The sequence below is a fragment of the Dicentrarchus labrax genome, unplaced genomic scaffold (genome assembly GCF_905237075.1).
Source record: "Dicentrarchus labrax unplaced genomic scaffold, dlabrax2021, whole genome shotgun sequence".
Lineage (NCBI taxonomy): Eukaryota > Metazoa > Chordata > Actinopteri > Moronidae > Dicentrarchus > Dicentrarchus labrax.
The window spans coordinates 5,713,902-5,785,728 of NW_026136701.1; the positions used below are offsets into that span (position 1 = coordinate 5,713,902).

The 71,827-nt window shown below is 39.9% G+C and overlaps 5 protein-coding genes across 7 annotated transcripts; 2 read left to right on the forward strand and 3 right to left on the reverse strand.

Annotated features, from left to right (window-relative positions):
• Positions 1–1,898: 1,898 nt before the first annotated feature.
• elovl8a (ELOVL fatty acid elongase 8a) lies at positions 1,899–8,796 on the reverse strand. 2 transcript variants are annotated; one of them, XM_051396889.1, is made up of 8 exons: positions 7,816–8,796; positions 5,614–5,680; positions 5,302–5,489; positions 4,724–4,804; positions 4,423–4,479; positions 4,115–4,229; positions 3,902–4,029; positions 1,899–2,340 (listed from the first exon to the last, which is right to left on the reverse strand). In XM_051396889.1, exons 1-8 carry the CDS (start codon positions 7,819–7,821, stop codon positions 2,170–2,172), a joined length of 813 nt encoding a protein of 270 aa, XP_051252849.1. In that variant the 5' UTR covers positions 7,822–8,796; the 3' UTR covers positions 1,899–2,169. The 2 variants fall into 2 exon arrangements, with proteins under 2 accessions (XP_051252849.1, XP_051252840.1); XM_051396880.1 differs by having other exon boundaries at positions 5,614–8,796.
• A 151-nt stretch (positions 8,797–8,947) lies between these two features.
• Positions 8,948–13,149, reverse strand: selenop2 (selenoprotein P2). 2 transcript variants are annotated; one of them, XM_051396828.1, is made up of 5 exons: positions 13,039–13,149; positions 11,878–12,136; positions 11,201–11,413; positions 10,819–10,927; positions 8,948–10,078 (listed from the first exon to the last, which is right to left on the reverse strand). In XM_051396828.1, exons 1-5 carry the CDS (start codon positions 13,067–13,069, stop codon positions 9,737–9,739), a joined length of 954 nt encoding a protein of 317 aa, XP_051252788.1. In that variant the 5' UTR covers positions 13,070–13,149; the 3' UTR covers positions 8,948–9,736. The 2 variants fall into 2 exon arrangements, with proteins under 2 accessions (XP_051252788.1, XP_051252799.1); XM_051396839.1 differs by having other exon boundaries at positions 11,878–12,132; positions 13,039–13,147.
• Positions 13,150–14,864: 1,715 nt separating this feature from the next.
• Positions 14,865–18,904, reverse strand: si:ch73-382f3.1 (uncharacterized protein LOC100151273 homolog). The gene is made up of 4 exons (XM_051396853.1): positions 18,497–18,904; positions 18,070–18,229; positions 16,612–16,787; positions 14,865–16,392 (listed from the first exon to the last, which is right to left on the reverse strand). Exons 1-4 carry the CDS (start codon positions 18,644–18,646, stop codon positions 16,009–16,011), a joined length of 870 nt encoding a protein of 289 aa, XP_051252813.1. The 5' UTR covers positions 18,647–18,904; the 3' UTR covers positions 14,865–16,008.
• Positions 18,901–24,965, forward strand: toe1 (target of EGR1, exonuclease). Its single transcript, XM_051396711.1, has 8 exons — positions 18,901–19,578; positions 20,112–20,152; positions 20,311–20,407; positions 20,704–20,862; positions 21,380–21,493; positions 21,934–22,082; positions 22,944–23,106; positions 23,312–24,965. The coding sequence occupies exons 1-8, from the start codon at positions 19,465–19,467 to the stop codon at positions 24,071–24,073; spliced, it is 1,599 nt and encodes a 532-aa protein (XP_051252671.1). The 5' UTR covers positions 18,901–19,464; the 3' UTR covers positions 24,074–24,965.
• Positions 24,966–28,056: 3,091 nt separating this feature from the next.
• Positions 28,057–30,346, forward strand: tmem53 (transmembrane protein 53). Its single transcript, XM_051396866.1, has 3 exons — positions 28,057–28,332; positions 28,524–28,627; positions 28,766–30,346. The coding sequence occupies exons 1-3, from the start codon at positions 28,278–28,280 to the stop codon at positions 29,465–29,467; spliced, it is 861 nt and encodes a 286-aa protein (XP_051252826.1). The 5' UTR covers positions 28,057–28,277; the 3' UTR covers positions 29,468–30,346.
• The last annotated feature ends 41,481 nt before the right edge of the window (positions 30,347–71,827 follow it).

The window sequence follows — 71,827 nt, forward strand, 5'->3', positions numbered from 1 at the left end:
CTGGGGTCATTTTCCTATGTTATAAAGCACTGTGCTGTTTCAGGATATGATGAAATAGGATCCAGGAAGTCCAGTTTGAGCAACAGATACATGAGTCTGAAGGTTTATCAGAAGTATAAAAAAGTGTATAGTGGGTCTCAGACAGGATTTTACAGCTCTGGAAAGTTGTGACAAGCATTTTATCATGCATGCACAACATTTCCCCTGTGCTGCTGTTTCAAACTTGAATTTATCCCACAGGGGATCAATAAAGGAACATCTTATCTTATTCATGCAAATGCAAGGTAAAGAGTAGAGATACAGCATTTATGTTACAAAGTAACTGCCAGGAATGTAATGTATTGAATGAAGTTGACTGGACACTGTAGGGCCTTGCCAAATGACATTGCACTGCATTGCAAAAAGAGTCAGGTTACTTCAGCTTTTTTTCATAGACGATCCTATAGATATACTTGCTTCCTAACCAATTTCTGAGGACGATATGCGAGGAAGCCTGCACGCACACACAAATGCGCAGTTAAAAGCAAGTATACTTCCTGCCTAAGACAGCCCATAGCCTTGATCCTTCTGGTCTTGCTGTCTTGAAATGGCTGTACATCTGTGTGAAGGAAACCTTTTCAGGGATGAATGGGTTGAATATGTGGTGTACTTCCCAAAGCTTCAGCAATGTTTGCATTTGCTGAGCGCAGAATGGTGTAAGTGTTTTACTTCATGCTGCAGCTCTAATGTTGAACTTGCTCAGCAGGGACATGGACAGCTTTAAAACAGTCATATATTCCTTCAACATTATACAACCATGAAATCAGCTATTACAATGACCCACAGAAGATGGCTTCTGAACTTGATCCAGATCTAGTACCATGCTCAACAGCTCTCAAAACACAAGTTTTGATGCAATTGGTTTTTACTGGCAGTCCTGTTACAGTATACTTATTTAAAGGGCACACTGTAAGGTCCAGTAAGCCAATTTTACAGAGCCATAGAACTGATGCACATTGATGGCATGCTGTTATCATTAGCTACACCAATCCTCTTCCTGCTGTAATATTTAAAAACTTTTTTGCAAACAGTGCCGTCAAGTTGTTTTGTGCTGCTTTGAAAATCTCAAACGTAAAAGGCAGATTCACCGAACTTTGTTGAGAGAAGAGTTGCCGCATTGTGCTGACGGGTATTAAAGTGGCTGCCTCTGGAACTTTGATTTAGTCACTTCAAAGTGCTTTTTCATGTGGTCTTCTGTTTTGTCTGCTTCCCCCCACCCCCCCGTTGAGTTTGGAACAGAGGACAGTCAAAACCAATATGCTGCTGGAGATAAAAGAAGAGAAACAGATAGTGAACAGAATGGGAATAAGTGATGATTGGCTGGGGGAAACCAAAGCCAGGCAAGAAGATACGGTTCAGTTCAGTTTCTCCTCTAATATTTCTTTCATTTCTGTCCACAAGGGGGAGCGGATGGGACTGCTGGACTCAAACAATTATACTTCTACATCATGACAGATGGAGCTGGGGAGGGGTTGTCGAGTGGTCTGGGGTTACCCTGTTGGTAAGAGGGATTAAAATGGGGAGGAGAACCCTGATCTAAAAAGGGGGTAGGAATAGATGGAGAGTGTGGGATATAGAGTTAATGGCAGCCAACAGTTGATTGGCTGTAACTGCCAGCCAATGGGTGTGAGAGAAGAATAAAGCAACTCGAATGGTGATTACAGAGTCTCATCTATTAGCAGCTGGGGGAAGGGATCATGAAACAAGGGTTAATGTGTGTTGAGTGTGTTTTCTGGCTTTGTACTGGATGAATGAACAGAAGGAATAAATGAATGGAGGACCCTGTGTGTTTGTTTAAGGCACAAATATATCATATATCACACAACATAAAATGATTTAAAATGATTGGATTTATTACAAACATAAATGTGCAGTACTTTTACAATTTTCAAGTGTCATTATAGGTTTTCAAATATGTTAATGTATTTTGTACATATAAGAAATCAAGCTGTAATTACCATAACATGATTAACATAAAGTAATTAACATAACAAACAAGCAGATTTTTTTAATATCCCCTCTCATCTGTGCTTTCCTCTTTCAGTACAACCTTCCTGTTTTCAAATGTTTTCATCTCAGCTCTTTTCTCTCCTCCCTCATATACACCTGTTTCTCTCTCTTTCTCTCTTCCTATGTCTTCTTGTTCTTCTTCTTGGCGAGGTAGCTGTGGTAGTAGAAGTTACTGAAGAGAGCAATAAGGCTGAGAGAGTAGGCCAACACAACCATGTTCATGGAGTCAGGGAAGTCACAGTCAGCAAAAAGGTTGTAGGTGGTATGGATAGTTACTATGAAAAACTGGAGCTGAAAGGGGGACAGAAAAAGAGAGTGTGAGGCAATTACTTCCTACACCACAGCCTGTATAAAGACGTCAAAACAAAGTTCTCAAACTCAAATACCAATAATTTGACACACATTCAAATTGTACTTTGGTTTACTGACATTTACTGTACATAGAACCTAAAAGACACTATGGTCATATTAAGACAGACAGCTGAAGGCATTGGATACTTTTCTTTATCATCTTTGTTAGCAGGGTTAAATGTACTTGTACTGTTTTGAAATCCACCGTTAAGGATCCTTTTAGTAACCAAGTTTCTTTTGTATTTCTGTATTACTTTGTTATCACAGAATTTTTCCTCAAATTCTTTAATATGTGGGGTGCCAAGTGAAAGACTGGCTTTAAAAATATCTTATAATGAAAGAAAAGTACAGCTTCAACACAAATTCGAATTTAGTAATTCATGAAGTAATGACATTACATTGTCATATACACACCCAATGTAATTATAATGTAAAAGTCAGTCTTTTCTAAAGAGCTCCATGAGACTTCTGCAATGAAAATGCTGCGTTGACGTCGTCCATCGTGCTGAAAGGTCCACTCACTAGGTATGCTAAGTGCTGATAAACTTTCATCATCATGATCAGCATTGCATGCATAAGTGCATACATGTTTTAAAAAGTGTCACTACTAAGAAAGCAAGTGTCGCTACAGTGCTTCTGCATGTACCGGTAATTGTCATGACATAAAGGCCCGTAGACTGGCCTATATCCATATGTTTTATAGTGTTCATAATGAACGTTGCACATCTATCCATCCCACTCCACTAACCACCATTTCAATGTATATAATTACCTCTAAAAATACAAAAGAAACCCCTAAGTTCAGAAATACACTCACCAGTCTCCCCGATCAACCCAACTACCTCAACTTCAGTTCATCAAATTGTAAAGACAACTGTTAATGATGAAGGCTTGGGGATCACCTCTAAGGTCAGTACAATTATTGTTGCATATTGGCAGTCAGTCACCATACTGACCTACATATGTTGCAGGCCTATAGAAGGGAAAAAAACCCTACAGGATGTATTGTCTCTTCATCAACGCTAGAAAGCAGATGGTCCAGTAGTTACTGAGGAGCATCAGTGCTGCTAATAATCTAGTTATCCCAACAGCCGGTCAGAACAATGACAAACGGAGCAGAAGGCTTATCAAAGTTGAGTACTCCAAGCTTTTTGGACATTTTAGATGAGCTTGTTACCCCAACGGTTCTAAGAGGTAAATGCTTGCCATTGTACTTTAATACTGACAATACCATAATTTCACACATACAAGAAAAGTGATTCATGCTACAGTTAGAAGTACAGGCTCTCTTTGCTTAACAAGCATCCAAAATTATCAGACTGAATTATACTAAAACATAAACTGTTAATGCATTTGCCACATACATATAGTAAAGTGGTCAGAATGTGATAGTGATAACATCCTAAAATAAAAATTGAAAGGAAAAGGAAAGACAGAAGACTGAATGTTGTAGTTGCTGTCACTGAGGTACACACACTCACACACAGCGGCAAATACCGACCAGTTGTAGGGAGGTGAGGTAGCGTTTCCACCAGAGGTATTTGGACATGCTTGGTCCAAAAGCTGCCAGGCCGTAGTACAGATACATCACTATATGGACCAGCGAGTTGATCAGACCAATCAGGAAAGCTGTGGGCAAGTATACAGGATGACTATCGCATAGTGTGCGCTTAAGTACGTGTGTCAGTGTGTGTTCTGGGTGGGTTGTACTCACACTGGCCACCAGCCACATACTTAACCCCAGCCCACCAGTTAAAGATCATGGTGGCGTGGTGGTAGACATGGAGGAAGGTCAGCTGGCTGTTCTTCTTCCTCAAGATGAAAAATATCTGAAAACACACACAAAGGCAGGCATTCAGTAAGAACTTGTAGTGTGTGTGTTTATATTTGCAAGCACAGCAGGTACAGAAACACATGCACAAGTAAGCATGGTCAAAAAGATCTGTCGCTATATTTAAGGTTTGCTGCGAATATTTTTTGAATAAACTCTCAATGACTTCTTTTCACTCCTTTCATACTTACAGTGTCACTGAGCTCTATAACTTTGGAGAAGTAGAACCACCAGCATACTCTGGCCATCTGCACAACAGAAAAATATGTTCATATTCATTTTTACAACATTTTATACATTTTCCACAGAGGATCATTTGTTTCAAAGCAAGCTATATTTAAACTGCACTTTTAGTATACACATAGACATTCTGTGAGATACATTTACAGAATATTGTGGTAATCAAGGTCTAGCCCACCTAAACCTATGCATAAAACAAATTCCAGAGTGTAAAAATTGTTGCATAAAATGCGATAAAGTAAAAAGATTTACCCTCATTGCCAGTGGGCTGTCACTGTAGTCAACTGGCTGGCACAGCAGACTGTATTGGGCCAACCAGGAAGAGGCTGTGAACTGGAAAGACAAAAACTGCTTTCATCTCTGCTTCGGTTTCTCTCAATATATGAGATATATATCTATATATACTAAATATTCAATCTCTATAGCTAACTCTTTACCTGCTTAACACTCACGCTGTATGCTAACTGTCTGTTTTGGTGCTGAGCAGGTGCTTAAGTTTCACTGGAAACAGCTGCCTGCGTGATTATTCTCAATGGGTTTGTCACTATGAGCAACCCCATTCATATTACACAAAATCATTTGATCCATTGTTATTTAAAAAAGTATTGATTCGAGCAGCTTTAATTTAGATTTGACATTAAACTTTAAAAACAGCTTAGGTGATTTAGGGTTTCAGGATCCAACTGTTCCTTTCATTTTGCATGTCAACAACTGTTTGGATGTACATGCAAAGCTCTACCCTGGCCCTGCGTTATCCTATACTGACCACAGCATCCAGCTTCCCATCTACTGTACCCTTAGCAAAGTTCCCACACAGAGTACAGCAGTACCTCATAGAACATGTATGCAGACAGGCAGACCATGGCAAAGTTGTAAACTATCAGGACAGGTTTAAGGTTGACTGGCTGCCTTTTCGCCATCAGCTTTGGCCCCACCCATATAATGACCAGGTAGCACAGAAAGATGCAGCTAATTGGCACAGGAGAGTAGACCAGCGGCCAACTGTCTGTCTTCTTGTCTGGTGGAGAGAAAAAGCCAGAGAAAATCAAGCAAAGAGTGTGCTGTGAATATATGTGACATAAGTATCTAACAATATCTTTGAAATATGTTATTACATTGCTAAAGCTAAAATAAAGACTTGCCTCCATTTTCAAGAATCCCTCTGTAGAATAGTTGTAATTTCTGCCACGTGGTGAGAGCCTGAAAACCCTGAGATGGACACATATGAGCAGTACAAAACTGAACCAAAACACTGTCTGGATGACACAACAAAGGAAAGGTGCTACACTCTTAGGCCAAACATTTACTCAAAGGGGGGTACTTTACGATGCCTCTGACAAGAAAGAATATTTACAAGAGGTATTTAATTCCCAGGGCAATTTTAATGATGAAATTGTTATAACTTTACTTTTCATTGTTATTTACATTATTTTTTCTAGCTTTTATTTAAACAAACTAATACTCTTTTCATTTCAAGGCGAATTTACACAACAGTAGCATTTGTATGATGTTCTACATGTCTTAATGCTGTTTTCTGTACAGGTATAGTCAAAGACATATTTCCACAACTATAAAGTTGTACTGTGGTGTGCTGCACTGTGTTAAAACATGGCTTTGGTCTTGCAACCTTCATCAGTCAGTAAGAAAGTGCAAAAAAGTGATACAACAAATTACAACTATTTGTAATGATATGTAAAATATCTATTCTGCATTTGGTATAAGCATGGAACATTTTTTTTAAAAAAACAACTTTTTGCAGGCTATTGTATTTCAAATGTTTATAACTGACACCCCCCTTGGAAACAATCTTACATAAAGAAAAACACTGCAAATTTGATTAAGGCACCAGGAGATAATCTGGATTATAATTTGAGGATTATGTTCACTAATCCAAACGTATCTCTTGATAATGGATAATAAGTAATAATCTTCTTGATGAAGGCTGCCTAATGTGGACAACAGGGTGATGAGTGTCCATATCTGATTAACGTATGACAGTGCTGCCATCTAGTGTCTGCACACAACAGGTCAGTTACTTCCTTCATCTTTCTTTACAGTAGGTTTCTGATAGAGCTGAGTTTGAATGTGTACTGATGTCTTTTGTCAGGACTTGAGCTCCCCCCTGTGGTGTTGGTCTATTAAACTCTCCATTAATGTAAGTTTTGGTCTTTTTGTATGAATGTAGAAACTCTTACACAGGTGCATTTATCCTGCACTGAAATTTTTATTTAAAAATTACACGAATATTACACCTGATGTGTTTTGAAGGTCATTTAAAAAAAGACTAAATATTGAATTTTTTATTTAATTGGAATTAAATTCATTTATGGGCAAAATAAATTTTGGGTAAATATTGTAATAAACAGATCTAGTATTTTCCCACCTAAATTAAATCCTGGCATTGTGGAAGAGGCTTTGAAACAGTATTCAGGGAATATTTACAAAAAAAATAACTTAACAGTTAAATGAATTTATTAATGAATGAATAATCCAAATTTAATAGGCTTTTTTGGTAATTGTGGGGCTGAAGGTTGCACTGCAGAGGGTACATCAACGCTTCCTCTTCATCTTCATCTCTCCCTGAATGTTCTCACATTGCATCAGTGTCCCAATCCACATTGAGCAGTAAACACTATTGAATAAACTCAGTCTTTTAAAAAGGAGAAGCATTAATGAATATTATTATTATCTTTGTGTAACATTCCACCCCTAAATTTAAGTGAACGCTTTAATTACTGCACTGGCAGAAGCGGCAGGCTGTGTCAACAGTGCTAAGAAGTTTAGCCTCTCCAGGAGCCTCCCAACTGGGATTTACAGAGGAAAATCCCCAACAGTGCCAGGCTTCTACAACCTGCTGAGGTTTATCGACTTGGTTTAAGACATCCAGCACTGCTAAATGGAAATCTGATGAATCTTCAGCAATCTGCAACATTTTACAAGATTCAGTAACAAACAGCTGATATTGTACTGTTCATTCAGTCTGCTGTTTGGAGACTACATGCTGGTAATCATGGGAAATTATGACAACCAATAAACGTTCAGTGGTATTAATTAGGGCTGACTCTTAAGAACTAGGGTGAAAATAGGCACATCACACAGGTGTCAGAAAATAGCATCAATGAAAAAACAATAACACCTGCACACTTACTCACTGCCACAGAATTCTTTTTTCTGACCTCATGAAGATCCATCTTGGATTGAAACACTGTCATTAAAAAGTTTTTGTGAAAGTGAGTAAGTGTGTGGGTTGATTCTGAAGAGCTGCAAGAATTGGTATATACTTAAATATGATCTTAGTTAGGTTTTTTTTTTAGCGCAGGACAGCTCAGGGAAATTGACCTTACCTTCATTCTGATGGCGGCTGTTTTTTTTTCTCCTCAGCTCTCCTTACATAAAGCTTCCTGCATCTCAGCCATGTGTTGAGCAGCACTGAGGTAATCCACCTGTTCTCTCTGTGTATATGCGTGTGTGTGTGTGTGTGTGTGTGTGTGTGTGTGTGTGTGTGTGTGTGTGTGTGTGTGTGTGTCCAGCATGACATATGGCAGTGTGTCTCCTTTATTCTAGTGTGGCAGATCAAGTTCCTGCCAGCTAAATCCCATCAATCAGAATACACATGAGACTGACTGACAACTAATTTAAATGCTTCTTTTGGTAATAAGAACATCATTTTGAATGACTATGATGATATTCAGTTAAATTTTTTGTTTTATGAATTTCTCAGCTAAACAGTGGATCTAATCATTCCCACTGGGACTCAGATCAGGTGAATTAGTGACATTTTGGTTTTGTATGATAGACAAAGTGAGCAAGGTTTACAAATAGATAAAGGGGCGGTTTAACTCTTTCTTGCCAAGAGTCAGGTGAAGACAGATACTACTCTAATCTTGCCTGTACACTAAATATAAAGCTATAGCCAATAGCTGCTTATCCTAGCTTACCATGGAGTCTGGGAACAGAGGGTAACCGCTATCCTGGCTCTGTCCAAAGACAACAGAATCTTCAGGACTTCAATAGCTTGCTGTATATGCACTGTATCTAGTTTATTAAATCCTCACCAAAAAAAAGTCTAAAAATGACAAGTTGTGGTTTTACGGGGAGATTTGTGTCATCACAATCAGGTTGCCAGGCAAACAGCAGAGACTACAGTAAGGTTACTGCTCCCAGTTAAGAAATAGTTCCAGCACAAAACCCCCGTAAAGCCACATTAAACACATGAGATATAACTTGTTAAATACCGATCCTTAGAGGCACTGGTTGGTGGATTTTGTGACCTTTGGTCAGAGCCAGGCTAGCTTTCTCCCCCTGTTTCCAGTCTTTATGCTCAGCTAAGCTAACCAGCTTTTGGCTGTAGCTATATCTAGTATAGATATGAGAGCGGCATCAAACCTCAATTCTCCAATTACATGAACTATACAGGTACTACAAAAGACACAGAAAGAGTCCATGCCTATAGTAAAGATACCTTCATACAAACACTTTCAAAATGTATTTGCTTTTTAATGGAGAATAACAACTTAAAGGTTCATTCTACATTCAGATAATTAATTGATAAGCATTAAAGTAATGTAATAAAGTTTCAAATCTACAGCAAATATGTCAAATTATTTAAGTGGATCAATGTACACTGTTAATCCAGTAATACAGTATATTATACAGCTGAAAAGTGCTGCATTTGCTTTTGTGATTTATTATATCTAATGACTTCATTGGATTAGTATACTGATCTAATTTATCATACCACTTCCCAGAATGCTTGTACACATTCAACAGAGTAAAGGAGCAGCAGCTGAAGCTCATGTTATGCACTCATAGTAATGTATTAGCATAGCATACCACCTCCAGATCCGGCACAAGACAGGATTAAGAGAAGCAGAAACTGAACAGGAAGGAAAATGTTTGGACAGCAATCTGACTGAGGTTTACTCGGCAGCAGCGTACAACATCCTCTGACTCTGTGTGGGTGACAGTAACCATCGGTCCATCCCGTTTCTCCACACACATCCATCCACAGCCTCCTGCAGGCAGGTTTTACTCCATAGACTTCATTAATGGGAGAAGACAGGGTAGGATTGGCTACTTGATCCACTCTGAGTGAGGTGTAGAGATGCCAGCAGAGAAACCACAATCTGATTACTGCTTAAACACATTCAACAGCTCAATGAACTGCCATTTATCTGTATGCTCTACCATCAAAGTAAAAATATTCCTAAGTAAACCCATCCTAACTAACTAAAGACAAAAGAAGCAAGTAAAAACACTAGTAATTTAACTGTCATCCGTATTATCCACTTCCAGCCCGTGATGCTGATGACGAGGGTGGTGGTGGTGATGACTGAGATGAGGAAGATGAAGAGTTTCATTCTGGCTGGTATCGTGCTGATGTCGGGACTGATTCTGGTGACTGGTGTGAGGGTGCTGATGAGAATGAGGAGAATGATGATGAGGATGGCTGTGGTGGTGATGAGTCGCCCCAGGAGCTGCATCTCCCGCCCCTGAATCATCAGTGTCCAGTTGAATTGTGGGTATTGCTGTTGTCTGGCTGTCATCAAACTGTGTTGTCTCATTCTTCATGGTGCTGTTCTTGCCACTTGATAAAGTAGAATTAGCCTAGGAAAGTTAAAATAAATACATACAAAATACAGTTAATATTTCTGTAGTTTAAAGCTACATTAATTGCATTTATTTGGCCTTGGACACAACATTATCATTGATTTGGATTTGTGTTTCTGAGCAATATTCTCAGCTCTGTTATGGTCACCAACTCCTGAGGGAAATACAGTATGTAGCTCTTTAGTTGCTAAATGCTCCACTATGTTCACTAGCTAGTTGCTAACTTTGTCTGTCTGATATTTAATGCTGAGCAGGAAGTGTCCAGTGTGTTTATCTTTTATCTTTTTTTTTTTGTACTGACAACAGCTGCCTGTTGCTGATGGAAATAAGGTAATATAATGAGGGCGGAGTTTGCGGCCTGGAAAACCAAAATAATGAGCTAAAAAACTCATTAGAGATGAGGTGAAGAGCAGAGTTTGGGGATAATTCCCTGTGGGTCTGTCATGATGAGTTATCACTTTCACATTACACACTGTCATTTGATCCATCCTTACAAAAATGATTAGTGCATCTTTAAATCAAAGGGTGTATGGCATTTTACATTTATTGAGTGAGTAATTCATGGTAAACACTGAAAATCATGTTTGCAAAAGCATTTGTGTGTGTGTGTGTGTGTGTGTGTGTGTGTGTGTGTGTGTGTGTGTGTGTGTGTGTGTGTGTGTGTGTGCGTGTGTGTGTGCGTGCGTGCGTGTGCGTGTGCGTGTGTGTGTGTGTGTGTGTGTTCTGTAATTACTCACAGAGCAATTGCAGATGTTTTTATGATAAGTGGCTCTGATTGCAGCCTCTACATAGGGGTAATGCAGGAAACTGTACGGCAGCACTATATGGAAGGTGAGCAGACCACATCTGGAGAAAAAGAAGAAAGAGAATCAAAATGTAGATGGGAACCAGTGCAATTTTATTGGCTCTTTCCTTATTTTCACAACATGATGCATAAACAACTTATATATTTTTTTATAGATTCTAAGATTCATTTGAAATACCATGCCAGGTCCTCTTTTTTGTATCTCCTACTAAACTAATGTGCTCACATGCAAGCATAGTTGTGCTTTTAAAACCTTTCACAAGAATGACCTCTATTTTATAATCTGCGTGTCTAGGAGCGGTGGCTTTCCTTACCTATCGTAGACCAGGAAGTCATCTTTGTCCCCATCCAGAGCCTCCCACACGTCATTTTGAAGGGGAGTCTGCTGGTATACAGGAACACCAGGGGGCGCTCTTCTCTTCAGCTCCCAGTACATGGCTCTGGACTGAGCCTCACGCTCATTTACTATCATAAAAGACACCTCTGTCAGATTGCTACGGTTCAGCTTTCCACGCAGGGCTCCAATTCTGCAGAGGGACAGATAGAGACATCCACTGTCAACTAAAACCAATGTACAAGGAGCTCTTAAAGGCCTTTTCATCCAACCCACCAATTATAGTAAATTTTCTTTAATATTTCTCAAAGGCTTTGTTCTATTCAAGCGTCCCAGTAAACAATGACAGTGAGTCAGCATGCACAATACCAGGACCCTAAAACTGAAGCAGCTAAATGGAATTCAGCCATTGTTTATTCCATTACTTATATCAATGCTTTTTCTACTGTTACATGTCAAAAATTATACATGTTATCTCTGGTCAAATATTTGTAATGTCGCAACATTTTTAAAGATTTCTTAACCATAAAAGTTGTTTTAAATAATGATCGTAATAATTAAACTCCTTCTAAACAATGTTTGCTCTGTGTGTATCATTGATATGTATATGCCTATCAAACTACTAATACTATTGTTCCATGAAGTCTGTGTTCTTACTTGGAGGCCTGAGTGAGACAGAACTGTCAGCTGGCCTTCAGTAGCGCCACCACTACCACATTTCCCAGCAGCTCTTGCATGGGTGCATGTCCCTTTATAGTCCAGTGGGGGGCGGGTTGGCAGATCCTGGAGGCGTCATTGTCCCCCTCTACCATTAGGGTGACATGTGAAGCCCACAGCAGACCTGGCAGGGCCGCGTACAGCCACAGCGATGAGAGAGAGCGCATTGTCCCTCCCTGGCTGGCTGGACCGAGTCTACCTGACGAGAAAAGACGTATAATAATCCATGCATTGTCACGCAGGTGCTACATGAAGCTCCAAACTTTGAGACATGCATACAATTAAACAAAAATATTGAACAGAGATTAAGGAAATTAAAGTTATGAAGTCAGTGAAGTCAAGCCATCATCTTCACAAAACTTGTGCTAAAGCCTCTACACTGTATATAATTGCAATCATGATGACATGAATGCAGTCTGTAGACTACTGTGCACGACAGCACGTGTAGGCAGTCTGGACTGAAAGCATATTAGTCTTTGGCAGGTTTCCCCTGTCCTGAAACAAATGGCCAGTCTGATCCCCAAAAAAGAATAAACCCTCATTGTCTCTATCATCACATGTGGAGATAATCTGCAAAAAGAGTTTTTTTTGTGGGGCAAACAGCCAACAGACAGAAGAATGTCAGGGGCAAAGGGACAGACAGGGTGGCAGACAGAAAGACAAAAGGAGGCTGGGCTGTTTACAGCCACAGTGACATCCAAAAACAGTCTGCACACACTTTCTGTTCGTTGATTTAAAATTGCTAAAAGTTTTGTTATTAAATTGTAAATTTGATCTCAATGAATATGCCAGAAAACAACCTCACAGCTCAAACTTTACCAACAAGAGGGAGTGGCATCCGTGTGTCCCATAAACAGTGGCTACCTACTGAGTTCAATATATTATATTAAATCTCGAAAGGTGCATTAACAAACCTTAAAATGCATTATTTTGAGTAGCAGGGAAAAGGGACCCCCTGACACAAAAATGTATTATTTTGAAAAGACAAAAAAGAAAAATCAAATACAATTGGTTAATATATTTCATTTCAATTACTTTTCAAAATAAAACACCTATGATCATTAAAATGAAAACTAATTTGAGCCCAAAAGAAAGACTTACCTCTGTCCTCTGTCTGTCCTGTGACCCACATAAACAAGACAGCAAACCCCTGTTGTTTTTAAAGCCTGTGGAGTTGACAAAGCACTTCCCCCAAATCAAACAGAGAGAGAGAGAGAGAGAGAGAGAGAGAGAGAGAGAGAGAGAGAGAGAGAGAGAGAGAGAGAGTAGTATCTAGCAACTAGTATCTATACACTAACAAGCACTGTATTCTTAAATACATCAACTTCAGATACTGGAGTAGTGATATAAATATGTACAAATTGCAGACCCCTTGGTGTCAAAGGACTTTAATTCTAAATCACTAGTTCCATTAAAGTTGCCTCGAATTTTTTTTTTTTTTTTTTTTTTTTTTTTGTGGAGCTATGAGCAGCTAGTATTTTGGGGGGATTTTATGATTTACCAACATAGAGCCAACAGTACAGAGATGACTAAATAAGGGGAGAAAGGTGTACAACAAATATCCCCAGGACAGACCCAAAGTGGGGTGTCTCGATTCAGGCCAAACCGTCAGGCCACCAGGGCACCCAAGATCCTCCATTTATATTGTGCATTGCATTGTGGGACAATATAGTGTGCATCAGCTAGTGTGCGTACTGCCAGGTGTCCATGGTGCCCAGAGGACATTGGTGATCCGCTAACCCTTTATCGAACGCCGCCAGCAAGTTTAAGTTCTCACTTATCCAGTGAAATATCTCAGCATCTACTTGATGGATTGGCACACAACTGTAGGTATTTACAGACATTCATAGTGACTTTGGTGAGCTCCTCACTTGTCCTATAGCACCATCACAATGCTGACATTTTTGGTTTTGAGTGACATGTTTTAGTCAACCGTTGAATGAATTGTCACAAAATCTGGTGCAGACATGCATGTCTCCCGCTGGATGAACTGTAATAACTTTGATGATCCCTTCACTTTTCCTCTGGTGCCATCATCAGATCCAGTGTTTAATTGGCCCCAATATTTGGTTTATGAGAAATACCTGAAAATATGCTAATTAGCAAGTGCAACATGCCAAACAAAGATGGTAAACATGGTAAACATCAGCATGTTAGCATTGCCATTGTGAGCGTGTTGTTGTCATGCTGACATTATCATTTAGCTGAAAGCAGCACTGTCCCTACGGAGCCACTACAGTGACTGTACTCTTAATCTGGTTTACCATCAAAAGAACTTCTTGTTAGTAATATTGATCTTATTACTGAGTAATATTTACTTTACTATGTGTTAGTCAACCTTTTGACTGTGTAGAGGTGAATGGCATCCCATGACAAACAAAATCACCGTTCCACTTTTGTAAGAGGTTTAGCGTCCAAAATCAATGACAATCAGCACGAGAGGGTCAAAGTGACAGACTTACTGCAGAGCTGTAAAGGAACAGATGTAAACTGCTGTTAAGCTACAGAACTTGGTCAGTCCTGACAAACCTATATACCACTTTGTTCACTTGTATTAGTCTTTCTACCTAAATGCTGTTGTCATGTTGTGGTTCAGCTTAGGTAACAAGCCAACTGCAAAACAAATATCTAATCTCTCATGTGAGTGATTTGCTCAAAGTCCAGCCTGGGCCACGGTGAAATGTCATTTGTCTTATTCAGGGTAAAGATAACTCAAACATCACCTGGTAGGCCATTGTATTTGAGTATATAATGAGTATTTAGGTAGTACAGCGGTATTTAAGGGCACCAATGTAACCAGTGTAGTGAAGGCAGCAGTGCAGTTTATTACTGTGAGTGGCCCGCTCTGCAGTGCCCCCCTACATGCATTATGCCTTTTGATGTAGTGAAATGTCTCTCTCACATCCACAAACAATAAAAGATACAGGTAAATCTTAACAACCACTTTATTTTCTCACAGTGCCAGTGTTTTGGATATTGGATGTCACGTGACTTACTGTGACTAGCCTGAGCCTTTTTTTGATACCCTTTGTGGTAACTACAACTGCGTGGTAAATTTAAACACTTCAAGACAGAGCAAAGAGTCAAATACCCAACAAATCAATTTACAATCCATCTAGTGTACAATTACACTACAGGTTGTTATTTACCAATGGAGGGGTTACTTTTATTTCCTTGTTGACAACATACAGCTCCCTTAACAGACTCTAATTTGTTATCAATAGTAGATTTGGGAACTTTCTGGAAAAACACCAACGCTTTCAGTTTTGCAAATGTGATCAAAATAGACAACATGACGTTAAGGATATCAACCCCGATTGTCTTGATAACATTTGAATGATTTGTAATAGGTGTATTCAAACACTACAACCTGAAACCCTGCTGATTATGTATAAATGCAAACTCACACTCAGTGTCTCGGGAGATGTTTAACAGTTGTGTCCTAATGCTTTACACTCACACACTATCAAATGATAAATATTTTGGGTGAATTTTAACAAAAGAAATATAAGCTTGCATAACGTACAGAAAACAGTTTATAGTGTAAGATATTTACACGCCCCAGTATTCCACATTATATGAGAATACTGAAGCTACCTAACCCAGTATATGAGCTTATCAGCTCTCAGTATATTTGAGTATCCTGAATAGTATCAGGGTTATATTGTGCATGTAAACACTGTCAGTGGAACACTCGTTATATCAGCTGGAAACACAAGCAGCAATTTCAACAGGCTTTGTGCAAATTATGTCTACATTTTGCACACAGTCCCACTTTTGATGGCTACACATAGAGCACATACCGTAGCTCAGCATTGTCATGGTAAGAAACACCATAAGCATAAACCCAGACTAACTGCCAGCCCCAGCATCTCACATCAGTTGGGTATAGCCGTGTCTTAGTGGTGCAGATAACAAGCACAGCCAGGTGACAGTTCAAATGAGGTTCCTCACAATTGCTGTCAAGTGATGCATACATTTATACTGATGCTGTCTTTCATAGATGAGATAAGAAGCATAATGTGGCCATCTTCTTCCCTTGGTTAGAGTCAGTCATGGAAACTGCCACAATCAGGACAAAACACCAATCAGTTCCTCCTCGTCATTGTCCCCAACGCCTTCTGTGGGACTGTCACAGGTGGTCATGAGCCCCAGGCCCAGCTCTGCCAGCTCCTCACAGCTCATGTCTGTCGTCACCATGATCTTAGTCTCCAGGCGGTTGCAAAGAGTCCTGTAGGAGGGCAAAGGGTATCCCAGCTCTCTCAAGTACTCGTAGCCTTTTGTGCCAACTGCACAGCGGATCTTTCGAGCCTTCAGGATGGTCTCTGGAGACCAGACGGCACGGCGGGAGCGTTTTGTGAGGGACAGGGCGCGAATCTGGTCCTCAAATAGAAAGTTCTGAAGACCCTTCTCAATCCGGTCGAGCCGATACAGACGCTTCTTCATCTCCTCCGCCTGAGACAGAGAACAAGATGGTTTATTAGGGCTATTTAGTGAACATTCCCACTTATGAGTCCTTGACTGATTTCCTTTCTCAATTTCTTCTTCTGCCCACATCAAAGTCATTGGAGCCAAAGGATTATTAAAGTCACTAATCAAATAACTAGGGTATGTACGCAAACGTTACGTCAGAAGAGTGATTTGTTTAAAAAGAGACACCAGCAGCCATCCTACCTCCTTCTGTAGCCTTGCAGTGTGCTGCATCTCCTGCTCCAGCTGTTTCTTGAGGAGTTGACACTGTGTGCAGGGCTGCTGGTCCTCTGCAGTCACCTCTGCGTCCTCCTCCTCCATGCCGGGCAGAGGGGTGCGTCTAGCATAGCCATGGTCCCCGAAGTTCAGCTCCTTTTCCACTACAGACACAAAGCGAAGTTTAACTAGTATTGTATTTCCTGGCTGGAATCTGGTGCGATCATTTGCACAAATTGTCCCGTATGTGGAATATGTCTTTGATTTAGCAAGGGAAACACAAGACAGATATTTGCAGAGCAAAGTATAAATGTTCATAACGGAGTAGGTCACTTGTGTGGGCTATGGTGTAGAAACCATAGCGTTCCTGCAGAGTATTGTTCTCTTTTCAGAGATCTAGCTCTTCATGATGTGTTTAATTTTTTTTTTTTTTTTTTTTAACCACTTGCCTGATGTGAGCCAAGTGAGTTATAATGGGTAATAGTGGTTCATGTTTCAGTTTTGCTTCTTTGACTTTCACATTCTCTCAATCTAATTTCATTTGGACAAATTGGGAAATCAGCTGCATGTATGTTGTTTAAACATGGATAAAATTAAGTTGCTTAGCTCTGACTGAAGGCTGTACGCACATGTTCTAAGGCTTGACTTTGACCACTCAACAACAGACAGTACATCAGGGTCTACTCCAACAGTGCCTGGCTGACTGGAAAGAGCTGTTTTCAGGTTACAGGAACTATGAGCAAGAAACTACCAGAACCACAGTTGCTGTAGATATACAGGTACCAGCCACATCTAAAGCTATATTACCACTACATGGTATGGCTCAACTCTACTCATTTTTGGTCGCTCTACTTCGTTCTCCACTGTGGATAATACTCTGGATAGTAACCCCTCAACATAGGCAGAGCTGACTGTCATAGCAATGCAGATGGGAAACAACAGGGAGCTTTACTTTGGTCTTGAGAAGCTGCAGCCTTTATTCACTGACAAACTAACCTACACTGCACATTTACTACTAGACTGACAACTTCACAGCTCACATCCTGGGCTCTCCCTCTTTCACTCATTCACACACTAACTACACACACTGCTAGGAGCTCTTATAACAGAGAATATGAAGGGACTATGTTCTTGACATGTCAGCACTTTGTCCATAAAGTGGTTTGCAGGCTGCCTTTTTTGAGTGAATAAAAAAAAAATGTGGAGGCTATTAATGTTAGCTTGGCTATTTAAAAATGCAGGGTTTTTGCACGATTGGTGGTCACCTTTTACTGTCAGCTCAGCTCGCTTGAAACCTTGATTGAGGTGGTACCAAAAAAGTACAGGTACTATGTGTAATGGAAAGTCTGAACACTGGAATTGAGTTGAGCAGTACCCATGTGGTGGAAAAGTGGTTTAATAGAATACGAAATATTTAAGAAGAAATGTCACTGCACATTCATTCACCTGGTTCAGGTTTCATGGGCAGCAAGATGTACGGCGTAGTCACTGCAGGGTATGGAGGGTCTCCAATACTGAACAGAGTGGGGATGGCGTTGGGCTTCAGCTTCTTTCCCCCGGCTGGAGACCTGGCTATCTCCTCAAACTGGCTCTGTTCAAAATGGTCCTTGAGGAAACAAGAGAGGAATGCACATACAATTTAACCAACTAAACACAAGAAACAAGAACATGCATACAGTGGATGCAAAGTTCAGATGTGGCAGAAGGAGTGACAAATTAACCAAGGAGATTGTTGACCATTAATAAATAAAACTTGTCACTGTATTTTCGGATGCATTGTCCTATCCAATTTAACTTCTTCTTTTGGACTGATGCATCGTCTCTATGTGACTGCTTCAATAAAGTAGAGCCGTCAGTGCCTGTGTAAACTTACCTGGCAGAGTCTGGAGTGAGGAGTCGGTTCAAAGTCACGTCGACAGTTCACCACCCATTTCTTCTTACGGACAGGGTCTTTGGGGAATCTGAACAGCTGTTTACCAATGCTGGTTGAATTGGAGCAGTTTGGAGCGGAGCAGCCACCCATTGCAGCAGTTGAAACAAACAGCAAAGCTAAATTTAGCAAACGTCAAGATAGCTGGGCTGGCAGTGAAGCTCAGCTGGGGATTTAACCATTACTTTTAACTAACTACTTCCGCGGCGTAAAAACAAGAAATGGTTACATTAGGACTAAATGTTAGCTCATGGAAACCAACGTGCTGTCCAGGAGACTTTTACGTCGTATTTTAAGGATACAAGTTAAAATACCAAAGAGATAAAATGTTTCTGACTTTGTTTGAGCCAAAATGGCGCACTTCACTTCGACAGTTAATTCTAGTGACGTATTGTTTATATGTGTCTATCGTAAGGGCCTGCTTGGAAATTGGATTGGAAAGCCAAAAGTCAGAAAGAAAATTAAAATTAAAAGTACATCAATTCCTAAAGACAACTGTGTATTCATTAATGATGAAAATCATGTGCATCGATGTAGGACACAGACTACGATTTAGAGGCAAACCCCTTTTATATGCGCTCAGGTAACAGCCCGGCTACTATGGCTATTTTGTCACAGGACCCCGAGGAAGCACGTTGAACTGTTTACGGTGGCAGCACTGTAAAGCTATGGACCCGAATAAGTGCTAATACATCAACAACAGTTAAAAACAATAACCGAATATATGAAGATAAATTAACAAGCAGGTAACGAGAACGGGCCTCGCGCAGAGCAGCTGATAATAATAACCTTTACAAGGTAGTTAAATAGCTAAACGGGCTAATATTCCGGGTAGTGCTCGGTGACTAAAGAAAACGTTTCAGGCGCGAATAACAACGGCTTCGTTTCTACACAGTGAAGTTGAGACAAACATGATGTCTTCACTGGTAGTTCCAGTCATTGATGTCCAGAATGATAATTTCAAAGAACTTTGGCCTGCTATGGTGGTGGCCATTAAATCGTCTTCTTTCGTTGCACTGGACACGGTAAGTGCGTCTCTGTGCGTGTCAGTCCTACCAGCGTGCACCTTAAAGTTAAATGGACTCTAGTGTGTGTTAACATCCCATGGTGTGTGTGTGTGTGTGTGTGTGTGTGTGTGTGTGTGTGTGTGTGTGTGTGTGTGTGTGTTTTCCGGTCACAGTCACTCCTAATTGTTCACTAATGATGGTGGTAATTACTATGTTATTCGTATTATTATTATTATTATTATTGTTGTTGTTGTTGTGGTAACTATATATTATTTGCCACTTTAAGGTTCTCCCACACATATTCATTATTCCATATTATTCCATATTCCTTACACCGGCCAGTCCAGTCTCACACATACTAACAAAGACTGTCATATACACATGCACACACATACATAACCGTGCCCCTCCTCCAACATTACCCTAATTAAGCAGATCTACATGCATCATTGTGCTTTGTCTGATTTCCCTGCCTCGGTTACCTTCTGTGTCACTCTTTAATTTTGTAAATGTACTGATGAAAGTACTAAGTGGCCCCTGTGTTGTTTTAGGAGCTGAGTGGTCTTGGAAACAGGAAATCCTTGCTGGCTGAGTGAGTAAAAACATTACTGTTACTCTTTCTAACGCACACTAACCTCAAATAGTATCAACAGGTTCTCGTGGAGAAGCTAAGGGTGCAAAATGTGGTTTTTGAGTGCTTATATGTGTTTTTTCTGTTAGTTTGCCCTGACCCTTGCTGTTATGTTTCAGATCCATAGAGGACAGATATAAAGCCATATGCCATGCGGCTCGCTCTCGCTCCGTCCTCTCTCTGGGATTTGCCTGTTACAAGAAACTGGACAACAAGGTACGATAAAATGGCGCCTTCTCCAGTTGCATATAACGTGTGGACACTGGTGTCCATATACCATAAACTGTATATAAAATGATTATTATTTATTTCTGATGAGCATGACGCGTGCTGGAAGAAGAATGACAATTATATGACATATACTTAAATTATTTGTGACCTGTCCTGCACACCGGCATCACATTTAATGTATCAGATAAGAGAATTTGCCACTGCAGACTTCTGTGATAGCACATGTGTTTTGTCTGTGAAGTTTATTCCCTGCCTTCTCCTTCTCTTCCCCCTTTCCCCAGGCTGCAGACACATACCTGGTGCAGGTGTATAACCTCACCCTGCTGTGTTCAGAGGAGTACATCATAGAGCCCCAGTCAGTCCAGTTCCTGGTGCAGCATGGATTTGACTTCAACAAGCAGTACGCCCATGGAATCCCTTACTGCAAGGGCAATAATAAGGTGATGATAACATGCTGTTCTGTGTTCTGCTGTGTGTAGTCAGCCTTGTCCTTAACCCACTGTGTCTTCTATTGTACCCCACTGTCCTTTCTTACAACTTTGTCAACCATCTAGTATCTTGTGACAGCTGGTCTGATACCTCATAAAAAAGTTAGACAAGAGTTATAGTGGTCTCACACACAGCCGTTCACTGGTCTTACCACTGCACTAAACTTTGAATAATTAATTTCAAAATTGGTGCTTAATCATTAAGTTTTACTTATTCTTTTTTGTTTATTAATATGGGATAATGTAGATTATTTAGGATTGGCATTCTCTGCTTTATGCATTCCAAGATGCACATATCATGACAGGACTATAGCCATCTAATGGCAGAAATTATATAGTAGAAGACACAAGTAGACAGACCTGAACACTATAGGAACATATAGAACAGGATACTGCAGTGGATAATTGCCCTTCCTCAGATGTTATTATTTGATTTCTAGCTGTCTTCTCTCATTACCTTCTTTGTCAGGGAGCATCAGATGACCGGGGAGTCCACATCCGGGCCTTATTCACTGAACTGCTGCGTGCCAGGAAACCTCTGGTGCTCCACAACGGCCTCATCGACATGGCCTTCCTTTACCAGGTACCCCCACATTAATATGTTTGCTGTTCAGTTTCATTCCTTTAGTGTTTTTGATGTTAATTATTTTAAATATACAAATACTGACTGCATAGTTCAAATTTGTAACTATTATTTGTTGCTCTCCCTACAGCAGAACATTTTGCACTTGTTACATCATCTTACCTAGTCGTAGCTTGTATTACCAACTTTATTAGTTGATCACCAAAAAAGTAATTAACAACTACTTTGATACTGAGTTTATCGCTCAAGTATTCTCTAGTTCCAGCTTCTCCAATATGATAATTTGCTTCTTCACTTTTTTAATTAATTGTAAGCTGAATATCTTTGAGTTTCATCATCATCATAATTCATGATTTATACCGGCTTTTGAACCTCATGCCATTCTCATAGCATAATGCACTTTTTTAACGACTGCGTTTGCAATTGATGTGTGTTTCCAGAGTTTTTATGCACATCTGCCCGAGCGCTTGGCCACCTTCACAGCCGACCTCTCTGAGATGTTTCCCGCTGGCATCTATGACACCAAATATGTGTGTGAATTTGAACTCCGGCTCACTGCGTCCTATCTGGAGTATGCCTATAAGAAATGGTGAGTATGGGTTTATAGTGCCCTCTAGACTCACAGTCTTCCAACATGGCACAGGTTTTGAAATTGTCCAAACCCACAAATACTTATGAATAGTTTTTGATGACAGATTTGAATTGAGTGAAAATAGAAATGTTCACTGTAAACTGTCTACATACTATACTGTGAACTAAACTCCTTTATAGTAAATTGGAGAATATTGATATTTCATTCCTCTTTTATTCTAACTTTTTAAACGTTTTCATTTATTTGCTGGTTTGTCAAAAGAACAAGAACTGACAGGAAAGTGTTGTTAACCTCAACACCAAAATGATTCATTAGAATACAGAGATCTCTTGCACAAGACAAGCCACTGTAAGCATTTCAGATTATCATTACTCATGTCTTCTGACTACAGTATTCTAATGCAATCAGTAATGACGAGCCTGGATGTAAAACAAATGGAAGGAAACTTTATTTTAAAAGCTTGTTAACAGCCACAGTACAAGAGATGGACAGTTTAACTTGTGCATTGATTGATAAATGCTGTTTGTATATTTTGGCATAATGTGCCTTTTTGAAATAATATGCCTTAATGGTGTTGGACATGTTGGTCAGTTACAGATTGGCCACTGCCATTTACCCGTTGTAATTATGTATTTCAGCATTTCTCCTCCATGATCATATTATATACATTACATATATTTGTCTTTTTATGCATTTTATATGTGAAATGTTCTCACTTGATGGACATAAAAAGTGCTTGCTTAGTTCTGTATCAACCATGATCCATACGCTGTCACAGTGTATGAAAATGTCAACAGTGCATTATCGTGCTTGTATCATAGATGTAATAAAAAACATACTGATATTTTCTCCTCCCAGTAAGCTGGATAACAGTCGCAGTGTGTCCTCTGGAGGGGCTGGACCTCATGTTCATATGGAGTTCTGTCAGTACGCCGGTCACATGTCCAGCTATGTGGACTACAGAGTGTGTCCAGCTGTGGGCTCTTCTGAAGGACAGACTGACATCTGCCAGCGCTTCTCTGTGCGTTTAAACCTTTTGTTTCCTTTCTTCTTTTTTTATTTATTTTTTACCCAGAGAAGTCTGTGTTTTACTAAAATTTCGAAAAAATAAATGTATGTGGTTTCAGTGCCTAAACTAAAGGTGCAGTCCCCTTTTACTTGCTGTCTCTTTTTCCATATCTTTTTTAACCACCTTGTCTTTCTGTTTTTGTGTGTTTGTCTGACAGGCGTTTGGCTGGTGTCCGAATGGCACCCAGTGTCCATTATCCCATGACACTGACCTGATCATCCTGCAGGATGAGAAAGGAATGGGGGACAAGAAAAAAAAGAGGAAGAGACAAAGAGAGAAGAAGAAAGGTAGAGGTGGGGCGGCGGAAGGCTCTTCCATCTTTGACGGTGCCCCTGAAAACAAAATACCGCACATGGAGGTGGATCCCAAAGAAACACCGGATGACCAGCAAGGCGCTGAGCCATGCCTAGAAAGCGGGCCTCTAACAGGCAGTGATGGAAACGCTCAACAGAACGAGGGGGAGAACATGAAAACAGACAGCGAGGGGAACGGAGTGTGTGAAGACCACAAAGACATCAGAAACTGTGAAACAACCGACGCAAATACAGAAACCAGCACAAACGATGGCGTAAAGAGCAGAACAGAAGACGGAGGAGGAGAAAAGTTTTGTGAGCACCCAGTAAAGACTGGCGATCAGAAGAAGAAGGTTGACACAGGAACGCACAGGGCAGGGTTTGATGCCTTTATGACGGGATATATTTTCGCCCACTCATGTACCATCATCAACAAGGACAGAGTGGGAGCTGTAGAGGGGAAGGAGCAGCAGGAGGAGGAGGAGCAGCCATGGCTTCCTACCAGCCTCAATAAGGTCTACCTCAGCGGCAAGGCAGCTCCTCTCAACGTGGTTAAAAGCACCTTCTCCAAATCCTCCAAGGCCCATGTGCAGAAGATGGAGACGGTGTGGGGAATGAGAATGTAGTGTGCACACGTGAACACAGCAGGGAAGCTACTATAATGTGTACATGCGCAGGTTGACGAGGTAATGTTATTGCCATGCTAGCAGCAGGCTCAGTGGATACCAATGTCAGTCCAGTCTGGTCCCCAGAGGATGAATATTTATGATTTCGATAAAGCCCTGATTTTAGATTTTTGGTAAAATATCTTGACAGCTGTTGTCCAGATAGATTGCCATTAAACTTGTACCCACCAGTTAGGATGAATTTGAGAAACTTTGGTGATCCCCTTACTTCTAGCACCATCTACAGGTCAGAATTTGAATTTGTCCAATACTTTAGTTTATGACATACCTGCAATGCGAAAGAGATTCCCATCAACCTCAGCTGTACTTTGTGTGTTTAGTGCTAAACTAAGATGGTGTTCATGCTAACCATTAGCATATAAGCATTGTGACATTAGCAGTTAGCTCAAAGCACCACCATGCATTAGTACAGTATTAATGCTGCTAGCATGGCTGTAGACTCTCTTGTTCCTGCTGTGTATTGACCTTTACATCCTCACAGAGATTGTGGCTTTTTGATGATTTATGTTGACTTTCTAAGAATAAAGCAAAGAATCGGGGGTAATGGTCAGTTTATGTTCATGGTACAAATGTCTGACAGTGAATCTTATGCTCCCATATTGTTTTTATTACTTTAGCAGTCTTCCGTGGATGTTTGATCCACTAATCAAGCTGCAAAAAAAAAGTTATTGACTTGTAATACCTGTTTTAATTTAGTTTGATAGTATTTCTAAGTTTTCTCTGCAAACAGCCAAAATGAGATGTTATATGCATTCATCTGACTTTTCAGATTTTGTAACATTTCCTGTTTCTGAAGTTACCTGTGTAATAAACTAACACTCTTTAAGAATTATTCTTTTGTCTTTCTGTCTTTCAGTATTAACTGCAAATACTGCTGTAGACTAGCTGTGTGTGTTCAGGCTGTATTAGGTTACAGTTAAAAAGTGTATATTATACTTAATAAATCAGGAGCATAGCACCAACAGTACCACAATCCCAACTTTAATCCCCACTCATGCAATATCAGTAACCATGGTTGTGTATATGAGAGTCTACAGCCATGCTTGTGGCTCTGAGGCTGCTTAGGCACAGGGTTGCTTTGAGCTAAATGTGCATGCTAATATACGGATGTTTAACAGGTATAATGCTGACCATGTTCACCATTTTAGTTTAGTGAGTTAGGATGCTAATGTATACTAACAGGGCGTGTGGTAACTCTGCTCTCTTTAGTGAGTGATTCAAACAAACTCAGATCTGTAAATGTGGAACAATCTGGAGTTTATAATAATGGACCAGTTGGTTGGTTGAAGTGCTGGCCTACAGGCTAATTCATGTCTAAATGTTGTCATGGAAACCCTTGACGTACATCAGGAACTGAGTTTCTTGTCTCATGCCATTCTCATAGCATAATGCACTTTTTTAACGACTGCGTTTGCAATTGATGTGTGTTTCCAGAGTTTTTATGCACATCTGCCCGAGCGCTTGGCCACCTTCACAGCCGACCTCTCTGAGATGTTTCCCGCTGGCATCTATGACACCAAATATGTCACTGAATTGGAACTCCGGCTCACTGCGTCCTATCTGGAGTATGCCTATAAGAAATGGTGAGTATGGGTTTATAGTGCACTCTAGACTCACAGTCTTCCACCATGGCACAGGTTTTGAAATTGTCCAAACCCACAAATGCTTATGAATAGTTTTTGATGACAGATTTGAATTGAGTGAAAATAGAAATTGACAGATTTGAATTGAGTGAAAATAGAAATTTTCACTGTAAACTGTCTACATACTATACTGTGAACTAAACTCCTTTATAGTAAATTGGAGAATATTGATATTTCATTCCACTTTTATTCTAACTTTTTAAACTTTTTCATTTATTTGCTGGTTTGTCAAAAGAACAAGAACTGACAGGAAAGTGTTGTTAACCTCAACACCAACATGATTCATTAGAATACAGAGATCTCTTGCACAAGACAAGCCACTGTAAGCATTTCAGATTATCATTACTCATGTCCTCTGACTACAGTATTCTAATGCAATCAGTAATGACGAGCCTGTATGTAAAACAAATGGAAGGAAATTTTATTTCAAAAGCTTGTTAACAGCCACAGTACAAGAGATGGACAGTTTAACTTGTGCATTGATTGATAAATGCTGTTTGTATATTTTGGCATAATGTGCCTTTTTGAAATAATATGCCTTAATGGTGTGAACTGAGGCTTAAACGTCTGAATAATAATTATTCAACCTTTTGAGCAACAAGCCATATACACAGATAAAAAGTGACACTTGCGCGTGACAGAGAGATTATTTCTAATTAATGATATTACATATTTGACTTCTGTGTGAATAGTGGTGGTGTGTGTGATCTTTCATAGACTGTTAGAAACTCCTGTGTCTGTAAACACACGTTTGTAACTTGTTCATTCATTTATGATACCTGTAACTTGCAGAAGCAAACACGCTCTCTGTATCAACAGATTGTTGATCTGAGATCATATCTGCTCAGAAATGTTGGGGTATTTTTGGCCGCACTCAAGACCTTACCATATTCACAAAATAAATAAAAAAGGCTTAATAAGCATACGTCTGATACTTACCAGTAGTGGTAATAACAACTGTGTAAATATGCTACCAATAATAAGCAACTTGTTAATGTCAAATGTGTATAACCTAATACAAAGTGTTATCAACTTTATATGTTCTTCTAATATCTTCACTGGGAGGATTATGTGGCTGTTTTCCTTTTATACTGTGTTTGTTTGTTGTTACAAAAGTGATACCTTGACTTGAATAATTCTTGCTTGGAGATAGTAACTTACTACTCAGTATTACCAGGTTCATGCAGGCTGGATTAAAACAAACAAACAAATATTATTATCATACAGATGTAGGCCTCTACCCAAATAGCACCACAGGCTCCCCACACAGACACAATTTTCACATCATTTAAGTCAGTCCAATGCTTCAGCTTCATTATTTATATTTATAGTTTGCGTTTATATTTTTCATGGAACAGAAATATGGACAAACATGGTCCATGAAAGGACCAGTGTGTAGGATTTAGTGGCATCAAGCGGTGAAGTTGCAGATTGCAACTAACTGAACAATGCTGACGTCGACCTGGGAATGAGAACAGGCTGTGTGGAGAAGCAAAATGCCCTATCTACAGCAAGTGTCTGGTTTGTCCCTTCTGGGCTACTGTAGAAACATGGCAGTTCAACATGGCGGACTCCATGGAAGAGGACTGTAATTGAAAACAACTCATTCTAAAGTAACAAAAGCACAATGAGTCCTTTAAATTCAGGTGATTATACACTACTACCTATGAGTATTATATTCAGTGTCTTCCAATAGATCCTCTTAAATGCAGTGTGGAGCAGTAACTCATTACTAGTAATAATATTACTGTAAAAATATTATAGTTACTTCTCCAAAAAACAATTACTTACAATATTACTTTTGTTGTCACCCTCTCCTGATTTGAAATCCAACAATCCAATTAAATCCTTGGATTCATTTTTGTAATCGTGGAGGAATCTAGCAGCATTCAGCAGCTGGAAATATTCCATTACTTTGATTTTAACAAACAAAACTGGATTTTATTCACTGTAAGTCTGAATTTTGGGGGGTGAAGGACAAAATTACCATATTATTTTGAGGGGAGTAGCAGAAAAGTAATATAATTAGTAATGTAACGTTAACTAATTACTGTTGGCAGGGAGTAGTAAGTAAAGTAATTATATTTTTATATAAGTAATGAATAATATATATATATATATTTTTTTTTTTTTTTTTTTGAGTAAGTAGCCCAACACTGTTTAAATGTTACACACTGGACCTTTAAATTGAATACCTGCTACAGAGCGACAGAATATACCATCATACAGAGGGGGGGCGGTATTGAGACGTTAGCTGGACGCTCTCGGCTGTTCATCACCACCAAGAAGAAGAAACGCTCCGGTAGGGGGAGGGGCTGTGCAGTGACAGTCTACCGACAGTCTACCGACCTCTGCGTCCGTAGTGTGCGGTAACGGTTTGTTTAGAGCTGGCTCTGCCACACTCAGCGCCCTGCAGCTCGTCTAACGTTGTGTTTCACAACAGACAAATGAACCAAACATCCCCGGCGGAGAACAACAGCTGAGAACTCTCGAGCACAGAAATGGCAGACGATGAAATAGACTACAACATCGTGTTCCCAGACGCGGGGACGTCGGGTGAGCATCCCTTTCATTGTGCTGTGTGTTCAACCCTCAGTTAGCTTAGCGCACACACGCTAACCTTATCTCTCAAGGAAGCCGTGGGAATGTCACTCTGCTGACCGTTAGCCTGCTAGCTTCCTTTAGCTTAGCTTGCCGTTGACAGCTTTGGGTAAACGTGCTGTTGTCATCGTGTGGTTTGTTTTCAGAGAGGCACTGGCAGGGGACAAAGGAGCCAGTTGTGATCCTGTTGGGCTGGGCTGGCTGCAAAGACAGACACCTCTCCAAATACAGCTCCATCTACAATGAACAGGTCCAAGTGAATCCAGTATAACACACTCTGCTTACTCTTTTGTCCATTTGGCAGCACTGTAGAAGTGGTACGAACCTGTCAGCAACTCATATTTCTACTTCTTTTTATGCTTTCTTTCTTTGCTTTCTTCACCTTTAGGGATGTGTCACCATCCGCTACACAGCCCCCTTGAAGACGGTCTTCATCTCGGAGTCGTTTGGCTACAAGGAGCTGAGCAGTACGGCCCTGAAGCTGCTGGAGATCCTCTATGACTATGAGGTGGAGAACAGTCCTATTTTCTTTCACATATTCAGTAATGGCGGCTTCATGCTGTACCGTTACATTGTAGAGTTGTTGCACAATGATAAACAGTTCAGCTCCCTGTGTGTAATTGGGGCCGTAGTGGACAGTGCCCCAGGTAGTGGGAACGTTCGCGGGGCCCTGCGTGCACTGACCAGCACCCTCGGGCCCAAAATAAGTCCCGTGTTAAGGTACATCCTCTTAGCCCTTTTTGCAGTGACTGTCTTCCTGTTGCGAGTCGTGTTGTACCCCTTGACCAAGTACATCCACAAGAACCATTACGACGCAGTGCAGGACCGTCCGCCCACCTGGCCTCATTTCTACCTGTACTCCAGAGCTGACCAGGTGATCAGGCACAGGGACATCGAGCTCTTTGTGGGGGCCCTGATGCAGAAAAGCGTCCCTGTGGACAGTTTTGATTTTGTTTCCAGTCCCCATGTTGGTCATTTCCGGGATTTTCCTGAGCAGTATGCTCTTAAGTGCCGCGACTTCCTGGTTGCTTGCATGAAGGACGCTGAAGGGACGGTGGTGAAGAAGAGACAGAGGGTTCAGGATCAGTGAAACTTGGAGAGAAACTCACAGGTTTTTGCTAACCCTCTGTGAAGCAGTCTTTTCCTTTGAAGAGAAGTGAAGAAATTCAGACGACGTAATTCTTCTCGGTGGTCTGAAAATCGGTTTGAAAACGAGGCTGAAAGTTTTTGCCAGACTGCTGGAATTTGAGTTGAGCTAGTGCAAGATGTTGGCAATGTTTTTCTGCCCCAGTGCACATAATGGGAAGGTTCCACAAATGTGGTCTAGGTGTACGCCACTTAATCCATGTCTGCATAACCACCCATATGAAACACTGTAATTCTTATACCCCCTAAAGTGTGAGGCACAAAGGCCTAACCCTGCCTACTCAAATGTTTTTGGAACAGTCATATACCTTATGTAAAAAATAACACCACAAATGATTGCTATACACTGGAACTTGAACCTTTTAGGATAATTTAAATGGTATTTAATATTGCTGTGTAATGTGATGCATTGTAGATTAGTAGTAGTGATTCTAAAACTGAGGCTGGGTATTGGGAAATAATAATCTGTATCTTCTATTTATAAAATGTACAATGTATTTATGGTTTTAAACTCACACTGTTATTAAAATGAGATCACATGAGGGTGCTTACAATGAAGGCAACTGTCTAAAATGTAAAAGATTAATCAAATGTTTGTTTTTGAAATAAAAAGGTCTAGAAGTTTTTGCCTTAAACAGTAAATGCCTTTTGAATATTTTCTTGGTCCAGAAATTGTACACGCGACCCTAACATGTGATACACAATTGATTTATTTCAAGGAAAAAGGTGATTGACAATGAATGTATATGTCCAGCACAACTATTGTTCTATATGTTCTTTCTAACTGATGTGCCTTTTAATAAATCAGAATACTCATAGAAAAGTATGTCCGAGTATTTATTGGTGTGGATTTGCCACATGAATGATTTCAGTCAGGTTGTGCTGTCCAAACTGTTCCAACAGATTCCTTGATTGGGAATCTAAAATATATGGATGAAAGATGGCTTCCAAACAAAGCGAAATTCAGTTCAAATTGCAATAATATTCAGAAATGCTTGTAGCAGCAACCTAATGACCAAAGTAGCTGATATTTTTCTTTTCTGTATGTTTAAATACTAATGCATCAATACTTGTGATTAATTCTGACCGGAGTTCTTCAGAGTACAACTGACATGGAATGTTAAAGACATCGGAATGTTAGAGGGCAAAAATTCCTACATTACCAATATGGTGGCTGATATAGTAATTTTGAGCTTGAATGAAAATAGACCTTTTCTGTGTGGACTGTGCACCGATATAACTATGCTAAGGTACTCAGAAGGCTGCTTTCTTAAAAGAATATTTAAGTTAAATATTCTTTAACATGTTAAATATTTTGACATATACATTGTCAACCGATTATAGTTGACATTGCTGAGATCTGCTTCTTCTCTTTTACTCTGCGTTGCCAGCCACAGTACTGTAAATCACAGTGCACTCTGCTGGATAAACTGTGCAGTGACACCAGTGTCATATCGGTGCATACTGGATAACAATGCAATGGGCCTATATCAGCCGACCAATATCAGTCAGATTGTAGTTTTTGTTTTGTAAAGCCATTTTCAATATAACAATATTATTTAGCCATCTTATCCATCTTGACCATTTTCTGTATTGAGTTAAAAATGTGCCATGGATGTGTTAGTGTACACATGTACTGTGGATAGTTTTCATGCTTGTGTTCTCTACTAGCCACAAAATTTGGTGATACTGGTCTACAAAGCTGATATTTTAGTTTAAAATGTAAAGTGAATGTTAGGGAGTCCTGCTTTTATTGCTCATTTACAATGCTGAACCGTGGACAGGGTGCTGTGAAAACAGAGGCCCAAAGCATTTTTATTATTTTAATTGGGGAAAGTTTATGGCAACTCTTTTCTTTATTTGTCATGAGGGCTGTTTTATTTTAACTCCAGTTTATCTCTTGATATTGTTTCTTTGCTGATAATCAGGAGGACTCACTTTGTGTATATTATTAACTTGACCACTAGAGGGCTCACTGCAAGAAAGACATCAAGGCAAGGTGTCTATGTGATCTCATCATACCCAGAGGCAGATCAAATCCAACCATTCCCCCTCCACTCTCATCACGAGACATCAGGGACTGTTTGAAGAGCGTGGCTCTGAATTGGTCCAGCAGGGATGGTTATTGAATGTCTACAACATGTCAGACTTGACATTTGGAACAGCGAGCAGTTGGCATTTGTCTCTGCGCCAGGCCTGGCCCTGGCACTTCATGTATCATGTAGAGCTGCTCGGAGGAAAGGGAGAAAGAGGGAAGTTTACATATCGGCACAGACAGATGAACATCGCTTACTGGAGTGCATATGAGACAGGCTGCTGTGATCCTGCTGGTGGTCTCCTGCATTGTTTCAGGGATGGAGGAAGTCCTCAGTGGTTGCCCTGTTTACTATGAATCACACCAAAGCTGCTATCTTTGCCGAATTGATTTACATAAAGGAAACGTGTCGCAGACTGTATTACTGTGACCTAAGAAACATCTGCATGATTGGAATTTTATGTTTTTGTGACTGAGAAACACAATCACCTTTAGACAGTACTGGAACATAATACAATGTGAAAATAATCAATTACAATTAAATGTTGCATTGAAAATTCCACTTAAGCACAAGTAGGATGTATCTGTAAGTACTTATCATTAAAAACTCCCTTTATTATATGTACATTATATGTGTTATATCCTTAGATTATTTTGTAAACTGTAATGGTTGGCCAAAGTGGTGCCAATTTTCAATAATGCTACAACTGTACAATTATACAAAGTACTGCAAAATACTGTTGTAAAGGGTGCACATTGTATTTATAATAATATAAGAAATACAGACAGCAAATGGTTTGAGCATTACTACACAACATACATTATACCAGTACGCTCAGTACGTATGCCAGGACCCCCACTAGGGGTCTCCAGATCTTCACAGGGCTTTGCGAGGGATTCTTGATTTTAAGTGAAACATAAAAGATAAACACAGATGGCCTATATATCAGTGGTTTGTTTATTTCTGTGAAGAAAACTAAATGAAATCATTATTTCTAAAATTTTGATTATCATCCTGCATTACAAAAGTGCACAGGTAAAAGAACCACACAGCTAATAGAACAATAAAAAACAAAACTGAATTATATACTGAACAATACTGAACTATTAAGTATGTATGATTCTTTCAATTTAAAAAGTACATGATACAGACTGATAAAAAATGTCCCTAAAATGATGATAATATTTCCAAACCGTTTCTCACAAACCTCCTGTGGTTACTGTGTTCACTATGTGGGTTCATTGTACAATTTATTAGATGTTCTGTAATGTCATTGTTATGCATTTAATATAATATGAAATATCCATAAAATATGTAGCTTAGTAAGGGGTCAACAGTTTGCTCTATAGAAAAGGGGTCCCTTAAGGAAAAAGACTGGGAACTACTGCTTTTTGGTATATAATACAACTACATTTCTTTACTATATAGTATACTGTGATGAAAGAAAAGGAAATCAATTATTAAAGAAATCATTTTGACTGCTTTATATGCTTTGGTTATTTAATTTGTAACAATGCATCACATGTTACACACTGATCATATGTTTCATACATAAAGTTAATGTTAATACAGTTAATACAAGTATGTAAGTCAGTTATATAAATGTAGTGGAGGCAAAAGTACAATGTTTTCCTCTGTAATGTAGTGGAGTAAGTATCAAGTTGCATTAAAATACAAGTAACTTAAAATTGTTCTTAAGTGTACTGAGTAAATGCAGATCTGCATAGTATCATAGTCTCGCTATCATAGAACTTTCTAATAGCTGATATTTTGATTTGTTATATAAGGAACTAATATTATAAGTTGCTCGCCTGAATGGAATGCACTGATTCTTTTCCTCTTTATTTTTTTTTTGCCGAGGCAGCTGGAACGAGCTGTAAACACAGCATTGACATGTCGTAGTTAGATCTGTGAAAGGATGCGCCCTCCCGGTGTTTAGTTTGTAGTGCTGAACCAAAGTCATATAAGTTCCAGTGCTGACGTGGAATGTTTGACATGGCCAGAATTAAATTGGTGAGATTGTAATTAATCAACTTTGTCCTGGAAACCTGTGTTTGCGCTACCTGTGTTGCCGTTGGGTATTCTTCATGGGTATTCAACATTGGAGCATTGACATGTTTGGAGAACTTGTTAGCAAACAGTAGCTTATTAAGACATCCAGCAGACATGGAGCAACATTATCACTGTTTGTGTCCACTCTCTTTTAGCTCTGCTTTGTTCTCTTCTAGCTCTCTAGCTGCTATGTTCACCAGCTCATCACTAACTGTGTCTGTCTGCTGGTTGGTGCTGAGCAGGTAGTGTACAGTGGGTTTTCAGAGCATTTTAAATGGAAATGTCTGTCTGCTGCAGCTGAAAATGTTACCATGAGAGCAGTGAGAGTGAACCAAACTCACATTGTCACATTGACTTTTAAGTCACCAAGAAAGAAAACATATTTTGTGGTTTACACACTTGATGTTTCTACAGATAACATTAATTCAAACAATAAATGTCATGTTGGTGCATTGGACTGAGTGTTGGCTTACACAGACGATGGGTTGAAAATGCCCAAATTGCAAGAATAGGTATGATTTACAGTAAAATACCCATAAAGAGATTGTATTGGACTGTCACTGAAGCCCAGAACATCCATGAGGCAAAAACTAATATCTGGATGACATTTCATCCATATGGTGACACTAATGTTCCTGAAGAGGGCAGCATTGACTCACTGTTCCCATCATGCAACGTCTCACTGAGGCTTCAACTGAGCATCAAGCAGACTACGGTCAGGTTCAGCAGTGGATGTTTTATTCTGGGCTCCTGAGGGATGAAGGCACTGTAACGTTACCTTCAGAGCCTATTCCTGTGCATGTTTCTTTATTTCTGTGCATGTTTTCACTGCTTTGAATCATGGAAAAAGCGAAAGGTTATTAGCGGTTTATCTGTGGAGCAAGAAATACCATCTTCACATTCAAAATTCAGGGGAATAGCAACACTACTTTCCTAAAAGCCCACCTTCCCTTTTCTTGTAATTGTTCTGACAGTACAGATGACACTTGAGAGAATGAGAGCAAAGCATTATTGCAAAGAACAGTAAGAATGAGTCTTTTCAGTTAAGGATGGGTGATAAAGGCAAGAGAATAGCTGGGAATGGAAGGGTGGGAGGAAAACGTCATAACACCCCCCTCTCAGAAGCGTACTGAAAGAAGAAATTACCCCATGGAAGTTAATGAAGTCTCACAAGTTGATGAGGGGAAAATTGCGGCGAAGAGGGGTCAGCGCTTTCTCTTTAGCCTTTCCTTCTTCCACGGAAAATGGCTGCGGTCAAGATCCATACTTTTAGAGGACGCTGAGCACTCCAACACAGAGATGGAGTGAGAGAGATGAGGGGGGGTGCACCAAGATTAATGGTATTAAGTGGTAGCACTTGGCAATGCCGTAACATATCGTCTATGTTCTCTATTCCACACTGATAGTTTCATAGACCTTGGCTTTATACATTGACTTTTAGCTGTGATTTACAGGATTCAAATAATCCGGGTGGCTTTTCATCATTGCAAGACCTGCGAGACCGAGGTACGGAGACACATCAGTGCCAGTTTTATCGGAAAATACAGTCAGAACCTTAAAACATGCCAATGCTTCCCTTCTGCACTTTGGATTGCTGGTTATCACGCAAAAGCCAAAAAATGAACTTTCTTTCAGTGGTTCGTTTATTCTCGGCAACAATTTCTCCTTGGTTTAATGTCACTCTGAAATGAAAAGAAATATTTGTATTTATGTACATGTTGACATTTTGGATGTTACCCTGTGAACCCCCTTTCTAGATCATTGGATGGGGGAATGCAGTATTTTATCTGACAGGCGCACACACGCGCACGCACACGGTAACAGATAGGATCTAATGGCAAATCTCTGTGCCTGTTTTCTCTGGTGATTTGAAGTGATTTTGTATCATGTCTGACATTTTGATTTTAAGGCTGACATACTGTGATGTTATGGCCAATGATCACCAAATGTCTCTTTTACACGCTGGTTTGCAATAACGCAACAAGACAGTACGATCCTTAAAATAATGGGAGCTAATTTATGTTTATCTAAATGTGGCTTTTATTGTGCAAGGACTATGAATGTATGAATGTGTTCATAGGGTTCATAGATAGATAATCCACCTTTTTTCATGACTGCATCCCTGCTTGCAATCTTAATAGTCTACCCATTTTTATCTCTTCTTAGTCACACACAAACACACACATACCCTGGTGTGTCACGCTGCATTTTCCAGGCGACACACAGGGCGTTGAAACCTCGCCTTTCTCTCTCGCTCCGCGGGACCGGCCTTGTGATCAAGTTGAGCGGGGAGCAGACGAGAAGTCACTCAAGTCACCCTCTCTTCCCTCTAATGAGCAAAGTGTCTTGTGGAAGCCGAGTCCCGAGACAGCATGGGAGCTCCCACACAGACACAAGTGCACTCACACAAAGAGGAATAAATGTGTCCGGAGTGCACACAAACACACACCTTCAATGGGATGAAATCCAGAGGATCGGGACCAAAGTCCCATCCGCCTTTGAGTAACTTTAAAAGACCTCCTGGTGTTCTGGGTTGAAGAATGAAGAGAAAATTGATGTGTGTCTCTCTCTCTCTCTCTCTCTCTCTCTCTCTGTGTGTGTGTGTGTGTGTGTGTGTGAGAGAGTGCACGGTTTGAGAAGGGAATCGGCTTGTTGGACCAGACAGGGAGCCGTCATCAAAATCTCCCCTGGTCTATCTCAGCCCCTCAGCCCTCTACTTAAGACCAAAAGAGGCAAAAAAAGCGATGGAATGTTAGATAAAGAGAAAAAACAGACACAGAGACGTGGAGGGAGAGGAAGATGGAGAGTGAGAGGAACAGCAGTGTAGAAACCCCTCAGCGTGTGTGCAGCCTCTCTCCCATCGTGTGCTGCAGCAGGCTGCCTCTCTCAGCCTATTCAAAGCGAGTGTGTGTTAGTGGAGGAGTGTGTGTGTGTGTGTGTGTGTGTGTGTGTGTGTGTGTGTGTGTGTGTGTGTGTGTTTCTTCACAGATGTCCTTGAACAGAACCCCCTCGGCTCTGCGGATCCCTGCTGCCACTGGAGAACATTTGACAAGCAGCAGGCTCTTGTTAGAGCGCTGTCAAATTAAAGGTGTGTGTGTGTAGTCTGAGAAAGTGTGTGTGTGTGTGTGTGTGTGTGTGTGTGTGTGTGTGTGTGTGTGTGTGAATGTGTGTGTTTCAGAGGCTCTATTCAGAGCCCTGTCAAATTAAAACTACCAAACAAACTGTGCGTGTCACACAGACAGGCCAAGTCGTGTGTATGATGGCAGTGGTAGGCCTTGGGCTGCTTTGTCTGTGTTTGTTTGTGGGTGAATGTCTGTGTGTGTGAGTGTGCTTGTTTATGTGTGTGTGAGAAAGAGAGACTTGGATTTTGTGGCATGCATCTTTTTTTTTTTTTTTACATGCATCTTTCACTTGTTTGCAATAAACAAATCACACACACACACACACACACACACACACATTGGTGTGAAGGGAGAATCTAATGAGGTGTGTCTAAAAGTAAAACATATAGTAAGTGTCACACACACACACATAGACACACTCAACCTCAGCATACTGAAGACTTATATCTCCATTCAGATGATTGTACATGATTATACAGGAGTTCGAAGGTCTAGAATCCGCCAATATGGGAATACAAGCACTCGCTTAAAAAACAAGCAATTATTTGCTTGCACAATTTAAAACTAATGCTTTCCAATCAGTGTAATCAGTTTTGCATCAATTTATTTATGGTGCTCATGTAGGAAGACAACATACCTATATTTTTACCTGTACTCCAAAAAAAAAATGATAAAACACTGAGGTGAATGAAATATTCCAAAGAACATCAGATGATAAATGATCATTAGAACAAAAAGGAAAGCTGTAGGTCTCCTGCAGGCGGTGTGGACAGACACAGATGTAAATACAGGCAACCATTATGTCAGGGCTCCCGATCATTTATAGGGTATCCCACTGTGTGTGTGTGTGTGTGTGTGTGTGTGTATTGTGAGTACTCAAGTGAGTACAATGTGCAGGAAGATCATTTGTTATGCAACCGGAGTCTAATGTTTGCCTATTTCTCTTGTGATTTAGGGGTTAATTTGAAATCTTCAGACCTCTAAAATTGATTAAGGTCCAGTGTGTAACATTTAGGAGGATTTATTGGCAGAAATGGAATATAATATTAGTGTATAATCAAACCAAACTCTGGCTCTAGATAGGGCCTTTTGCAAGTTACGTGGCCACTTTAGTTTCTCGTACATGCTTGGACGGGGAGGGAGAGGCAAGTTGGTTGCAGCTTCATTGCTAGATGCCACTAAATCCTGCGTACCGGACCTTTAAATAAAACAAGGGAAAATGCAAGTACAAAATAAGAATCCACTTTTGGAAAAAATTGTAGGCATAATAACTCAGAGACAACAACAACACAACAAGCTATAGTTTAGCATTAAGACTGGACACAGGGGGGAAACAGCTAGCCTGGTCTGGCCCAGAAATGGTTCCAGCCCTCCCTGTAAAATCACAACTTGTCATTTTTACATTTTGGTTTTTGTACAGATTAAACAAACAAGATATTATGTGTCAATTAGTCAGCTGGACATACCTTTGGACAAAGCCAGGCTGTCCATTTCCTGTTTTTATGCTAAACTAAGTGCCTGCTAGTTCTAGCTGCATATTGAGCGTAATGTCGATATTCTCTACCTCGTGGCAAGAAAATAACTATTCTGTTAGAGCTACAATATGTAGGGTTACGTGGCATCTAGTGCTGTAGTTGCAGATTGCAACTCCCTTGTTTCACCCTCCCTTTCCAAGCAAAGGTAGAAACTACTGTGGCCGAGAAAAATGTGAACGGCCCTATCTAAAGCCAGTGTTTGGTTTGTCCGTTCAGGGCTACTGTAGAAACATGTGACCTGGGGCATCTATACAGCTCATATGTGATGTATAAAACTCATATGAAAATTAAGAAAAACACAACAACTCTTATTTTCAGGTGATTATACACTAATGAAACATTAAAAAATATATAATAATTATCATATTCCACTTCTGCCTATACAACCTCCTAAATGTTACACACCGAACCTTTCACCATCCAAAACTGTTGGAAATCAGCTAGAAATAGGATTAGGTTTACACTTGGAGTAAGAGTTAAAGTTAGCCATGTAATGGGGAGTTGAATTTAAGACAAAAAGCATACCAATTTGGAATATATTAGCACCGTGTGTCTGCATGTTTGCTTACCTAGGTGTGTATGTGTGCATATTGTAGTGCCCGTACAATACAGACGCTGTGTTAGTGTTTAAACTTTGCCTCCATTAGCAAAATGTTATGATTTATGCAGTTGCTGGCAGACTAATATCTTTAGAAGTTTTTTTTTTTTTTTCCTTTATCTTGTAGCTGGGAAGCCGATTCATCTTAAAGAGTGATGAGGGGAGGTTGCTCTCTATGCAAAACGCATTAAAGCTAAATGAGGAGTCTATTACTCAAATCCGTCTGATAATCCGTTAGCTAAAGACCCCTGGCCACTAACTAAGCAGATTAAGATATGTCATTGCCACCGCGACCAGGATGACAATAGTACACTACTTATGATCTCAGACACACACACACACACACACACACACACACACACAGAGTAACATCTTGCTAAGTATATTGTATAGAACCACACTTCTGCTTGGCATGCACACACACACACACACACACACACACACACTCATGGTCTCACATATGCACATAATGTTGGTCAGTTAATCCCATACTTTCTCTCTCTCTCTCTCTAACACACACACACACACACACACACACACAGACATGTAGAGACACACACACCGTCCACACCCCCGACACTTATCTACATACAGTGTCTCCTTGCCAACTCACTTCATAGAATTAATTCTCTCCTCTCCGCCCACTCTGTTGTGCTGTTTGTGTGTGTGTGCATGCATACATGTGTATGAGAGGAATGCACAGGGGACTCATGAAGAGGCCGTGTTTGTATGAACATGGACAATTCATCATGGCTTGATTAACATACAAGATTTTATCTCCCTTTCTCCATCTCTCTCCCTCCCTCTCTCTCTCTCTCTCTCTCTCTCTCTCTCCCTGTGCTTTGGTCCTGTGGTGATAATTACAAATAATTTATTCCTACTGGTTAATTAACTGATATCCTTTGCACAGAGTCCTGAAAATACAGGAAGCATTTTGAGTACCTCAGAGTAAAGCCAAGTCAGTTGTAGTTGCTGTAATTACTCAAAACAAATTATCATGGCACATGTGAAGTAATCATGATATAGGCATTTTATAACCTACTGAAATTCTGATTATAACACAAATAGCCCTTAAAAATAAACCTCACTACATCAAACAAGGCCTTAATTGTCATTGTTGGCGACACCCATGGTAACAGCAAATATGGTGCAAACACTCCTTGAGTAGCTACTTTGATTGCAGATTGAACACCGCTCTCATCTGTATTTGATGATCTGGGAATGAGAATGGACTGTGAAGTGTGTAGGTGAAACTACAGTGGCCGCGAAACTCGTCCTATCTACAGCCAGTGTTTGGTTTGTCCATTCTGGGCTACTGTAGAAACACGGCAGACTACATGGAAGGTGACCCACAGCGCCTGTAGATAAAAATGGCTCATATACATATACATTTAAAGACATTCCAATGACTATTATATTCCATTTCTGCCAATAGATCTTCCTAAATGTTACACACTGGAGCTTTAATGCAGCTCTGATGGCTTTAAGAGAGCAAAACAATGAAGCTCATATCAATGAGATAAAACTGTGCTGGATTATGTGCATGCATTGTTTTCTGCAAAGCCCATATGCTTATGTAGGTAACCTGTATCCTGCACAGGAATGGCGAACTCCACCACTACAAATAAAAACTACCATAGAGGTAATTCCTGAACGTAAACACATCGAATGGTTAGTGCAGAAAAATATGATATATATAAATATATATACAGTATCAAAAATTGGGTTAGTTCCATGAAAATCTTAACGATTATAACTTGTATATAACTTGTGTAATGTTCACTATGGAAAATAAATCAAGAAAACTTTTTTTTTTTACTAGGTGTGATTTAAGATGCTGACCATGTAACTTTAGCATGCCTGGTTCAAGTCCAGCCAGGGATCTTTTTTTCCCCTTGTTCCATAAAAATTATATTATTTCAGCTAAACGGAAGACAACTTCATTGATGTTTACTAAACCTTTTGTAGTCCTTTAGAAAGTGAGCCAATCATTGTGCTCTTGCCTTTTGAAGGCATGAACCCCCTAAAGTTTTTTTTTTTAAAACCCCCCCCCCCGGTTTTTATTTTTTTTTAAAGGGAAGGGGGAAAAAAAAAAAAAAAAAAAAAAAAAAAAAAAAAAAAAAAAAAAAAAAAAAAAAAAAAAAAAAAAAAACATGGCCTTTGTCTGTTGGCGACACCCTTTGTAACAGCAATCCACTATCTGTAGGTCTATGTATGCGCAAGCAGCTACCAGTATTGGCATACCAAATAAGTAATTCAGGGCAGAATGTTGTACCCGCTGTGACTCAGTTAAGCGGCGGTGTGGATCCCAGCTGCAGACTGTAGATGGCCCAGGGCAGACATCAGTGTCCACATCACTCCAGACCTTGGAGCTGGTTGACCTGTGCTGGGCCTGTCTTGTTTCCAACGACCGTTTGTTACTAATTAATGGACTGGAGCCCATTCTCCAGCGCTGAGTGCAACACAAACCACATGCATTAAACATGACCATGCCTCCCTCTGCTGCCAGAGCTGGGGAGACAGAAAGATGGAGAGAGAGAGAAGGAGAGAGAGAGAGAGAGCATGTACCTGTGACACTTCAGATTTCTTACATATACACAAATAAATACAAAGTTACTAACAATTTAATATACTGCAAAGTCAGAATCATGCTCTTGCTGTTATTTAAGGCACCCGTCGCTCCATATAAAGTAAAAGGGAGTTAGAGCACAGAAATGCACAGAAGGTTATGAAACTCTGTCAGTTGAATCTGCATTAACTGCATTAGAACATATCTGGTTCTTTGATAGAAACATACTGCATACATAAAACCGTAAAAAGAAAAGTCACCACTGCTCCTTGGTTCAGTACGAAGCCTGGATCAGTAAGAAACAGCAGAGGCAAAAGATCTAGCTTTGTAGAACCAGATAATACACTGCACTGTTCAGGTCTTTTCTTACTAATTCCATGTCAGTTTTGTTGTTTTCTTCCCATTTGCAACTACAGTATTTTTTTTTTTTTATTTATTAAAGTATTTTTTGGGGGCTTTTATTGCCTTTACTATAGTGACAGCCAAAGACAGACAGGAAAGGGGGGCAGAGAGAGAGGTGATGACATGCAGCAAAGGGCCGCAGGTCGGACCCGAACCCTGGGCCGCTGCAGCAAGGACTCAGCCTCGGTACATGGGTCGCCAGCTCCACCCACTGAGCTAACCAGGCGCCCAACTACAGTATTTTTACAAAATATGCTAATGCTAAAAGAACCTCGTAACTACATTTAAGCACTAAAAATAGAATGGAAGGAAACACCTTATTTCAGCTTTCAGAAATGAAGTTGAAATAGCTGAAAATGCTGGTCACAATGTAAAAACTGTGACTGAGCAGTGCAGGAAATACTTCCAGGACCAGCTGCTCTTCCCACTTCAGAACTCCACAAGGACACATTGCGTTTGTGTTTTCAGAAGATGGAAAATGACCTTGTTTTCCAACGGCGAAAGTAAAGTTGTGTCATCATTTGGGAACTGTATGCAATGATCTCAAGTTTACCAAAGGAAGTCAAGTATCAGTGAAACTGTAATCTGTTACGAACTAATATCAGGAAGACATTTAGGCAATAATGAAACCTTTTTTTAGGTTGTTGGTTATTTGCCTCATGAAGAGGGCTTCTCCCCTTTATTTAACAACTATATATAGTATTTAGATTAGCTGGCATGAAAACATTTAGTGTGTCTGAAAAAGGCCTTTCGAAAGATTGGACTTGCCCTTTAAGACTGAAAGCGTCCTTGGTGGCCATCATTATACACACACAAACTAAAACACACACACTGTAACACACGTTAATGCATAAATTGCCATTATCTGAGCTGCCGCCGGTGGCAGAAGCGCCCCCACCAAGATCACCTCAGCTGACAAAAGTTAATTTGCACTAATGATGTTTTACTCCTCTCATTACCTTAAATCATCTCCTTCCCTGCCCCTCCCTCCCTTCACTGCAGAGAAGGGGAGAGAGAGATGCAAGCAGAAAGGTGTAGAAAGAGAAGCACAGAGACAGAGTGGAATAAGTGAGACGCAGCGAGATGCACAGTGGCCGAGAAAGCAGTTAGCAGTTTGTAATTGTTATTGTTCTGGATGAAGTTGATGTTCATTCAAGCGGCTCTAAACAGCTCTCTGTCCACTCGCTTTTAAATATTTTACACCATCGTATAATTATCAAAGCTACTCAAGTTAATTTTTGATGGAAGGCATGTGCACTCTCAAGTGTTTTTACTGTACAGCCGGCCTCAGCGTTGTATTTATGTTGTAGGCTTAAGTGGTGGACTATGTAATGATAACAGAGTCTGAGCTTAACAAGTGTAGAGTGTTTAATGTGTAAATGAGTTTTTTATAATGCAAGTTTGAGTATTATAGTTTTATGAGTGGAATGAAGTAATGAGCATTTTGTTGTGTTGTGTTTTGCCAAACTTCTTCAGCCTCACAGCTGCCATTCCTGCTCTGTGTGTGGGAAGTGTTTATTTTTACTGTAAAATATACAGTATCTAATACAGTAGGCTTTAAAGGCCTTCCACCCATGGTCCTACCCACACTGGCACCTGTTACGGTGCAACTTAGACCTTAATTATCTTTATTCATGGAGTTTAGTGACCTCCCATAATTCCCAGTAGTGCCCTGTCCAGGTCATACATGAGAAGAGGTCTAATAGAATAACTGAAAACACCTTTGAAGATCTGTGCAAGGCTTTTAAAAAACATCTATACAAGAACCCTTTTTCTTATTTGAGTGAAGTCCAAATTAAGAACATGATATTTTTATTTTATTTTCACTCACGTTTTCTTATTAATCTTTTAAATTCTTGACAAAATATAAAATTGCATCAAATTGGGTTTAATTTAAACATAACTGAGTCAGAGTTGCTCTGAAGACAGAAATCCTCTGATAGACCTTTATCACAATGGCGATTACCACTCCGTTCCATCAAGCGTCCCTGTAAACCATGGTAGTGGGAACCAGTGAGGCCCTGGAAATTATAATCAAAATGGAATGCAGTTTTTATTAATGTTATTGATTAGGGGAATTAAACCCTTCTTATCTTCAGCATAGTTAACCCGATTGAAAATTTTACTCTGTCACTAAAACTCTCAAGTCACATCTCGTACGAAGGGGGAAATACATGATTCTGGCAAGTTTTTCCTGCTTTCTGAACACACCCATTGTTTGACTTAGATTAACATTTTGTCAGTTTTAAGGACCTCCATAAAATTTGCTACAATAACATGTCCTCCTTTTCACATAAAAGTTGCAAAAACAGCCCTGAAGTTCACAAAGTCCACTACATTTTTCTATAAATATGTCCACCCCTCAATAACATCACAAATTAAAATCTTGGCTCTCCGTTCCCAAGCTCAGATAGAAAGTTAGTCAATATTGATTAAAGGGTCGTGGATCATAGGAATCACATACACCTTTACTGTAAAGCATCACTCCCCAGAGTTTGCAGACATTCTCTAGACAAAGTTATGTGCCCTTCCCTCACATCAACTCTGAAACCTCACAGTCATTAGCAGCCGATTGATGAGGGAAATGGTATTAGTCTGAAAACATTTGCGGCTCATCCAGAGAAGGGGCCATTTTTACAATTGGTTTAGGGGGTTATGAATGTGTGCATGTTCTGTTTGAAATAGGCAATGTTCATTTTTTATCTGTAATTGTTTCTGGAGGAGGCTTTTAGTGAGAGATGAGTTAAGATTCTATTAAAATCCACAGCTCGCCTTCCCCCTTTCTTTCTTTTAGAGATACAGAACCCATTGTTTTTAATTCACATTGACATGAAACAGTCTTACATAAGGGAGATGAACACTGAAGCGGATGTAGTTTGGAGGTGACTTTTAAATGACATGTAAGATAAAAAAAAAAAGTGTTGCCCCAGTGTGTAAAACCAGTAAAGAATGTTGCTTTTCCAGCAACAATTAAATTGATGATTGAACATGAGGGTAACGATTTTCCGGATAACTGTCGTCTTTGGTATCGTTCATCGCCATCTGTCTTCTTTGATGATGCTGACAGCACGTAAAAGGCCTTGAAGAAGTTTTCTCTTTGTTGTCGGCACGTATCAGTTTCATCTCGATCATCATTCTGTTTGTAGCCAGGAGCACGACTGATGTCAACCTGAATACAGCGGCCTTCCTGTCCATTACAGACACAAACATGTATTCTGCACCACACACACACACACACACACACACACACACACAGTGTGATGTTGAGAGCGTGTCATGTGAGTGATGATCAGTAGGTATGAAGGGGTGAGGGATCAGGAACTGGCTTGCGTGATGGATCAAAGGGTTACATGACAACCAGGCGAGGACTTCCTGGTTGACAGAAACATTCCTCAAATGGACAGCCCAGGGTATCAAAGATGATGTGTGTGTGTGTGTGTGTGTGTGTGTGTGTGTGTGTGTGTGTGTGTGTGTGTAAGAGAAAGACATCATCAACCAAAATGGACAGTATCCAGGATGATGTGTTTTCTTCATCTCAGGTCATTCTGCCTGGCTGTGTCTTTATCTTCATCACCTGTCTGATCTCTCCCTGTGTCTCTTACACACACATACAAGTTCAAACATACACAAGATGTAAATGTCTCCCCTGCACAGAATATTATACCATAAGTCATATACATTTAGTTGTCATGTTAGAGAGTTACTGTAAATATCAGTTGCAAAAACCTGTGACAGAAACCAGAAATAAACATTTAGATTGATTCTTTTTTATGAGCTGAGGGAAGTTTAGGCTTTCAGGACAAAAAGAATTGAGAAAAATGATCTGATAAAGCATACCCAAGTGTGAACCTATCGTGTGGTGCACTGGATAAACGTACTGAAAATTAAAAGAATGCCCTGCTTTATTGTCTATCTTACTCTAAATGGGACCATAATTTCATAAATGAACATGGTGTATGGAAGAAGACTTGAAACTAGCGATTGAGACCATAAACTCAGTAGGGAACTATTTACTAAGTTATTAAATCAAATGAGAAGTCGGGTCATTTCTCCATAAAACTGCATGCTATCGGTGTTTTATTGCAGCCAATGGAGCTCCCCCCTGCTGGCCTTTACCTAGAATGCAGGTTCATGAGACTCATGCGTTTGATTGGCTTCACAGAGCTGGAAGCTCTGTCCATTATCTATACTGTCAGTGAGTGTGACGTATAAATGGTTTATAAGTTGGAAGTAATTACTTTATTATAATATATATATATATATATATATAATAGCGAATAATTGACTTATTAATGCTTTAATGCTTTATAGATCACAAATTAAAGACAGCCTTTAATAAAAGAAAATAATGCAGTGGGCTGAGAGATGATGAAATATAATCCCAAAAGTCAATTTTGAGTAAGAGACCCATTAATCTCAAAGCTTATCAGAAGCCAAAACACTGCTCAGGGTTTTTACAATGTACTTGTAAAGGACTTTACTGCTTTTGAAGTTTATCAAAATGGCTAACTTTGACTGTTACATCAGAAAGATGAGAAAGAAATTAAATGAAATGCACTGTTCACATTACAAGACCACCTACCAGGAATGTTTGCTTACAAAGTAGCACCTTGCCAGTCACGTTGCGTTCCGGTAAAGGCAAACGTTTTGCAGGACAACGCTGCATTTCTGTTTCATTTAATGATTTATTTTTTTAGCTGAAGATCATTCAAATGAATAAGTGGGCTGCATTTTCTCACACAAGGATGATGTCGGTCTGAATGCAGACTTATTGATATTTATATCTGCAGATTTGATAGATTGTTACTGCAGTTTTACCTTCTCCTTATAGAGTATGTCTTCTTGATGAATTAAAAAGTTGAGAAAAAAAAAAGGTTTACACCAGCTAAAGCGGACCTGGAAACCTAAAATTATTTCCCATTATTACTATCTATAAAACCTATAAAACCTTTTTTAAATGATTCAATAACCATTAACAAAGCCATTACAACTTCTAAACTCTATTACAAGTGTGGCTGGTTAAGGTGAAGTGAATTTCCGATGTGGGAAAGACAGGAGGGGGTGTGAATAGACACAAATTTGCTCTAGGCGAAGGGGCATCTGCACGAGTTGCAGATGTTTTCACTTACTGAACTACAGTAAAAACTTTGCACTAAAGATCTGTAGTTTCTGTCAAGTTCTAAATGACCTTTACCTGTAATTTCACCTGGTAGGAAAATTGGAGGAAGGATCGTTGAGACTAAATGAAGAAGGTGCACATTGGCTGAAACATTCAATTCACAGTTGGTTTTCCTCTTGTGCCTTCCCTGTCACATTTTGTTTCTATAAAATTGCTGTAAAAAACAAATGAGGCATATGATTGATCTCTACAGAGGCAAGCAGGAAACAACGGGACACGCAACACAAAGCAACAGGTGAAAGAAAGCTCACCGGGTTAGTGCACTGTATTTGTGTAACATCATGCAACCCCGCAGTTCTGATCACAGTTTTCCTCTCTCGGAGTGAAGACTTTCTTTGTGCTTTTGAGGAAAACTGCAGCCTTGTAGCCCATCTCCATGTATCACCATGTCCAGAGCCCTGCGGCCTTTGGGAGGGTATAGAATCACACGGACCAAACATAATAAAGGTAATTTACTGCCAAGGCAAATTCCATAGCTCTGGGCCTCCGCCCCATGTTAAACAGCCTGCTGACCTTTAGCGTCTGATTTCATAAAGAGGGACACAATCCGATTAGGCCTGGACAGGAAAGGTCAAATGCACTGGCAGTTGTGGCGGGAACGTCGCCGCTAGCTGGCTGGAGACGTACAGAATGACCGCGGCCGTGTGGAGTGCAGCCCTGTGCATGCCTGAGTGTGTGAGTGTGCATGTAAGGAGAGGATAGTGGCTGTCTGTGGGTGGGTGGCAGAGGTGGGGGCAGCGACAGCAGTTAGCCTCTGTGGCCTCTGGAGCCGTTAGCAGAAAGGGCAGCAAATCTGACATGGGTGGCGTGCTCCCTTTTTATGTCCCAGTGACCACACATACTTACACACACATAAACACGTACACGCTCGGTGGCACTGCACAAGCTTTACCTGATAGCATCTTTAACTCCACCGAGCCTTGCAGTGCATCACTGTTTTGGGGTATGTGCGTGTTGATTTTCTGTCCTTGGGTTGATGAGAATGTCACAGCACATTGTGAAGGTGCAGTCTTCACTAATTGCTGGAATCGCTGACAAGCTTTGTTTCCCATCCCTGAAGCTGATCAGGCCTTTGTTGTTGTCCATTTTAGACTTATATTTGTGCTTCATGTTGCATAAGTGATGAAGTTTAGCCGACCTGTACCATGCAGTAGAAACATGGCAAAAGTCAGATGGGGCAAGGAACAAGTGGTCAAACAGTCATACAGGTTGTAAACAAGCCTACAGTTTAGCCAGATTATCTAAACCCCTTTACTTCAAGCTAAAACCTACAGTGAGCACACCAGAAACATCTAACTCTCCCAACACTTATTTTACAGATAGGAAGAATGCACCAAGCTAGCAAAACGTTATAATACAACACAATTATCCTTTAACACCCTTGGCTCTTTACCAGTCAGTTTTGAGAAATTGCACATGCTGATATTATTCTTCATTTCAACTCATGCAGGAAGAAAACAAAAAAGAATGCTACTGAATTAAATATCAATGTCATACTTGTTCCTGTGCAAGTACTGCTTTTATGGATGATATATTGTGTGTGTTCCTGTACATCTTTAGTGTGTGTGTGTGTGTGTCAGCACAGGTAGTTTGTCTCCCCTGTGGAATGGTGTTGGTAGCAGAGCTGTCGTCTTTTTTACGAGGTGCCCATTAAGGAGCTCACATGGATAATGCTGATTGCACGGTGCGCTGCCAGGATGTGCGGTAGTGCTTGTGTAGGTGCTGTGTGCATGTGTGTGCACAGTAGACAGAGGTTAAATGTGTGTGCCCGTGCATGCATACCCTACACAGTATCTATATTTGTGTATAAATCTAACTGTGTGTTTGCGTATTTGTATTTGTGTGTAAATCTATCAGAGGATACATGAACAAATTTGCTACCGAATGTGTGTGTTGTGTGTGTGTGTGTGTGGGTTTGAGCTGTATGTGTAGTTTGTAAGTTTTGGATGAATGTGCATAGTCGGTGTGTCTTGCAAATGTGTGTGTGTGTGTGTGTGTGTGTGTCATGGTTAATGTTGATTGTGTCGGGGCACAGCGAGGTGCTGACAGTGCCGCGTCTGCTGAATGACGGAGATGATGTTAACAAGCACAGGGAGGCGGTCACCACCCCCCTGTTTACAATATGGGGGTGCTAAAGCTGTCGAGACCATAACTACCGCACACTGCTGTGTGTGTATGTGTGTGAGTGTGTGTGCACTAATACCTCCTTGTCCTCCACCTCTTTGTTGTCACACTCCTCATCTCCAGATCGCTGCAGAGCAGCTTTCCTGGCACTCCAGCTGAGAGAGACGGAGAAAAAGAAAGAGAGAGGGGGACCTTTTCAGTAAAGAAGCCTACATGCTGGAGGAATAGACGAATAACTAGACACAGATGAGCACATGTACACAGTGGCAATGATAATTAGAGCTAAGAATGTTTGGGTATGTTGTCTGTGTGTCTGGGAAGCCGCAGTGTGTCTCAGCTATTAGTATTCTCATCATTAAATAATCCACAGATTGTTTTTAGAATTAATCAAAAAACTTAAAAAATACCAACACAGTTTCCTAGAACCCAAGCTGATGTCTTCAGATTCTTGGTTTGTCTGACCAATACATTCATTTTCCTTTATTTTATCAGGCTAATCTACTCAGTATCAACACTACTCCAAATAAACTAAAATATAAGTAAAAAAACTAAAAATCCAGCAGCCCAAATCTTAATTTTACAATGATATAAACCTGAAAAAAAACTATCTCCGAGAGCATTTTAGCTTGATAAATTACTAAAAGGGTTAATCTATTATCAAAATCCTGGTAGACTGACTCATTGATTAATTCATGAATAGTTTCAGTAGCCACTTGGCAGCAAATTAAAGAGCACCCCACTGGAGCTTTAAAGGTCCCTTCCAGACATGTTTTAAGACATCTTGAAATCCTCTGCTTTGAATAATAATGTATGTTTGATATGGTTTTGTAACAAAAAAAGTTCAACACCCTAGAAATTCTTAAAATGGTATCTATTCATGTCCACTAACTGAAAATCCAGAATGTTAGAAAATGCAAATATTTTGTGTCATAGGTTCAGCTGTATGTGTGAGGTTTAAAGTTTACACACCTGTGTGACGTGTAAGTTGCATACTGGACCACGGTTGACTTCCAAACCATTTGTGATGTTGCAAATTATGCTCGTACGTAATTGAACTTGCATCTGATTTAATTCAACATTAGCCAAAAAAAAAAAAAAAGCATTTGAAAATCGAGCCCTTCCTTATTAAAAACAAACGTGACAAATCTACATCTTTCCGAAACCTCACACAGTTTGAATATCAGACAGCTCTGCATTACCGGAGCCCTGATCCAAAATGTATGCAGCGGTATATCATAATCCTATCAAAAAAAAAACATATATCTGGGTCCCATTATGGCAAAAGATTTATGTCATGTTTACTTCAGTGTTCAAAGAATTATGGACAGAAACAAATCTTTCCCAGTTTGCATAGAAAACCTATGCCATCTGTCAGGAATGCTCACAGCCAGCAGCCACACAGCATTGTTTTAATGTGGAGGGCTTAGATACTTTTGCAATAGAGGTTTCATTGTCGTGGTTGCATTGCAGCATCCTGTAACATGCAATAATATTATAGATTAAGCAGAACAGACTATCTGATGTGATACTGAATCTTTGTATATATCATTCTGGTTGTTTTTAATACAGAAAGTAGCACTTTTTCATGAAAGTCTAGCTCGTACAACTCCCCCACTTCCATTTATCAAAATATTAGCATAATGGCCTCCGTCTCGAGTCACTTGCTATTCTGGCTCATCTTTCAGCTTTTTGGAATTCAATAGTTGTTACTTGGACTGAAACAGCAAGATACAAGGCCCCTTAATGGGCCCAAGTTAAAAGCTTGGCTCTTGTGGAGCACCAGAAGTTAAAAGCTTACACAGAGTTATCATAATAGGCCACCCTCAACGTCAGCCAAGTCGTCTTTTTGAAGCGAGCGTAATTTCCCATGATGATGATGATGATCGGCCGGACAACATGCTCAGAAACAATTAGCGCTGGTCGCTGAAGTGGACACTTTTCCCCAGTCAGGCATCGAGGGCCAGGGCATAAATAAGTCCCCTTGTCAGCCATTGCCAAGAGACAGCTAATGACTCTCATTAATATGCAAAATAGCAGCCATTTTTCCTCTCCTTCTATGTGTGTGTGTGTGTGTGGTTCCTCATTTTGCACACTTGGTCCATCCAGTGCAAAGTGACCGGCTCAAGAAAATTTCTAATTGCAAGTCAATTATGTCATAGAGCCCGTTTAGATGTTCATTTGTATGCAAATTCAGAGGCTGCTGGGAGAGGAGAGAGGAGCTGGCATCAGACAACATGGAGGCCAGAAATACTCACTGAACGGTAAACCAGTGGCCAGAGCCCGCATGACATGATTCATCATTATTTTGGCAAATACTGAACACTTCAATGTTTTTTAGTCATGCAGTGGGAGTTTAAGACACAGGAAAGTTGAATGTTAAAAGGCATATATAAATGCTGAAATAATAAATAATACTGAGCAGAGAGGAAACCTGTCAGGTTAGAGATTTTGGTTGCAGAGGGGGCTCAATTTTCTATTCCTGCCTATCAATTCAGCAATAGCTAAACAAGTGACACTTCAATGAATGATGAGATTTTCAGTAAGTGCATTCAAATGACAGTATTTGTGAAAATGCTGCTCCCTTTGCTCAGGTTTCTTTAAGCGTAAAATAAACATTAAATCATACCAGTTATTCCATTGATTTACCAGTCAGCATTAACAATAATAGAGCACAAGCTTGTTTTCATTTTGTAGTTATTTGTGCTCCTTAAAGTTCTGATTTAAGGGGTCAACAGTATATGATTTTGAAATGAATGATGGCTAAATTCCATTTAGCTGCTTCAGTTTCAGGGTCGGGGTATTGTGCATGCTGGCTCACTATTATGGCTCACTGAGACATTTGAATAGCCATTGTTAATGGTATTAGTTTACGCCCGTGTCTTTCTTGCTATGACAAGTCAAAATGTCTACTGTGAAAAGGCCTGTTATTGTGATAGCTGGATGTTTCTTTCTTGCTTGTTTTGCTGCAAGTCATATTTAATGATACTGAAAACAGGTGTGGTGGACTAAAGTTGGACTAACATCACCTAAACCCAACTGGTTTAGGTGATGTTCAGTTTTGATGGTGAGGTAACGAACATGTTTCCTAATTATATATTTTTTTGGTTGCTATTATGTAATCTTTGTATGTTTTCATTGTAACTCACCCCATGTGCATACCTGCTCAGATGGTACATTTCACTGTAGCTGAGGCTGAGAAGAAAATGCCTGTGTCTGGGGTTTAATTTGATGTTTTCTGTAATATTCCATTATAATTAAAAATTCTTCAGTGCTAAATAATCCCTTCTACCTTTACATGTATATTGGGTGTCACTGCTATTGTATTATTGATACTGGTTGTGTGTAAAATGAGTTTTTCAACTTCAGTAATCTTTTTGTTGTCACTACATCACACCCTCAACTATTTATATGATTAGAGCAGAACTTGTAATCCTCATTTGACCCATGTAACTGAGCAATCTTATATGAAAAATGGAAGAACAGCCAACTTTATCAATAGCTATTTTCACTGGTCAATATTCATCATAATCACATTTGATAGTGATGAATAATAAGCATTTATTCAGCCATGAAGCCCAAAAAGAGGGGTTAAATTCCCAAACCTAAAGTTTCTCCTGCTCTTATTTAGTGCGAGGCGTGGACTCGCGGTGTGGAACGGAGAGCTCATCATTTCATCAAGCTATCATCCTGAAGATACGTACCCGTGGTTTAGCAGAGTGGGCCAGTCCCAGTAAATGATTCCCAGATCCATCATCCTGCTGTGATCTGATCTGATCCCCTCTGCTGTTGATTAGACGCTTATTGGAGCGAGGAGATAAGACATCAATATGAAGAGGAGGAGGGGGGAGTAGAGGGTGAGAGGAAGAAAGAAGGGAAGGAAATGTGAGGATGTTAAGGATGATGAGGGTGAGAGAAGGAGGAGAGAAAAGGATGACACCCTCTAGTGGATGAGGCAGATCTGTCTATGTGTTCGTCTGCACCTGTAACTGTAACTGTGTCTCTTTCTATGCAAACATGCCTCCATATGTTTGTATGTGTGTGTATGTGTGTGTGTGTGTGTGTGTGTGTGTGTGTGTGTGCCCACCGTCTCCGCTTCATCAATAGCGGTAGAATATCCTGGTGACATTGAGCAGTCATTACAGCAGCCATCAGCAGTTAATGAACGGATGGAGTCCACAGCATACCCACTAAATTCATTATCACCGTATTGGACTTGACGGTGCAGATTAATAATTGGTTTGTCACACATATTTTGGATGATTAATATGGGTATTGATTAAGAAGAGGAGGCGGTGGTGAGTATGTGTGTATGTTGGTAGGGGTGATATGAAGAAAAGTGCGCACACCAGCAGCGAGTTACAGGAAGTCAATGGGTTGTCGTTGAAGAGACTGATCAGTGCAGTGGTGAGAAAATCACTGCAGCCCAACTTAATCAAAGCTGTGGTTTGGGTCCTGGTGTGGACCCCCAGCCCCCCTCCTCTGCCTCAGTCTCTATATCTGTTGGTTTGCATACTTTATTCTTCTGATTGTATGCCATGTTTGGTGTGTGCGTCGAGCGACATTAGGTGAGTCAAAGCTAAGGTCTAAATACAGCCTATAGTACATGATGTCATCTAGTGACATTAAGCAACAAATAGCAACTTCAACTGATATAAAATTAGCAACCATGTTTTCAGAGTTATCTTAAAGGTCCAGTGTGTAGGATAGTGGCTGCAAATCACAACCTCCTCACCTGCCAAGTGTGTAGGAGAAACTACGGTGGCCACTAAAAAATGCAAAAGGTCCATATCTGGAGCCAGTATTTTGTTATGGGGGACTCCATAGAAGAAGAGCACTTCTTCTGTAAATAAAAACAGCTAATTTTAAAATAACAAAAAACAACTATTGTTATTTTCAAGTTAATATTTACAAACAAAAACATACCTATGAATATTATATTCAATTTTTGCAAATAGATCCTGCTAAATATTACACACTGGACCTTTAAAGTGACTGCAAAAGCAGATGACACAGTGGTGCAGTGGTGCCCTCTGTCCCCTCACAGCAAGAAGGTCATGGGTTTGAATCCACTGGCCAGCTGGGGACTTTCTGTGAACAGCTGGCATTTTCTGTTCATGCCTGTATGTTTTTCTTTTTCTGAACGCTCTAAATTTCTCTGATAGGCTGCTTCAGCTCCTTTCCACCCTGCATTAAATAAGTGTCTATATATGATGGATGGGATAAACAAATGACATAGTGATATGTAATATGTAATATGTAAAAAGTGAGATTACAAAGTTATGTAAAACAATAAAAACCCAGTAAAATACAGTACATATGTTGTTTTTTCCCTGTTTCTGTCTCTCTTTCTCTTTCTCTGTGTGTTAACTCTCAGAGGAGACATCTTGTTGTCTATCTACTGAGCTCAGATTCATTGCTATTGATCAGCCATGTACTGGATATATAGATCCACCAAGTATATAGATAAGCCATTTATTATGGGAGATCTTGGTCCACATGTATAGATTCACCACGTGAGTGTATAGATCGACCACAGACAGGTTTACTGCACATTATCTGCATCTGTACTGAACTGCTGCTCTACAATTTTTTTACGAGAAATTCTCTGTAAAATTTACATTTCCTCCTTTATTCTCCCGCCAGGTGTTAGACAGTGAACAGAAAGGAAAGAACTGCTTTAGGGCAGGCACAAATTATATTTTTTTATTGTTAATATATTTGCTGGAGGGGACAAAGAACATGTGTAAAGTTGCAGATTTCAGCTTTAAGGGTTGATTTGATGGAAGGTTTAAAAGATGAGTCTTTCATTCTTATTTTGATAAAACGCCATGATAAAACCGTTTTCTCCTCCCCACAATCTGTTTGGTCAATTTGAACAAATATGCCACTTTGAAAACTATAGGTTTCACAGAAAAAAAGAGGTATAAGGTATAAAACTGAATAATGCATTCATACAATCTCCAGCGTTTGAATAGATGGATTTACAAGTGTGAAACCAAAATACCTTTATCAAAGAGGCTTGCTATCTCAGAATTGGACTTCAGGAGTTGAAATTGTCAGCTCTGAATGCTTCTTAGTCACAAATGGATTGAAGTTATCTTTCCTTCGCCTGGGAGGGAGAGGGATTAAAATAACATCCAGTATAGAGTTATCATTATACTCACCATGCCCGCCCCCAAAACACCCAACATTATCCTATCAACAATGCTCCCACCTCTTCTCCTTTTTAATTTACACACGCATAAAAAACATGCTACTGTGACACATCCATCCACACGTCACCGGCCACCCGTCGTCATCATCAGCATCTGTGGAGATGATAAAGTGACGCTGGGCTTCGTTTCAACAGAGAGAGGGAGAGAAGGCCTCCCTCTCAGATTAAAGAAAGCCTCGGTTTCCGCAGGGACAATAGGGAGGAATTACCATATGAATATGACCACGGCACCCCGGCCTCTTAAGACCATCAATCTCCCCACGCCGAGCGCCGCGACGCCAGATAACCCCCTGGATATCCCCTCTTAACCTCAATTTCTCAGGATGTATTAAGAGATGGTCGCCACAGACAGGAGGGGAGAGGAGAGGGAGTCAGGAAGGAGGAAGGGGATTGGGGTTGGACCAGCGGGCCCTGCCATTTTTCTCTCCACCCCAACCTGAAACAAGTTATAACGCAATTAATCTTGTCCTGGAGGGAAAAATATGGCAGCTAAGTGAATTTTACATGAAGATCCTCCCTCTACTTACCCTCTTTTCTCCTGTATCACAGCATCTATCAGTCGGGAGCGTTGTGTGATGAAGGGGTGGGAGTGGAAACTATATGTATGTAGGCTATTAATATATGAAACTCATGGTGGAATGGAGGCAATGGTTTGATGTCAGTGTTACTACTGCCGTACAAAGAAAAGAGTAAGAAGAGTTCAACAAAATAGTTATGTCTGACTTTAAAGCTATATTATTTTGTTTTATTGATTTATTATATTATTTTTACTCGGGGCAGCAGAATAAACTGTAACATAACACTGACATATTAACATTTTATTATGTTTTTTAGGACTAACATGTTCGCAAAACCGTTGCTAATTTACACATCCAGTAGACACCAACAAACTTCAGCCTTTATTTGGGGTCATGTTTCTGGCCACCTATCAATGTTATTCCAATTCTCTCTCTTCGTGTAGCTCTGTTTGGTCCACCAACTGCTGAGGGAAATATCTGACTCTTTAGCTTAAAGGACCATGTGGCATCTAGCAGGGAAGTTGCTGATTGCAACCAACTGAAACCCCTTGACTCAGCTGAGTGCAAAGGAGAAGCTACGGTGGCCGTGAAACTCGGGAAAAGCCTTGAAAGGCCCCATCAGCAGTGTTTGGTTTGTCTGTTCTGGGCTAATGTAAAAACATGTCAGTTCAACATGGCAGACTTCGTAGAAGTGAACCCGCTGCCTCTGTAGATAAAAACAGCTTATTCTAAGGTAACAAAAACACAACCATTCTTATTATCAGGTGATTATACACTGTATTATATTCCATTTCTGCCAATAGATGCTCTGGGACAGAAAGCATCCAAAACCCAGTAAGTATTGTGCATGCAATAATATGCATAGTAGCTATATGTGTCATCACTGTGAAATCAGGACCTGAATGTACCAGTGGTAACAGTTTCAAACTGTTTAAGACGGTTTTCTTTTCTTTCTTTCTTTTTAATTTATTATTGTACACAACAATTATGTGTTTGCTGTTAATGTATTTAGATTGACTTTGAATTCACATGTCATGTTCTGTAAACTATCTGCGAATCACAAACCTTTCAACCTGCGTGCGTACGTGTGTGTGTTAGATTTGTGAGTGGGCGTTCCAGGATGTGCAGTGACTAAACACATCCTGCTGTCCAGGTGACAGCTGTTTGACTTTTATTTGTTCGTACTGTGCTGCCAGTGATCATCCATTAACAGGTCAGACTGTAACAACACCTCACTGACATGGTGTTCAAGCTCTCCGAACAATGGATGTGTGATATCAGCACCTTTTTTTGTACTTTAACGTCTCTAATTTCCTTATTTTGTCAGGTGTGGCGCTCAAAGGGCCCAGTGAATTAAAAATAGTCCAGCACATCCTTTCCTGCGGTGCAGTTGAGGTGATTTTCTAGATGTCCATCGGCAGTAAATGTTTGGTCCTATTATAAGTACAGCATGTGCTGTGTGTTCTGGGACACAGGTTTCAAAAATGCTTAACTGACTCCAAAGTCCTTAATAAAGTCCAGTGTATTCAGACCTCTGCTGCAGATCTACTCACTCACTCCCACGCACACTTGACCACCACTCCTGTCTAAAAACACGTCCGTGGGCTCCCTGTCCCACAACGGATTCGATCCAAACTCCTTTTCTTCAGTCCCGAAGCCCTCCATTACCAGCCCGACCTTCTCCACCACCACACTCACTCCTGCAGCCTCCACTTCTAGGGCACGAACTTCCTGTCCCCCCCATCCAGGATCAAACACCAGCCGCCACCACCCTAAGCTGCTCTCTTCCCAGACACATCCGTGACTGCTCTGACCTCAAAAAGTTACTCAAAACTCACCTATTAATCTGTCATTCATAGCTTGTGCTACTGAGTTTTGTTGGGTTGTTTTTTTTTTTTTACTTATTTATAACATTTGTAACATTTAGGAGGATCTATTAGCAGAAAGGGAATATGATATTCATGGGTTTGTTGTCATCAGCGTATTATCACCTGAAATGAGGATCCTTATGTTTTTGTTGCCTTAGAATGAGCTTTTTTTGTCTACAGAGGGTTCTCTCCTACAGACTCTGCCATGTTGAACTACCTTCTTTCTACAGTAGCCCAGAACGGATAGAGAAAACACTGGCTCTAGGATCTTTCATGTTTTTCACAAGTTTTGCAGCCGTATTTGCTTTTACATGTTTGGAAGTCAACTGCTAGATGCCACTAAATCCTACACACTGGTCCTTCACATTAATCATGTAAAGGGTATTTGTGTGTCTTGAAAAGCGGTCTATAAATAAAATGTACTACTACTATTGTTATTATATAATCTCCGGGATTTGATTCTCTAATAATTTTGTTATTGTTGTTTTGGCATTTTTCCTTTATTTGACAGTAACAGATAGAGGCAGGACACACAGTAAGATAGATCTGTGAGATACAACAATGATCCTATCCAGAATCTAACCGCTTAGATTGCAGTGATTTGGTGTTATTCATCAGGATACTGATGTTTTTGAAGTGATAAATAAGTTTTTAAAAAAAAGATTACACACAAAATAGATATATACATCCTAAATAATAATCTGACTTTCCTAAAACAACTGAAAAAATCTGACAATATAACAATAAGAAAACTGTAACATTTTATTTAAACCACCGATTTATAAGTAATAAAATGTACTCGTAAGTGAACAAACAGATAATGTATGTTCTACTGAAATAAAAAAAGTATTACAGTTTGAGAAACATTTGGAATTATTTCACTTAATTTCAGAAAATAAGACTTTAAAGACAAATAAATACTTACAGTTCATCCATGGAATTTAGATGTTCCTTTTATATATGTATTTTCTCTATATCAAAGGCAGATTGCTGTTTTATTAATCTTAATTATTAACAATTATTCTGTATTTTAAATAACTTTTATTGCTGCATTTTTGCACAATAAGCGGAATAATTGTCGATGCTTGGTTAGACTTTATACTCTCCTCATACTGAATTGTTTACTATTATTATTTCTCAATGAACACAACTTGTAATATTACAATCTGAGGACTAAAACTGACCAGTACCTTAAAAATTCCCAAAACAATGTGTCTAAAAATATGCTTTTACAGATCATCATATCAAAGTCAAAAGCCTACAGTTACACTTATGTCTGAAGGCAGAAAGATCATCCTTTAAAGTGATCATTCTAACAAATGTCACTGTACTTTAATGCACTTCAAAAAAAAAAAATCTACCTTTAAGTCTCCTTAACATCAACGCTCGAAAGGAAGCAACAGAAATACAGCAAAGGGAAAAGGTCACATAATTATTGAATATGATCGACTTCTCCATTTGTCAAGCAGATGTACTGGCAGATAACATAATGTACATGTCAGAGGGAGACAGTGGGAGATCCATAGCCTCCAAGGAAGAGAGACACAGAGAAGAGAGGACACGGTGATGTAGATGCATCAACCTCTGTGAGAAGGAGCGACAGAGAGCTGCAGATGGGAGAAGGGAGAGAGAGAACACAGGTGTAATAGATTTCTGGTGTCTATATTTCATGTTGAAAATTGGCTGGTACATCCAAGCGGTTTGATCTATGAGGGCCGTCGTCTTAAGGAAAAACCTTAGTAAATGTGTAATTTCTCCCTTGATGGAACACAGGCGAAAGGCTATTCTTCTTATTCCCCTCTCTCTCTCTGTCTTTCTCTTTCTCCCTCTCTTTCGGGTTGTTTCCACGCCCTCCCTCCCTCCCCTCCTCTTCATGCTCCTTGATGTCTCCATTTCATTACCAGCCCTCCATCTATCAACCTTTTCTGTTTTTTTTTTTAAGGAGTGACTTTCCTCACACACAGTTTTGGACAGGGGCGCTGTGATTGTGGGTGTATACCTGCCCCATGGTCACTACAACTGTGTATATGTGTGTGTGTAGCTGCACACTGGCCTGGCTGTTGTGTCTAAGATGAGTGTATTAGACTTGCATGTTTTGCATGAGTTTATGTACTTGTGTGTATTTGTACTTGCTCCTGGCAGGCATCCACATAAATCTTATCCCTCTTATATTACTGTGTGTTTGCTTACATGCACATACACATGCATGCATACTGTGCATATGCTTGAATGACTGTAATTATGTCTGTGACCCTCTCTGACCTCTGCTCCTCCCTCCTATACCTGCTGCTTTCTCTGCTATGGAGTCAGTCAGATGAGCAGTTTTGTCCCATGCAGACTTGATGTGAACAGTGAATAGAGACAGAGCAGCAGCATTATCTGAGGTCTAGATGTATTAAAAAAAAAAAAAAAAAAGGTGTAGGGAATAAATGGGGCGGCAGGCTGAACGGCGCTGCACTACTGATGTGTAAAAGATAAAGAAGGTCCCAGCGTTGATCTACGAGCATGACGACAACTAAGAAGCATGGAGAGGAAGGAAAAAAGAAAGAAAGTAGAAAATAGAGGAAGACAAGCATATTGAAAATAGGAGTAGATCTATTATCTGAAAGACTTTTCAGAGGATTTTTCTTCTAGTTCTGTGGGGAAAATTGACATTTACATATCTAAAATAACATGATAAAATGAAAAAGGTTTTCCAAACCTGAAGAAACAAGGAAAGACAGTAAGGCAGTTTCCAACTCTTGGCTTTCCAAAAAAACAAAAACTTCTCTACTGGTTTGTTTATATTAAATGTAGCCTATATCAAATACATTTCAAATGCTATAATACATACATAATATATGCAATAAATGTGGGAAACGAGATTTGAAATACATTACAGATACCTATCAAATACTAAATGATTTGTTTCCATTATTTATTTTTATTCTTATTCCTAAATATAGATTTGGACCTGCGAAAAATAATTCCAGAAATTACATTTGGAGGACACAGAAGATGGCAGAAACCCTATATAAATTGAAATGATCAAACAAGGTATTCAATTGAGGAATAAATAACACAACGAATATGCCAATTAAGACCTAAATTCTTTCAGTATGAATGATGAATGAACAGAAGCCATCACAGATCACATTGGAAAGAAGCTGCTGCTGGTTGTTGGTGATCGTACTACTAATAATGTGAGATCAGCTGTCTCTATCAGCAGTGGGCTGGGCAGGCCTTTTAATCATGGTCTAAGGGGTGCCGAGCCTCTCTATCATCATTGAACTGTGTCCAGGGCTAATTGTGGCTATATTTCACTGTCCTCGTGGCCTGCACACCGCAACGATCTGCTGGTCTGCTGCAGAGCCACACACACGCTCCGACACACACCCTCACAACCTACACATCCAGTGCTGATGGGGTTGGGGACAAGAAAACAGATATACACATGTTCAGTTCAACCGTATAAGTGCAGATACACACCATCGAGGCCAGAAGAAGAAATAGTGACACGGAAATGTTTGATTGCTCACGAGTAGGAAAAATGGATTGCAGCTTCAGTAGCATAAAACATCTTCAACTCGCAAAAGTTTCTCAGATAACATAAATACGTTCTTATTATCTGTAAACTGATAAATAAAGATCCAATTGCTACTTTGCTGTTTTTTTCAATCAATGTTAAGCTGTTCATGTGACTCCAATGCAATTCCTGCATAGGTTTCACAGGGATTATGCCCTTTAAGCCACTGGAAGGCTTTTAATGTGAAACAGCTATACAGGAAGTATGCAGTAAGTGTGGAATTTAGTGATGTGGAAATGTCCATTATGCTAAAATGTATCAAGACTAAAAGAAAATATGGAGACGTTTTTGAGTTTAAATCAACAACAACAGTGGTCGTATACTAACTGGCAACCAGAACAGAAAGCAGGGAGACATCTTACTAATGCTAAAACACTGCGAGTGTCTGTGTCTAATATAAAGCCATCACTAAGACAGGCCTAGTTCTCTCAGTATCTGAAAATTTACGGTACTTTTCAGCAGTTAACCTGCTGTTAATAAACGCGTCCCGCAGATGTTTCACAATAAAAGCCCTCCAGGGAAGTGAAGGGATCACGTCCCATAAAAACCTGGAAAGCTTTTAATGTGAAACAGATTGAGGAACAGCAGCAACAGCAGATTAACACAGCAAATGGGAGCAAATGAACAGCAAACACAAAATATGACCAAATATACATGTGACACAGGCCTCCAATGATTGCATGCTTCAAATTAAGGTTCACTCTTAATTTGAGCTACATAGAGGGGTATTTGAGATTTCATCATTTATTAAGATAATTATTACTCTATAGAAGCTGGATTAAAACACATATCAACACATACACAAAGATGATATTTTTGCTTCTCCCTTTCCCTAATCACTCTCCATCTTTCCTCTCTGTCTTACCCTCACCCCGAATCTGACCGGTCACCTCTGCTGCAGAAAGTTTTAATTAAAGTTAGAGCCTTGACAACTGCACAACTGAGGGGGGGGGGGGATGAGTGGATGAGTGCTGCTGTGCTTCTACCTCTGAACCAATCTTTTCCTTTCTGTTTCTCTATTCATCTCTTAACTTCTCTCCTTCTCTTTGCCTTCCTCCCTACTCTCCCTCCCTCCATCTGTGATGGAATGAAAAAAAGCAATTTCCATGAATTTGACTTAATGGACAGGGTTGTGTCCCTAATATGCAACAATGGATTGACACCCAGACTGAAAGCGTTTCCCTCTGCCCCGAACCCTGGTCTGTGGACAAATGTGTCCCATATTCATTTATACACAGACACAACCTGACATTTTGATATGTGGAGTGTTTGACTTGTTTGTGGAAACCAAATCATATTAGTGGAAAGTTAATGTACAACCCTCTCTAGATGTATATTACTCCCAGTCAGGAGTGATTTCCCAGAGTCATTACACAACAATTTGGCCAGGCTGAAAGCATAACACTTTTACACCATGTTAGCTACACCTACTTCATAAAGGACATGTTTTGTTTTCTCTGGTGCTCTAAAACCACATTTCTGGATTGTTTTTTTACTTGTGCAAATAAAACTAACACGTAAGACATTTTACTCTGCTTTGTCAAAAAGCAACATTTAAAATCAAGAATCAGATTAAAAAAGAAATGATTTGGTTTCTGTCAAAACATGAATTGCGCAGTAAAGCGGTTGAGAAGGAATGCTGGTGAAAACACAGCCAGGGCACAAATGTGCCTACAGCAGTGTGTGTATATCTGATAGCACTTACAGGTCTCTCTATCATCACAGATGGCTGTCTGTGGTTTCCAAAGAAGTTGCGGTTACTGTACAGATGTGCATTTGTGTCTGTTTATGTGTGTACATGCATGTGAACATACTGTATGTGTGCATTCATGAGTGCATTTAGACCCCTGTGCTTCCCTGTTGTGGGTCTAATTTCAAAAACACCCTCTAACACATTTACACAGTACAGAAGCATACACTTAGTGGAGGCACCTGATGCCAAAAACACTGAGCCAACATTAGCAGCCAAAGTAAAATATATCATCTAAAAAGCCACATAACAGTGTTATGAACTGTACTCAACAGCTCTCAGTGTAGAGTGACATTAGCTTGGTAGTGGTAGAGATAACGAGAGGAAGGGGAGGAGGGAAAACTAAAGGATCAGTTCAGACTTAATACAATTCTTGCATACTTGCCTGCCATATGTAAATAGTTACTGGTTCTTTCCATACCGGCTCCAAAGTGGTACTATAGAATTTACGGGCTTCATTTCATTCAAAAATGCTGTTTTGAAAACATCTAAACCTCTTTAACATGACTTAAACTGTTTTAAAAAATCTCTAAAACAACAACATGTTTTACATAAAGGGTTATGTCTAAAGCCTGATTTATTCTCCTGCTTTGAATCGACGCCGTAGGAGCGGCGTACCCAACGTTTCCCCAGGAATGTAACTATCGCAGCGACGCAGACCACAACAACTGTGATTGGTTGTGTGTGTGTGTGTGTGTGTGTGTGTGTGTGTGTGTGTGTGTGTGTGTGTGTGTGCATTCTGAAAATGGGAAGCAACTCATGTGAAATCCGAGGAGTTAATAATGCTGTTTGAGAATCCCTCTTCAAACAGACACACACACATACACACACACACACACACACACACACACACACACACACACACACACACACACACACACACACACACAGAAAAACAGGCCGACAGACAAGTGTCTAGAGTAATTTTTTAACCCCTGTTTGAACCTTTTAGTTGATGACTAATGTGAGAATGAACAGATAATGACTTTGGTTTCTTTTGTGATGAATTGTTCCTTTGGGTCATTTAATCATATTTTTGTGTTGTTTCTTTTTAGTTTCAAGACCTTTTTTTCTCAAAGACCTGCACTGATAACTGATACCAACTGTCACAGTCAACAGAATCCTTTAAATGTTTCTGAGAAAATGTTTTAGCTTAAAAATGAGTCCTGTACAATGTGTTACAGATGAAAGTCAGTGTGAGTCGGTCCCTCAGTCCCTCGCAGGAAGTATTCAGTGAAGAGATGGATGGAGGCGATCCTTCCTTCCCATCAACCACCTTATTAGTCCCTCTCAGCCATAAAGCCGTCCCATCAGGCCACGCTGTCATAACTCACTTTACAGCATTGATTTTAATCATGGCAAATGTAAACATACGTATTATCAATATCAATGCACAAAATAACGCAGTAATATGCAATTACCGAGTGGCATTGATTTTTCTTCCCTCTCCCCCTTTCTCCTCTTTTTGTCCTCCCCTCCTCTTCTCCCCACTTCAATGTAATCATGGGATCGTCCTACTTTGAACTGATTTAATAAGGTTGTTATATATAAATATATATAGCAGGCAGGCACTGGCTGAATATTACAGAGGTGATTTTCATAAATTTCAATGCAGGGATGAGAGTGTGAGTGTTTAGCCTGGAGGGAGGTGAAACCAGGACAAAGCAGGAGGACTTTATTGTGGTGAACAGGAGGGCACGACGATCACTGCATATAATTTCCCTTCTTTTCAATGTACTTTCACCTTTTGAGAATTCTGTAGTTCATGTTAGTATGTGGGAAAAAAGTAAAATGAGGTAGATCTCTCAATGATAGGAAGATTGTTCAAAGAGTGCTGTAAACGTAAACTGAGGGCTGTGATGTTGGATGTTACAGGGACTGTGATACATACAAATGTAGATCCCACAGGTCTGGTTGCATTAAAAGGTAAATGTTTTTGCATGAGGTGGTGTGTTCTTTATATTATGACAATTTTCCTAAAATTAGATTGAAAAAAATTATAAAAAAATATATTACCTTGCTTACAGTATCACAATATATTGCAATATATTGAATCATAACCCCTGTATCGTGATACGTATTGCATCAACAGATTATTGCCAATACAATACAAGTCCTTAGTATTTCTTTCTGGGAATTTCGGTGTTTTAGCAACAATTCAATCCGGAGTCTGCGAGCTGTATTTTAGTTTGAAAATTGACTGGATTCTCTATGCTGTTTCTTTGTTTGCCAGTCCATTCTGCTCTGTGCCGCTTGATGTGAGTGGGTCGCAGCTTCCGTCAAAAATAGACCTGCCACATATTCCAAACAGAGCAGAGCGGTGAGGCGGTTCTGGGACAGCGGTGTTTCTGGTGGAATTTTGAGCATTGTCTAGAACGGGCACAATCAGCTCCAACAACTATGGCAGAACCGGAACACATCACGGACATGCCCTGTGGAATTTGGGGCTTAGCCCTGACTTGGCTTTACAGTAGTTGTCACATAGTTTAATGTACAGCACACATTTTCACAGGCCAAATAAACTGTGTGATTAAGTCTTTATATCACAAACCTATTGGCTTCTACGTTTTTCTTTAGAGATATGATCTTCTGTTTGCAGGCCTTTCATCTGGTGGCATTACAGAGAAACAATAAAGGAAACACCAAGCTCTCCGTATACCCACACACACACACACACACACACACACACACACACACACACACACTAAATCCACCTCACACATGGTTTCAGGTGACACAGACTGGACACTGGATCAATCTGTCACCATTTGTCTTACCCCTCTCCACTCTACTGTGTGTGTGCGTGTGTGTGTGAATCTGTGCTGAGCATGTATGGGCGTATTTTTGTCTCCAACACTGTAAAACAACATTTGGCAGGTGTATTGAGGATACGGCCCCCCATTCTACACGACTGCTCCCAGTAAAAGCCTGATTGTTACCTGTCTGTACGTGAAACAGCTCGGAAAAGATGGAGAGACAAAAGAGTGTAACGGCAAAAGAGAGGGCAAAGCTCTGCAGTGAAGACACGGAGGAGGGAGAGAGAGAGTGGAGTAAAATCACATCGAATGACAAAGACGAGAAAAACATACTGATAGAGGTGGAAAAAGGGGATGAGAGAAAGGGAGATGGTGCACAAAGATACTGAGGAATAAGTGGCTTTTGAATAATTTTGCATGGAAAAATATGGTCCTGCATAGGTGGTAGGTGTTAAAGGAATGAAGAAGCTAGCTGAATAAATGATTAACTACATCACAGATTCAGTTTTTATATGGCCGATACATCTCTGCCTCGCTCACAGCACAATCCCGCACTTATGGAAGGTGCCTAATCCATAACCATAACGCCGGCATGGCAGCATGGACTTATATATCAAGACATTTGCTCTGTATGATAATGCTCATTGCAGCTCACATATCATCAGGTCTACTGGTCCCATACATATAAACAGATGCTTGTGTCACATCTTTAGGACTTTACAAAGTAAGAACCCCGTGGAAACTAGTCAAATGATTTCTTTATTGGCATCCTTATCCTCTCATCATAAATCAAAACCTTGTTAATTTTTAATTTGTGCATATGGCATGTGTATAAAAACGCAAACACTAATTAACTATGCAATGATAAATGGCAAGACAAATCTCTTCTCTTCTCTTCTCTCCTCAGCTGTTATATCAAAATTTATACCCACCATGCTTTGTTCTCTGGTTTCATTCAGAACAGTTCTAATGAGGACAAACTGCTCCCTGGTTGAGCCACAATGGCTCCGCCGACTCTGAAAAGAACTAAAATGGCTGAATGGAAATGAGAGGGGCAGAGGAGGTCAGCCCTCAGCATCAATTCTCATATTACCACCACACACACACACACACACACACACACACACACACACACACACACACACACACACAACTGCACGCGCACAAATGACTATTGCACATTGAGGTGTCATAGACGCATAACGGTGACAGCAGCCATCTCTCTAACCATCCCTCTCCTCTAATATCATCATTTGAATCTCTCTCACCCTCTCTCTCCCTCTGTCTCTCTCCCTCTCTCTCATCTCTTAATATTATCATCTGAATAGCCAGCAGGTGATGGGATGTTGGACCAGGGATCAAATTGAGAAATGTATTAGGAAAAGTGGAATAACTGACCGGTAACCTTATTAGCATATCCCTGGCAAAGGCAGGCAAATTGTAATTTATTTATTCATTATTTTATTTATTTTGCTGTTACGTAAGATTGATAAGACAGACTTCACATTATAATTTACAGACTATATAGCAAGGAGGTATTTCAAGTATATATGTGTAGCAATATGTCATTGTCAAGTTGCTAATTACCAGTTGGGACCAATTAAAATTAAAAGAAATTGGGACCATTGTAAAGAGTTTTAGTGGCCTGCATTTTGAACCAATAGTAGCTATTATTATTGCTCATGTTGCTCAAAATTTTCCATGAACTGCATTTCCTCATTGTCTTTCCTGACTAGGGAGCATAACGTCACATTTACGTCATATGGGAGGGAGAGATGGGAAAGATTCCTGCGTTTACGACTCACAAATGTTCATTGGACATGACTGACTAAGACAGCTGTAGAAAAGAATAGAATCGACTTTATTGTCCCTGAGGGTTTTCTCTTCTTTGTGTTGCTTCACAAAACAAACATGCATCAGAAAACCATCACAAACATGAAAAATCTTAAAACATGAAAGACACATTTCACTGTACTTTTAACACTGACACTACGGCAGATTAAAAGTCTAAGAATTAAAGTGCTAACTCAAAACTTTTATTTATTACGCATTACTCGTTCCTTTTTTATTACTTTACTTATTAATCCCTGCCAACAGTAATTAGTCACACTACTACTTATATTACTCTGCTACTCCACACAACATTGGTAATTGTGCCCCTTTTCTCCACAGTTTCAAAAATGAATCTGAGGACGTGTTTGGATTATTGGATTTCAAATCAGTAAGGGTACAATGTTGTAACTAATTATTTATGTGGGGGGGAGGGGGTAACTGTAATATTGTTACTGAAATGTATTAGTAATTAGTTACACTACTAGTTACTTGAATAGTAATTCATTACTATTATTATTATTAATGAATTACTGCCAAACACTGCTGACAATACAGCTTTATCTGTTAAATTTGAGTTTATTTACTTCCAAGGCATCAGTATTTGTTGGTTTGCAGGTACTGAAATTTGATCTCATCTGTCTTTATAAAAAGGTGAAACACAATCCTGTGGGTTACCGTTCATATTCAAAAAACAAACAGTAACAAATAAATAAGGCCTTGCTATTACAATTGAAACCCTTCTTGAATTTAACTAAGTGTTTTTTGTTAAAAAAACTACAGCTCCCATGATGATCACCACACAGCATACTCAAACCCCGGAGGCACTGGGGTCATGACCTTGGTATTTCTGTTCATTTGAGTCTTTTAGCAACTCTTTTGAGCTAAATCCTAGACATCGCTTTACACTGATTCCTGTATTTTTAGACTACTGTTTTTCTCCATCAAAACTGTATTGGAAACAAAATGTAGACCTTTTTGTTGGTAGGCTAAAACTTCATTTGGCTGATTAGTAACTTCTAAGTAATTTCCTGTGACCTTTAATGAAAACAACTATGTCATTTCATACTAAGAAGTAATTTATGTCAAGAAGGAGTTACTGAAAATTAAAAAAAAAAGATTGGACAGCAAACAAAATATGAAAAAAGTATTTTCCTGTTATTCAAGTTGTTATTTTCTAAAAATATGAAACCTTTGTCTTTGTCATATACTAACGTTTATTGTTTTGTGTATCTCATTTCAGTATGTGTTAAATATCCGTAGCCTAAGTGGAACTGAATCCCCCCCCCAGGATATTCAATTCAATCAATCTAAAGCTGTTTTTCCCTCACAACTGATGACTTTTGCACCAAAATGTCTCAGTGAAATAAGAGAAATAAAAAATCTCCACTGTTTTTCTGAATTTATGAGATACCTGCAGCACTCTCCATTCTTAGGGTGGCCTCTCAGTCAGCCCCCCTTAAGAAAGAAACAAAACATATTTGTTCATTGATTCAAATTCATTTCACTTCTTTTCAGATGAGCAAATTTTGTCCATGACTTCACATTTTTTATACATGTGTATACAGGCAAAACTGTGTAACAATGACTTTCTTCATTTTTGATTTGCAGAATATGATTTCTGCACCTGTAATGAAGATGTTATCAAGGTGTTGTGTTTGAAAAAAGTTATTTTCTCTGTGACAATTTACTGATACACCTGTGTGACTGTTTTCTACACCCACTTTCAGAGTCACAGGTGCTCAGCTGTTTTGCCCCACTGTGACCTCCATAGCAACCACCGAACGGCTCCGGAGGGGCTCACGTGCGGTACACCGGAGGAAGGCCAGGTGAAGTTTGCGTCCTGTAACTCGTAGTTTTACGTAGCTGCTAAACTTTTAATGTTGAGGAGTCTGACGGAAAGTGTAACGGGAACTGCGGTCTGACCCCGGTGAAACCTGAAGAATAAACTTTTTGTCCAACTAAAACCGCTAACGGAGCGTTGTTGCTGATACAGCTACATTGTTTTTGCTAGGCTACTTAGCTAGCTGCAACGGAGGATGGACGTGTCCTGAGAACCAGCTGCTGAAAACTGAGAATGGAAAGTGCTGTGAGGAAAAGAGGACGGAGGCAGGACACCTGTGGACAGGAGAGAATTGGACACAAGATGGAGTCGTCTGTGGTTAAAGACCTGAAGTCCAGTGGGAAATTATTCCTGAAAACCTGGCCACCTTGACGGTCAGTGGACTTCCAATAGGTGAGTCAAACACACGCCTTCTCTCTCTCCGCTGGTTTATGTGGTTGTAATATACAACTAATGTCAGTGTACTGTCCACACTCTACACCATGGAAATATTCCACTGTTATAATGATGATATTAGTTGTAATTAGCTTTGAAAGGTACTTCAATAAGTGATGTTGCGAGTAGGTTATTATTGTATCCCAGAGATTAAAGTATTTGATATATTTTGATGTCAACTTTACACACTAGCTACGTTATTATGTTAAGAATGAAGGTAATAGACATGTGTAAGTCATGTATCTGTATGATATGTGCATTGTTCTGTTTATTTGAACATGAATTTGTTGCCTAAGTGACATCCTGTGGTTGAAAATGGGCCTTGTGGATGGATGGATGGATGGATGTGTGACAGTATTCAGCTTTTTAAGTGGTTACAATTCAATACATGTCACACTTTTCTGAATAATATTAGGTAAGTTTCCTGGCATTCTGTTAATTTTGCATATTATCAGCCTTCTATTTGGAAGAAATGATTGACCTTCCTGTATTTTTGTTATGATCCTAATTAATTACCTGTGTAAATATAAGTTATTATCATTAAATATATATATATATATTAAGACAGCTTTGCCAGGGACTTTGCCAGGGACTGCATAGTGTCAAGTCCAGTTTATGTTGGACCACTCTGGGTCAGCCTTTTATGTCCCAGTCCATCCCTTGATTCTATGCTGCCCAAAAAGGAAGCCACTGGCTCCCCTGGTCCTGCTATTGATAGGACTGTGTCTCAGCTGCTCCCACCTCTGTTCTTAGTGTCGTTTTACCCACAGAGCTCTTGGGCTTGTTGGAAATGGCAGACCACGCATGTAAAATGCTGCATAGAATCCAAAAGCAGTTTGTCTTCTTACCAGCTGTCTGATTTGTTTATAGCACCTGAGATGATTTGTTCATGCCAACACAAAACAGAGAGCACTTTCTTAACCACAGACGCCTCTGAATGTTTCATAGTTGCTATCTACCTTACTTGAGGCTTAAAAACTGTCTTTCTTCGGCTCACTGTGTCTCCGTTTCTTTCTATTTATGTTGGTCACTCTTTCCTCTCTCTCTCTCTCTCTCTCTCTCTCTCTCTCTCTCTCATCTCTTGTTTCCTCTGAGGAGTGCTAGTGAGCGGCAGAGGAATCATAGAGCCATCAAAGGTTGCCAGCTGTAGGAAATGTCTTCATTTGCAGTGTGCTAGCCTGACACCTGAGCTCCAGGCTTCTGTGATACACACAGAAGTGTCTGTGCCTGCTTGCATGCGTGTATATGCACGTGTGTATGTGTGTGTGACTGATAGTCAGCCATCCCAGCTTCCCAGCAGGTTCGTCTTTAAATTGTCTCTGTGTGTTTTATAGCTGTGTGTGTGTGTGTGTGTGTGTGTGTGTGTGTGTGTGTCTGTGTGTCTGTGTGTGTGTGTGTGTGTGAGTGCGAGGCTGTGGGCCTGGGCCCCATCCATCAGCGTTAAGATGGCACATTACTGTTAATGAATGATATTTGTGTTCAGCGTGTATGTCAGGAGGGAGGACTGGGGAAGCAAAACAAGCCCTCCCCAATCACCTCACCTCCAGCCTCCTCATTTTCGTTTTCAGTCTCTTGCCTGTTTTGCATTTTAAGAATTTATTCAGCTGAGTCTTGGGCTAACTTATTTGAGCTGTTGCACGTAACAGCAATTTTGGTGTTTCTCCAACCAGAGTTACACTTTTACTGTTGCTGTTCATGTACTTAGTGAATGTTCATGACCACTGGAACCATAAGACTTTTAGAGGACCATGCTGTAGCACTTAACTTTCACAGTCACATCTTTTGAATATGTTCTGAAGCATGCTATAGATGATATTGGTTTCCTACTATATGGTAGCAATTTATTTTTTCTGTTCATTTGAAATAACTATGAAAATTCATTTAAATGACACTTGCTTGACTTAAAGT

Bases quoted from the DNA above. Each gene is read 5' to 3' on its own strand.
- toe1 (XM_051396711.1), top strand. From the start codon at position 19,465: ATGATGTCTTCACTGGTAGTTCCAGTCATTGATGTCCAGAATGATAAT. The intron at 20,408-20,703 runs GTACGATAAAAT...CCCTTTCCCCAG, and splicing joins ACAAGAAACTGGACAACAAG to GCTGCAGACACATACCTGGT. The intron at 20,863-21,379 runs GTGATGATAACA...CTTCTTTGTCAG, and splicing joins ACTGCAAGGGCAATAATAAG to GGAGCATCAGATGACCGGGG.
- elovl8a (XM_051396880.1), bottom strand. From the start codon at position 5,695: ATGTGTCCATCTCAGGGTTTTCAGGCTCTCACCACGTGGCAGAAATTA. The intron at 4,230-4,422 runs GTAAGTATGAAA...GTGTGTTTTCAG, and splicing joins TTATAGAGCTCAGTGACACT to ATATTTTTCATCTTGAGGAA. The intron at 4,030-4,114 runs GTGAGTACAACC...ACTTGCCCACAG, and splicing joins GTATGTGGCTGGTGGCCAGT to CTTTCCTGATTGGTCTGATC.
- tmem53 (XM_051396866.1), top strand. From the start codon at position 28,278: ATGGCAGACGATGAAATAGACTACAACATCGTGTTCCCAGACGCGGGG. The intron at 28,333-28,523 runs GTGAGCATCCCT...GTTTGTTTTCAG, and splicing joins CCCAGACGCGGGGACGTCGG to AGAGGCACTGGCAGGGGACA. The intron at 28,628-28,765 runs GTCCAAGTGAAT...CTTCACCTTTAG, and splicing joins GCTCCATCTACAATGAACAG to GGATGTGTCACCATCCGCTA.
- si:ch73-382f3.1 (XM_051396853.1), bottom strand. From the start codon at position 18,646: ATGGGTGGCTGCTCCGCTCCAAACTGCTCCAATTCAACCAGCATTGGT. The intron at 18,230-18,496 runs GTAAGTTTACAC...TGTTTCCTCAAG, and splicing joins CTCACTCCAGACTCTGCCAG to GACCATTTTGAACAGAGCCA. The intron at 16,393-16,611 runs GTAGGATGGCTG...TCTCTGTCTCAG, and splicing joins CTGCAAGGCTACAGAAGGAG to GCGGAGGAGATGAAGAAGCG.